Source organism: Trichoderma reesei (assembly GCF_000167675.1).
Source record: "Trichoderma reesei QM6a unplaced genomic scaffold TRIREscaffold_5, whole genome shotgun sequence".
NCBI classification, from domain to species: Eukaryota; Fungi; Ascomycota; class Sordariomycetes; order Hypocreales; family Hypocreaceae; genus Trichoderma; species Trichoderma reesei.
Genome location: NW_006711152.1, coordinates 1 through 68,102, shown reverse-complemented (window position 1 = coordinate 68,102; position 68,102 = coordinate 1). Strand labels below are relative to the sequence as shown.

Genomic DNA, 68,102 nt, shown 5'->3' with positions numbered 1-68,102 from the left:
GACGGGGACGTTTACATCAGTGGTACCAGATCCCGCGGTAGGTGAACGAAGTCTTTGCCGAACTGACATCTTCAAAGCAATGGGGCAAATGTACTCAAGTAGGTACCACATTATTTCTTTGTGTTCGTACCTGTACGAGTAGCGCTGCTAGGCTTTAGTTTGGGATCGTGCATCTGATAGACTTGATACTCAAAGCAGCCGCCTCAGCATGAGACGCAACCTGGGTAGTGTATATATTGTTGGCTCGATTGGACTATTCGCAGGGAAGGCCGGCTTTACACTAGGAACGATGTAATCCGTCAATACCTAGCTCATTCTTCATCCTTTGAATGTACAGCACAGCTTTGTCTGACTTGTCACGCAAGCTCGTAGCCAGTCACTCCCTTCCGTCTATCAAATAGACCAACTGCGTGTTTCATGATGGGGGAGCTTCTACTAGCTAAGCACCATAGACTTCGTCAGTATCAGTCTCTAGGGAGCCTCTGCCTGGGGATCTCTTGATTTCATTAGCCAATTTTGTGTGAGGAGCTGTAGTAATTCACGAAGTAATGTGGTAGGTTCGAGGACTTGCCATCTAGTACATCGGACAATACGCAAAGTTACAGATGTCCGCCACTTCGATATCTAAATAGGTAGTTAGCGTCGGACAAGAGGCCTATGCCAGTGGTCGATGCGAGATTAACATCTATTCAATCAAAATCGAGTGATAGATGATGAATATGCCTGTTAAGGGCCGAGTCTCTCTGTTATCAAGGAGTACGTCAAAATATACTGACTCCAGAAGGGTGTATCAGGCGTCAGCGCCTCACGGGCGTGGGACATTCGTCATCAACTGGTCACTATCAGCGTCAAGTCATTGGCGGGAAGACATATGTAAGCATGTGGTAGCTTGCTTGTAGATATGTCACTCAGTGCTTTCAGTGGTCAAGTTCATCGTACGGGTCATAGCCTACAAAACATTTATCTGTCTACATTACGAAGCCGCCCAACCAGATCAGTGGTCTTGTGTGAAAGCGATTGAAGTACCCATATAGTATGTTTAGCAGAATTGTATTGCGTATGTAACACTTACGTGTCTTTGCAGTTTTCAAGAGTGAACAATGGCAGGCTACCCACGTGTATTTCCAGCCTCTCTACCGCGTAGAATCTCTGTGGTTGACAACAAAGTGCAAGGTTTTAACAGAAGCCTATAACAAGCGTCCCCTTCAACAAGTTATGATATATTTTGCGGTTAAAAAGTATCCTCAAGTTTAGCAACGACTCTTAAAACAATATCATCTCCTCTAGGCTAACATATTCTATTTAGCAGATACTAAATGCATGTTCTCAAGTTAAACGAGCACGTAGGTAATTTAGGACGTTGAACTTGGTAGGGATATTACCTATCATCTGCCTAAGTGGTCTATCGTTACAAAAAAAAAAGTCAAATGACATGTAACCCGGATGGATCATCCTCAACTCGCCAAACTTGTAGCTGTCAAAAGTGTACAAAGTACCTGGTGATCTCCTCCCATCCAGTTCTTCCGCCGATAACCCTTAAGCAACATAGTTAACCGTCAGCTCGCCGTTGTCGACGTTGTTGCCATCATCAGTAGGAACACTGCCGCAGACGGTGCAGCCATGGTCCGTGAGCCAGTCAAGGTACATCAGAGTCTGCTGGGTGGTGAAAGTGCGATCACCGACATTCTGGTAGAAGGCGCACAGGCGGCCAGTGACATGGGCAACGCAGCCGATTTGTTGACCATTGCCCCAGACACCGTCACCTTGGCCCGCAATGACATCCTTGAGGTCGTCGATATGCCCGGCTGGGAGATTCGCAACGCCTCCAACTCCGCAAGTAGAGCTACCGCGGCAGTTGATACCCAAGCGCTTGGACAGCTTCGAAACATTTTCCGTCTGGCCCTCCGCCTTTCTGACAACCTTGACCATGCCGGTATCACGGCGCCTAAATTTGGCGACCATGTTGGCAGTCAACTCCCCGTTGTCGACGTTGTTGCCGTCATCCACAGGGATGCTGCCACATGCTTGGCAACCATGATCGATCAGAGCCTGGACATACCATACGGTCTGGGCCACAGTAAACGTTCGGCCAGTTTTCTGGTAGAAGAGGCAGAGACTCGGGTTTCCGATAGAGACGGAAGATTCGACGCAGGCAATTTGTTCGCCATCAGAGAAGGTCTTGCTTTGGTCAAGCGCTTTGACTTGACCAAGTAGGTTTCCGAGGGCCCCTTTGTTGCCAGTGCAGAGACCACTGCCTTGACAGTTAATGCCCAAGGCGTTGACAACGGAAGCAACGCTGGCAGCCGCGAAGAGTGCTTTGCCGAAGAACATGGTCGATATTGAAACGGATGGGTGTAGAAGTAGCTGGGTATCCCGCAGTTGCAGTGAATGATGGTGAACTTGGTGATGTTCGAGAGATAATTCCTTCAGTAGGGCGCGCAACTGCCTCTTTATATCTTGAGGACTGCGAGGTCAACCGCAAGACTGTGTAAGTAATGCAAACCCCCTTGCCTCCACCGGAAGCAAGAGAAGTCAGCTATCCTGCCATGGTTCGAATGTAGTTACGAGCTCCATCGGCAGAATGGGGAGATTGACGAGAATGTCAGACTCGATCACATTGGTGGATGTTGTCTTGCTACCCGCACTCTGGTAACGTACCCACAGAACTTGACTCGCTCGCCGTCGATGGGATAAGCACCATCCCCTGAACCTGAGGATCAATTCCCGGATCAGAAGGTGGTTTAAACGATCAACGCTTGACACTTGGTATTCACGTATCTCGTGTTACACGTTGTATCGAGCTCTGTCTTGACACGGAAATTATGTAGGCCCTGAAGCTGTATTCACTTCAGTCGAGGATATGATTGTCTACCGGGCAATACCCTAGTCACAACAGTAGTGCTGTATCATGCCGAGTATCCAGTACCGGGGAGAAGAGATATATTCCTCATCAAACAGCTTCTTACATCGGCAATGCGAACCCAGTCACTCAGAACTCTACCAAGGTGTTCAGTTTCGTTGCCTATGCAAATGGAGTGTTCACTAACATGTACAAAGACCCCGGGCCGTCATCTTCGCCAAGGCGCCCTAGTGTGGCATTACTGGGAATAAGTCACAGATGTTTACTTGTAGCCGAAAGATCGTGACAATGTAGTGGAACATGATGGAGACATGAATCAATCTAAACGTGCTCTCACTGGAGGATTCTTACATTTTGGTTGGACAAAGGTGCACGATATTATACATAATACTCGTACGGACTTTCCGCGTCAAGGAGCGATGTCGTTTTCTTGTCTTCGGGCTCCACTTATCCCTGCTTGCCTGCCCAACGACTGGCCGAATTTGACGTTTGCGAGGGCCATGTACAGGGAGATAGTGAGGCTCGTGCATGGGCAAATTGTGTAAGACCAGAGCCATTTCCCTTGAGCTAGACCTTTATTGGTGCTGGCTGTGGCTCATTTTCAGGGTAATTCTTCCCAAGTACCTAACAATCATCTCACTACCGCAGTGACGTCGGTGTTTAGAAAAGGGGCATGGCCAACTCCACGTTGTGGAAATAAGAGCAAGCATTATGCTTATCTGGATTTGTCTGGCTGTCAGCGATCTTCAGCCCGAGCACCTATTTTGGAAGCAGCGTGCTGTATTGTATACATGACTGAAAGCCACCGTCTCCCTAGTTGCATGAGAAAACCGTTCTACATAGAGTTCCAGTATGGATCCTGCAAACACCGAGAGGCACTAAAATATCCAGACAAACTCCAACCGCTCGGCCCATGGGCGTGGAGGAGTATGAGAAACGGAAGGATGCAGCTTTTCTCCCGACTTTAGCGCGTGCATTGTAGACACGGCGTCTAGACCACGTTGCAGATGTATTCATGTGATTTCTAGGTTGGTACATAAGATAGGCAGTCGCCGTAACAGTCCCTCTGGAAACAAAATTTTTCAGACATACAAGGCTTGCAAATATGTCAGCCTCCTTTTACTACACGCATCAAGCAATTAGTCGCCTGTCAAGAAGCAGAGACCGAACGTTATGACCAGGGCTCAAATGCCCGTAGGCGTTGATCACCCCCTACAACCTTGTCTCCCTCAGCACTAGCATGGGCGGGACAACTAATCGCTGTAGATCATTCACCACGGCATTGCTTCGCGGATGTACCTGGGCATGCAAGAGACTGGTATACGTAGAAGAAAGCACCCAAGGCGAGAGCCGGGCTCGGTGGGAATACTAGTAGTTCTGGCCGAACCCTTGCATTCCACATACATAAAGTGAGGCTTGGCTGACTCCAGGAAGACGCGACAGCAACAATTGTACGGAACATCGGCCCCGGTGATCCACTCCTACTAGCAAGGGGGGAAATATTTTTGCCGTCTTGGCCATCCAGGTATTGTTGACTGCCGCATGGGATTGTTACCTGATGACCTCTGAATCTCAGATGTCGATCGCTATGCCGCTATCAAGGGTGTTGATCGGAACGGATTCGGAAGGTCGAATCAGTGCACGTGGTCTAGCTGCCAACATCATGCGGCGCTGTTCGCAGCAAAGATGGTTGATGTTTGATGATACTGCGAGTTCGCAAAGATTTGCAGCTTTATACGTACTGCACTTCACTGTAAAGTATTCATCAATACATCAGTAATTCAGGAGATGCTCTCAGAGCATCTATGTGATTGATTGTTCGTGACAGCCATTCCCTTGAAGTCCAACTCAACTGACCCCAATTAGACATATACGACCGGTATAAAGATATTGTGTGGAAGTTTGGTGGTCACGGTCAAGACATCAACCCCAGGCAACAGCGAGGCGCCCGAGATATTCGCCATCACGACAGGCTGGCTACACCACGTATGTCTCATGGAGCTGCACCATTCAAGGAAGTTCTTTGAATTATCTCAGCGGTATTTACATGTGCGTCGAGCCTCCCACTACATGCTTGGTATGTATTCCCGCTCTGCCACCAACTCCTGTACGTCCTTCGACTTATAGACTCGGCACATATAACGTCTTGCTGTGGCGCATCTTCTATGAAATTTGCGGACGGTCAGCGCTGGAGAGTTAGCAGCCCTGGTCGATAGGGCAAGAGGCCGTAGTCGCCGCCAGAGTTTGTCGCTCTCCCCTGGTACAAGAACTGCAGATTGCAAGGGTCGATAGTCATTGTCTGATCAGGGTTGCTACGAATTAGATCACCATGACTGATGTCGTTTGTCCAGGTAGCGCCACTGTTTGCCTTACCGGCAAACGGCTGACTTTCGCTGGTGGCTTGCGGAGTCCATGTGCCGCCGAGGTTTGTCGCTGTGAAGGACCGGAAATACCGGCCATTTGCGCCTATTGCCTCGACAATCATGAGATATTGCTTCTGCCCTGAGACGGTATAGACCTGAACTGCCTCAAACAGATTGTTCCTTTCATCGCTCAGGACCACCGTTGACGTCGAACCGAAGCTTCCGGGGAAGTTACCGATAGGCATGCTCGCCCTGTAGATTTTCCCGTCGTCCCCCGCGAAGAACAGATACATGTTCGTGCTGTCGCCAATGACCGTCTGATCCAGCGGGCTGGAGCCTGAGATACTGCCGGAGAAGAGAGGCTGTGGTGACGACCATCCATTGACGCTGGAGGGGTTGCTTGACGTCAGGTAGGAAAACGTGGTCGGGCCCCATTGATAGGCGAGTACCCAAATATTCTTCGGGGCAAAGTAGAAGACGGTAGGAGCAACAGTGCCGGGAGTCATTTTGTTCTGGCTTGCCGTTGCCATATTGGACCAGTCACTGAACAGACCAAAGTTCATTGAACCCCAGATTGTTCCTGTGTCATGAGTCGAGCCCCATACAAGATGCTGGCCATTATAAATGACATGGGAGAAGTCTTTCAGCGAGACCCAGCCTGATTTCGGGCTGGCTAAAGCACCGGTCGAATTCCAGCGGTATGTGGACGGAAGCGTGCAGGTCGCCGGTGCTGCCGCGACAAGAGTTACAAAGCTCAGCACAACGGCACTGAGTGCTTTAAGCTCCATTATGAAGTTTTGAGCCTAAAAACACAGTAGGTAGTTAAGCCGATGTAGGTAAAGGCCAGACTGGCGACAACAAGCAGGGCTCACCAAGGGTTTTATATGTGTTGAGAGCCCCCCTACTAACCTGGACTCATCTCTCTACTTTAAGACTCTGTTACAATAAGAAGTCGTGCTGCGTGCCGTGTAGAGTTTATCTTGATCGGTCCTCAAATTCGGTAGGCTTTCCCGTGATCGCCAGTCATATATCTACGTTACAGCAACTAGAAGTAAAGCGCCCCAATAGCGATATCAGCTCGCCCACCATCCCTACCTACCCTGCAACGGTACGACTAAATGTGGCATTTCCAGATCCATAACTAGAACTGGCTAAATCATCGGCCTTCAGTCAGTCACTGGTCTTCATTCGCATAATATAAATGCTATTCAGTAGATTGCAATTGCAAACTGGAATATTTAACCGTTGTGAATTGCCGCCAGGCTATTTGGTGATGCATGTATGAGGTAAACACGCAATCCCCATTTTCTAGGATTCCCATGCGCACCTATAGAAATCCTCACCCCAACACCTGTGGATTGCCTGTTCAACTCAGCCAATCAACCTCAACACTGGCAATGTCAATCTTTCCTCAGTAGAGGCACAATTCTGAGATGCACGAGTCCTGGATAAGAGCTCGGTGGGATGTGGCGTGTACTGTAGCTTCTTGACTTGGTACCTGGGTTCCATCTGGCTGCTAAAGGAGGTCTGTAAACAGCCCTGGTGGGGTGTTTGAGGCGTACGCCATACACTGTATGGGACAGTAAACCCCTACAGTAGAAGACTTCTCTGTCTTCACGATGTCAGACTCGTTAATGGAGCTGCTGGAAGTATTATGTAGCCACTAATAGCTTGTTTCTCCTGCTTACCAGGACCCAGGGTACGGCCTTGGCTGAGACCGCCTATGACTTTGGAACGCTGAAGAGGCATGGAAGAGAGCGCGATCTATTACTTTCAATGATCTAGTCGCCATTGTGTCTATTCGACATTTGTGGCTGATGTGGCGCTTGTGCCTTGTCTGGCCCTAGGGAGTAGCCGCGCGTGTGGCATGCCGGAATCTCTCAGCACCACGAAGTAAAATAATAGTAAGACCGGTATCTAGAGTAAGTACCTAAAGCGTCTCCAAACAAATACGGCTGCATAGGCCGTGGGCGATGGTTTGGATAGCACATCTCCCTATGAAATGTTATTTCGATGAGCAATGCCAGATTGCTGCGCCCGTCCGGCAAATGAGCCATCGCGTGGGTCATTTTGATTCTCTGAGGGTCCCGCATCCGTTTTGCGGCAGGCTTTCAGATGTCCTTCGGTGAGCAGCGCATTGGCTCTCGGCGCACAACGGGATCGCAGGCTCCTCCTCAAGTAACCCGTTAAGCAACTATGAATCAATCACACGCTAGACAGAGAGGTCAACAACGAGAACAAACAAGGCGTAGTTGCCAGAAGTCTGTAACCGAGTTCTTTGTATGAGTTTGGCTGAGATACCGTAACCATTGGCAAACAAACTGCTGCAGTAGATTGCTAGAACTCGCGACACATTGGGCACCATCGCGCGTTTAGTGGCATTTGAAACCTGGAACAACGAAGGCTATCCCTGATACTAAAAAGCCCTACAGAACGACACGATAGTGCCGTTCGTCCCGAGGCAATAGAATGAGCTGTACGAAACACGTGGGCGCTTAAGTAACTGGACCTCGGTGATCAAAACAGCATCTATTAACAGTGTTTCAACAGCAACCTGCCTGAATAGGAACAAGATGCATGGCAAAGGCCCGCAACTCCCTAGTTGCAGAGCTCAGATGTTTTATGGACAAAACTCAAGACAAACTGAGGGTTGGTCCAGAACACTCATAGAGGTAGGTATAGAGTCCACTAATAAGTTAAATAGAAACGTGTCTCCAGGTCAATCTCCAGCTCATGCTATCTTTCGAAGCTGATCATCACTCGTCATACCGTCATCTCGTATATCCGTCAAACATGAAGCATATGTTAATAAAGGCTGCGTCTGCGGCCCTGATCCTGACTGCCGTGATGGCAGCGGATGGTCCAATGGTCCCCGACTACGAAGTGCACCTGCTGATGAACCCCTCTGCTGTTCTCGGTTCCGACTTCAAGCTCACGCCCACTGTCCTCTCCACGTTTGCCATGCCGACGACCGTTACAAAGATCAACGTACAATATCTTGACACAATTACTGAGGATTTTCATGTCAATGGCTGGAGCTGCCGCATCCGCAATGTCGAAAATAAGAGCGGCTTCGACCTCACCTACAAGTGGCGTCTACCAGTCAACAACGGGGACATCAATGGGGCGTTGAACACGGCTTTTAGCGACGGTTGGAACTCGGGCCAAGGCAATTACGATGCTCAGATCGATTGGCTCTATTCTTCACAAACCCTCTCTATCCAAAGAGACTACTCCGCTTCGTCACAGGGATACAGTGGTACAGACGATCCAAGCGAGAAGGACTCGCGAATCATGCTCGAAGACAACGCCCCAGGCATGTTTGACGACTGGGTCTCGGACGGCTGGGGCACCGACTTGCTGAAGAGCGCTGTGATTTACAGCCCAGTTTTGACCAAGCGCTCCACCGGAACGTGGAACGGTCTCGAGCTCGATATCGAAGTCTGGCCGATTGAGAACTCCAGCGGCACAGGAATTGAGTACCTCGTTGAGGCCTCGTTCAAAACGGACGATTATGACACAGCGTCAACATTGCGCGACCAATTGATAACGCTCCTACAGAACAATGGCTGGTTCTTGGCCGAGAGCGTGTCCAAGGAGGACCTGGTCATGGAAAACTACCATCCAACATCCTAGGGTCTTATGACAACAGAGTATCGGCAGACCTTGTGGTGGATATCAATACGGGCAGTGAAATACGATTAGCATCAATACACCTTTGACGTTATAGATCCATCAAAGCTCAGGGCGTATCGCTATACATGTTCCTGTATATTGCAGTGGGATTGGGAACTGGAAGAGCTGACATTGCTTCATGGTGAAAGCAACGCTCTGGTGTGTAAATTGTGTCGATCTCGACGTCGTAGACTCGGAGGCAAATATCACTCGAATCCCGAGGACTCCACTTCTGGCTTTGAATAAAATAAATCCATCGCATGTACTAGTGACCAGTCGGCATGACTACCTATGTACAGTCGGTATTGACAATATGTGGTGACTGCATCCCGCCCATCGAGTTCCCCCTATTCTCCCCTACCCAAATACGTCGCCTGGGTGAAAACTTCAGCAGTGGTCTGAGAAAACTGCCTTCAGCAGTACTGGCATGCTGTTGGCGGACAGTAATTGTGGTTGCAGCTGAAGCTGCAGAGGCCCAGATAACTATCGTCTTCTCCAGGCAAGGGGCACCCATTTCGCCCATTCGTTGCTGGTGGGTTGATCGGAGCGCCGTAGGCAGTGCACTTGCAGGGTCCGGGGGGACAGTACCCGAAGCTGGCAAACGTTAGCTGGTGTCGGAGATACATCGTCATGAGACATGGGGTAACTTACTTGCAGCTGAAGTTGCAGAGGCCAATATAGTTGCCGGACTGGCCGTCAGCCACCGTACCGGCGACACAGACTTGGCCAGGCGGCGGCGTGCTAACCGGCGGCGTGGACGAGCTGGAGCGAGATGAAACCGGCGTTGACGAGAAGCGGGTCGTGGAACCGGGCGGAGTGGAAACGGGCACCGAGGAGCCGGGGCCGGAAGTGATGGGCGGGTTGGTCCCCAGCGACGGCTTGGCCTGACAAGTCGTGACGTGCAGTCCGATTGTCAAAGAAGCAAGGCCATCGGGCCCGAGCGGGTCGTCAAAGCCAGCGGGCACAGTCCCGACATACGGGTTGAAGTTGTAGATGCCGCACGGGCACACATTGGTGATATCCATCAGCGACGTGCTGCTGAAGACGGTCTGCCCGTTGCGGGACAGGGCAAACTTCTGCTGCCCAAGGTTGGCTGGGACCTCGAACAGGTTGGCGCCGGCGGTGCCCTGGAACGTCTGCGTGGCGCCGCCCGACGTCACCGTCACCGTGCCCGCGCTCTTGAGCAGCGCCACCACATACACCGTGTCGTCCATCGTCTGCCACCCGTCGGGCCGACCCATGAAGTAGTTGCCGCTGCCGTTGTTCGCCGGGCGGTTCGACGTCGTGTCGGTCGCGTCGCAGTCCAGCCCCTTGAGATTCCGCCGATACCAGTAGATCAGCTGCTCATTCTGGATGTAGGGCGCCACGTCCGTGTCGCGGTTCTTGTACGCGGCAATGAATGGCTTCGCCAGGTCCAGGAAGCCGTCGTGCGGCATGTCGTTGGTCCATTTCGAGTTTCCGTCGTCATAGTGTCGACTTTCCAGGGGCCCCGTGTAGTGGCTCTCACCGTAATCGTTCCAGGTGACGATTTCGACCATCTCGAAGCCCTGGCGCAGCACGTCCTGCCAGCGGTCGTACCACAGGGAGCCGCCAGGGAAGACCCAGTTCTTACTGTACGATACCTCTGGGCCGAAGTGGGTGAAGAACCAGGGCGAGACGGGGGCGAGGTAGGGCTTGCCGGCGAGCCAGCTGCGGTAGGAGTTGTCGCCGTCGGCGACTGTGACGTTTTGGCCGGGCTTGGGGGCCTTGTTGTTGCCGTCGTTGTCCCAGGCCTGTGGAGCGTGTCAGCGCATGAGTACTTGGTCTTTGCTTTATCCTCGAGCCACAACGCCCAGACGTACCATCCAGTTCAGAGCCCCGTCGATGGTGGACGGCGACGACTGCCCGGGGTGGAAGTTGGGCACAAAGTACACGTTGCTGCCGGCCGCATTCCGCAGCGTATTCACGTCAAGGCCGTCACCGGCAAACGACGATGCAAAGGGACGGTTGTCGACGTAGAGCTGTGCGGGCCGCGACGCATATTGGGCAATCTTCTGGCCGACGCCTGCCGCGTTGCCGGGGCTCCACCAGTTGAAGTCAAAGGAGATGAACACCTTCATCCCGGCGCGATCAGCGGCGTCGTAGGCAAAGTTGAGCTGCTGGTCCGTGTATCCGTCGACACCAATGTTAAGGGCAAAGGCGTCAATGCCCGCGGCCTTGGCTCGCTGCATATCATCATCATAATCGGTACTGGAGGTGCGATCACCACATATCCCAATCTAGCATCACGAGTAAGGCGTGTCAGTGATTACTGAATTTTCAATGCTCTTGGGGCGGACAAACGCACCATAAAGTGGCAAAACACAAGTCTATCTGCGCTGCTAGCCCGTTCCTCGAGGGAGCGGATGGCGACGTTGGCTGGCGCGGCGGCAGCGAGGGAGGAAAGGGCTGCGGCGACAAGGGCGCCGACCCCGAGTCGGCGGACAAGACCAAACATGGCAGGGTTGTAGCTGATGCTGTGTGAATGGAATGGGCTGGTGGCCTTGATTGACCCGTTAACTTTGGGGATATGAACTGGAGACGGATCTCAGGGGGCATCTTTATAGGCATCATCTTGGCCAGTACCCACGGCTCGACACGGCCATTGAGTCCGCAGAATGGGGCATTTGATGCCTAGTAATCGGCAGATGGTCTGCGAAGGCGCCGCTACGAATATGCAAGGCTCGGAAGAATGGAAGCACGTCGAGGTCGGTCCGACCTGGACTCCTGTGTAAAATGCCGAGGCGCTGCTCCTCGACCATCCAACTCATCAGTGTGGTGACAGCGAGCAGGGCCAGCAAAGCCGTCAACTACCTACCTACCTTAGCGCAGAAACAGGCAGACGGGTGGATGGTTGGCTAGCCCATGCCCGACTCTGGTGATGAGTTTAGAGTCGTGTCGAAACTCAGTTAGTTAAGCTTCTTTATTGCCATAAGCTTCTCCTCTGGTTGTGGGGGATCTTGAAGGTAAAGCGCCGAGCATTGAACCGAAAGTTCCGGGGAGTGTGCGATGATCCGTTCGAGCAACAACCTAGCAGCAGTCCAGACTCAATCTGATGTTCGCAATAGGTAGTCGGTAGCTTGAAACCGGAAACGACAACCCTCGGTGTCTCAATCGGCACGTCACGCCAGCAACTCGACTATGAGAGACTTGCTTCAGTAACTTAAACCCTCCCAGAGTCTGTCCTACTCATTAAAGACTGGCATTTGCAAGTGCCTGACAATTGCTTCCATGGCTCCAAGTGCCCGCCAAGCGGGTAGTCCCCGGTTGCCCGCCACGGTTATGGCGTCCGGATCTGCAGCAAAGCCAGAGATCGTAGGAGCGGGTTTGCCGCCAGGAGGAGGCATCAGCTCAGCTGATCCCCCGCATTTTCAACCTCATGCATGAGGGCTAGCGAATGTTAGGTAGGGAGGCGAGGCTCCGTAGCATTGCTGGCGACCTGAAGAGTGCCATATTCTAGCATTGATAACTTTCCGCAGGTTCAACTATGGTCAATTGCCGCCTTCCTCTCTAAGCTAAGCGTTTCCGGAATGTAGACCTAGCAAGCGGTAAGTGGTCTGCTTCAAGCAGTCTATAGCCGTTCATCCTATTGGTTCATCTCCTCACGGGCTACTCGCGAAGCATATACGTAGCATCATACGAATCACACATTATTGTCATGAAGTCAGCCAGTGGTTCCTATCCGGGCCAAGCGGGCGTCCCTCGCCCCGCTTCAAGTGGAATTCCGCTCATGACGTACATCGATCGCGTCGGGATATAGCTTACGGGTTCTCTAAAAGAATAGGCAATGAGCCCAAGTTGGGTCACCGCACAGGACTGACCAACGAACCCGGTCGGCAGCCCATACTGCTTCCGATCGAGATGAAGCTGGTGATCGAAGCGGCTAATAGCCAGCACCAGCAGATATGTCCTGGGGTATCTTGTGCCATGATATGGTTGTCACTGGTGTTCAGGTCTACGAGGCTACTCACTCTCCTGATTAGTATGTTGATCTGTCTTGCGAACGCAGAACAGACTTTCTTCGACACATATAACGCGCTTAGTCGGACTTTGGCAAGAAAGATTTCGATTCCGTAGGATTTCATTGAGGGTCAAAACCGAGCCATTGCTGTTACTAGCATTGCTACCCTGCGCATGATATTGCCACCAGATGCATCACACGGATTCTGCCTAAATGGAAGTTTTCGTGTGTGAAGTAATCCGGGGAGGTGAGACTCGGAGTGGCGTATACTCCGACGGTATGTAACCTCTTCGCAATGCAACCTCACAAGCTGAAGACATCTACATCGGGTTGTATTACTGCCTAACTCTTTCTGCACCGAGTACTCGCCTACGACTGCGAGAGTTAACATCTTGTAGCGTTTTCGAAAGAGAACATACATAGTAGCACTATAGGAATTGTTGATGGAGGTCGTCTGTACTTTGTCCAAGCCCTATGTCCGTTGGGAAACCATTGCTCGACGATCATGGCACCAAGATAGACAGTTCGAGCAACACGTAGCAAATGTTTTTCCATAAGACGACAAAACTACCAACAAGATACAAAAGGATATTCTCGTTGAAGCTGCATGTATTTTTGGGTTAAATCTAGTTGGCATTATCTGGAAAATACAGGAACGGTAAGGATACCCGAATGCGAAGGAAATTGATAGAGTGCATCATCAACTAACTCGGCTATGATTCAAGGTCATATGGAAACGGGAACACGGCCTCAGAGTCCATATATCAGCCATTCTGATCCTCTTAGTACCGCCGAAGTCTTGCTCTCCCTGCACTACTTTATGGTGGCCGTTTCCGGACCGATAACGCCTTGCCAAAGCCGACGGAAACTTGTCATGTGTCATGCCGTGTTTGCCACGGGTCTTTTGACATATTGGTGTCCATCGTACCATTTTCCTGCACTCACTTGCCTCGGCAGAAGATGGTGTATAATTTCAGAGCTAGAGAGGACGCAATGTGACCTGGAGTTCGACCGGCAGGATTAAGCAAGAAACAACCGCGAGAGCTGGTTACATTTTGGTGAATATGATACTGATGGCCAATGTCAAGTGGTTGACCTCGCCTAATCATTGTTGCAGGTATCCCCTGCTTCTTATATCACCCCTATATCATCATATCATTGAGGATGTGTTAGAAAAGTCAAATCCTATCATAGTGATTGCCGATGTGACCTATATGCCGAAGATGTTGAATAACCTCCAAAATGCACAGAGGCACCAATGTCCTTCTGCTTTTCTTGTCACTCTATCCTACAGCATAACTGACATCTTATTAGAGCTCAAACGTTTCTCATTCCGTACTCTATATACTGGTTCATAAGAAGGTGGGAAACGCGAAAGTCTGTATCAACAACCGCAACGAAGGAATGAACTCAGAGAGCGTGAATGAAACAACCGCTTGTCATCAGACAACAGAGTCAATTCCTTACAATAACTCCAAGCTGAGTTACTCATGATGCGACTGTTATCAGCGTGTCGTCTGTTCTTTTGTACAAGGAGCTTGCATTTGGTGGTTAGAATGGTAAGGTTGGCTAGAGTTAAAGATCTGTCTGGGAAGTTTCAGCGTTCTGATCCTCAACTACGCACCATAAAATATTATCTTATGAAGGAGCTACCCAGTCCAGCTAGGCCAGTCCTATACATGCTAGATGGCCATGTCAGTGCCATACCAAGGTTATATATTTCAGAAATAGTGAAATTCAGCTTATCTTCACGGAAAACAGGTAGTTTGATGATTCAAAGACAACCCGGGCATACTGGTGCTTTGTCGAAGAGTGTTAATTTGCCTAACTCCATCAGTTCACGTAGTGTAGCATCTGATAAAGCTCACGTCGAGTGGATAGAGACTTGATCAATTGGCATTCTCTCTTTCAGCTTGTACCATGTTAAGGCACCCAATCTGAAAGTCATGGTCACTGCAACACGTACCCATGGAAAGAGATGTGCTATCTGCTTTACCGTGTCATCTGGGCTTTGCAAAATGCCGTAGCCCTCATTTGTGATTTTATAGAATGGCCAAATGGGATCTTATAATGTAAATGAAAACAGGGGTTTCTACATAGCCATTCGTTGCCTCCAGTCATCTAATATAGGTAGGTCGCGATTGACGGACATTCAACCCTCGCAAACATGTGTACTACAGCTTGCAAATCCAGTAAGCGAATCAGCCTAACAACGGCCCGCTGCTAAACCTGTACTGTTTGACGTCGCTGTGAATTCTGAATGACACTTTATGTGAGGCATAGGCCATGATATGAATATACTGTCTTGCTCCTTGTGACACGTGCCATGCTAATTTTCTTATATCAACATCTTCGCCTTCTTCGAATTGAGTTCTCAGGACAATGGTTGAACGTGTTTCGCAATATGAGGCCGACCGCCTTCCAAAAGCCAAGACAAAATTCAAGTCCTGTAGATTTCCAGACAGGCTACGTTCCTTCCCTTCCAGATGTCTCGAACCAGAGAGGTGGGTAAGGTATGTGGCAAATTCAAAAGAGAGCTTTATTATTAGATGTCCTGTATGCAATGCAACAGAAAGGCAACAGAAATATGATAGGAATCACTAGAAAGCTCTTGCTAAGTTGCAAGAGCTGATCAACCACTTTGTAAGCTGGGGCTTGCTGGGTTACCTCTGGCGGCACGGGCACTTTAGGCGGGCATGTAGATTTCCAGACGAGACATCGTTGCGAGTGACAGCGTCATTCAAATCAGCGCTAAAGTCTTACACTCAGAGTTGGAATCTACGACAATCTTGCAAGGCACAGGACTGCCGAGCTCAGTCCTCTGATGTGCGAGTGGGAATGGGAAGATTTTGACAATCGTGCAATGATGCCCCGTTTGTATCCGCGAATGAAGTCCTGAAAACAGCTGCATCAACTCATGCGATGGCGCGTGCAAGGCAATGCTACACCAAAGGTCACGTCCATGTACTTGTATGCAACTGATGCCCACAAGCTTCTCAAGATGAGCTTCCAAGAAGTGGTAAGTCCTACCTGCTGAGCAAGAGATCGAGCGCGATACGCTTGAGCAAAGCAGGGATTGACGTACTCATGTGAGCGCTAAGACCGTAAGGCCCCTGAAACCCCAGATTACGGGCATTGTGTCTATACCCAGGTGAGCCACAGCCGGTCGTATGCTATGTATCTAGGTATTGCGTGGAGGTCATGAAGCGTTGCATGATAACGGACGCGTCATTAATCCTTGGCTCAACTGATATTGATAATCAAGCGCATCGCGTTCTTCCTTCGGAGCTTTTACAGCGATGTTGTAGGATTTTAACGAAAGAGGGGACAAATCCTCAGTCGAAAAGGTCTAGTGTCTGTGCATTTTGCCTTGTTAAAAGGCACACGATCGGGGATTTTTCGAAAGAAGAGCTGCCCTATAAATGCAACAGATCTACAAGGACGTAGCAACGCAGCGATGTATGTAGCTACAATCTATCCTCCAGCGACAGCCTCCTGAGTGACTTGCGCAAGAGCATCCACAAATGGAGTCGAGCACCACGACCTACAAGCGACGGCGACCGGCTACAGCGTGTGTCGAGTGTCGACGCAGAAAAATCAGATGCGATAGTGCAACACCCTGTGGCCCATGCAGAAAGCTTCCAAACACCAGGTGCATTTACAACAACGCTCGCTTCCAACCATTTGCATACAACATCAACCGCCGCACCAACAATAATATAAACCCTCAGCTTTCAGAACTCGGATATGCCCAGCCAAGAAAACAACATTCGATTTTCGGAGATAGCGATTCTGGGCATCTCGACCTCTTCTCTCTTGAGACGACGACAGCTACGACAACTACGAGTGACGGGGGGACAAGCCTCGAAACCTTTCTGGGGCTCAATGACGCGTTCTGCAATTCAGCTGCTGCACATTCAGCCGGCGATGCATTCCAAGATGCAAACGCTGGGCCATTTTCGGATGTATCTACTGCTGTCTCCGGGCACTTGTCAACACGGAGCGACGACCAAACGTCTTGGACCTCGACGCACTCGCTGTTAGATCAAGGACAATCTGATTCCCCCATCGAAACTGCTCACGACCAGTTCGCCGATTGCTGGGAAGAAGCCATCACCAAGTGCGAAAGGTTACAATTTCTACTCCATGGGCTAAGAAATTCGAATGGGCCGATAGCACTACAACCGAGAGACGAGCACTTGCGGCCGCTGATAGAGAGATTTGTTGAGCTGGAACGTCACGCAAAAGCAAAAAGGCCCTCGGCTTCCTCAGTGGCGCTGAACTGGGCCGTGAACCTCGATCCATCTGTCAACGCGGTAAGAAAGCTACTTCCTCCGCAAGAGATCTGTGACAAGCTGCTCGATGCATATCTCAATACCTTTGAATCGGTATTGCGGATTCTACACGTCCCAGATTTTCGGCATGATTATAAACGATTCTGGGCCGGATCTCCGTCACACTGCCCGCCGGAAGTTGAAGAGGTGTTTGTGTGCAAGCTCATGATGTGCATCGCCCTGGGCGCTTTCGTCTGCCCCAGTCTCAATGCTGCGGCTGACGGTCTTCCTGAACAGCGACAAGAGGGCAGCAGTTTGCGAGAACAAGCAATACAATGGGTCGCCTACGGGAAGCAGTGGCTGGCACGAAAGATGATGGCAGGGTCCCGAGCAGACACCAATACTGCACAAGTTGTGTGTCTCCTGGCGTTGTCCCGGCACACAGGCCCGATCCAGACGGCCTCGATCGGCTCGCTGTGGTCTCCTGGGGACCATGACCTGACCCGAGTTGCGATGCAGATGGGATTGCACCGGGACCCTACCATAGTCGATGCAGATATGCCGGCCCGAGAGGTCGAGCTCCGTCGGCGGTTATGGGCTACGATGCTGGAGTTGTCCCTGCAGCTGTCCCTTGACAACGGCCTCCCTGCCCCAATCTCTCCAGAAAGCTACGATTGCGCGCCGCCGTCCGAATTCACAGACGACGAGGCTACCGATGCCGACGCTGATCCGGTATCATGCGCCTCCCTCACGAGCTTTCTCTTGGACTACGGTTTGCCGAGGACGAACCCATTGGTCATTCTGGCACGAACTCAGCGCCTACGGCTCCAGATCTTACACGTGGTGCATTCTCCTGGTGCTGCCAAGGCCTTTGAAGATAAACACCGGCTTTCGGCCGAGTTGAGGGCTGTCTACTCTGCAGAGATTCAGCGGTTCTTGTCTTTGCAAAAGTCGGCCTCAGTCTTTCAACTCAAGCTGTTGGACGCCTTCACGCTGCCATTTGTGCTTGCACCACACGCCAAATTCGCTGCCTCCTCCACAACCAACCCGGCGTACTACTTTTCTCGCAAAGTGCGGATGGAGGTCTCGCTGCTGCTTTTGGCCAGCCAACTGCCCGGACCAAAGGCACCGGACAATGGGCTTGGCGAACTCATCCCTGACGCTGTCAGCATGACCGCCTTGGCCACCGGAACCACCATATCAACAGGCGCCTCGGCCGCATCCGCCGGTCCAGATGCGTTAACGGCTCTTCGGATACACTGCCAAGGACATCTAGCAACGTTGCAGTGGCATGCTATTTTAGCCCTCTGTCTCGACATGATCAGCGAGCTCGAGGATAGCTTTTTCCCTGCCATCAACGGTGCAAGCTGGCGGCAGCTCCAAGAGACGATCCAGACGTACGTCACAGTCCTCGAGCAACGGGTGCGAACCTCGGCAGGGGCCGTATCGGCACGCGAGTTCCTTTTCTGCTCTTGTGCAGAAGCATACATTGGCGCGATGATGAGGGGGGACAGGGAGGTGGACCAGGTTATTGCATCGGCTGGCTATTCCGCGCTGACGCTGTGTTGTGAGATCATGGAGCAGGGGTTACACCAGCGGTGCACGGTTGTTTAGTTGCGGGCAAAGAACAGGAGACGCACAGCCCACGGACTACTGCATGGTTTAGCTACAATGTACTTGAAGTCCTCGACTAGTACTCATTTCCAGCGGCTATCGGCCACGGCAGATGATAAGTTTCGGTCGTGAAAGGACCAGATGACTGTGTCATAACGTGCATCCGTGATATCAGGCCAGAATAGAAGAGAGAATAGCAAGGAAGAAGCAGTAGGGAGCTACCAGAGGTAGACATCTACAACAAGGCCATCACAGAAAGATGTCCAGGGCAGAGATAGACTCTTGAGTGCCCGGGCAATATAGTTGAGACGCTGATAATAGAGAGTAGCTTGGTATCACATCCAGGCACCTTTGAAACCTTTGATGGTGGGTCACAAAATCGTAAGGACAAGTGACCTGATCCGCGAACCCCAGTGGTGGTATATAATTTCATGTCGGTAAAGTCTCTAGCACTTGTCCCATATACATAAAGTATTCGATATCATTAACCAGTAGTTTAGTCAACATCCTGGCCTACTATCAGTGTTGGACAGCAACATCTAAGCGGTTCCTCCATGACATGGTACCGTTGGCCATCATCCTAGGGATGCTGACAAGTGAGAAATGACCTATATCCGCAGCACCCAGAACACATGGAAGTTGAACTCCACCGTGCTTACGCAGTGCAGTAGGTATGTTAATGTGAGGAGATATCCTCACCAAGCTAACTGAGTCAGTGTTGAAAGTGCATGGGAGCTGATTCAACAGTGGCAGTGAACGAAAGGTTAGGCAAGCGCCAGTCAGCTAACAATAGGAGTCTCCGGATTCAAGGTCGGGGATTGAAGAACACACGGAGTGACTCATCCCCGCAATGATCCTGACGTTGGTTCCAGGATTCGTGGCTAGAACATGTCCCGTATACTGAAAAGTCGCCGACTGTTCGTTGAACTACTCCTAGCCGTGAAATCAAAGCCAGTGACTCTTGGGAGTAGGCGTCATTTTGGTGTCGGGTGTGCATATGCATCGCATGGGTGTATCGTGCCCCGGGATGGTCGAGACATGGACCGTAGGCACGGCCTTTCAGCACTACTGTTTCTGTTCAGCCATCAATTGCCCTGTTCTACCAGATCGATATATCGGCGGGACAGGACACTCAATGCTTTCTTCACGGCCTATGGAGGCGGAATGACCTATGAAGGCATATTAGTAGGTAACACAGCCAAAGTGAGATATGCCTACCTCACAAGATATAGTGCACTATCTCATGGTTCGAGTTCAATACTAGCAAATATTGTCCTCAACTTATCTCGTACATATAATTCCATTCAGGCCTGTAATTCAAGGTCAATTTCAATCAATATAAGTGAGCACAAGGCAGAATTCTAATAGAAGTTGTAAGGTTTCACGCATCAGCTGTCGCATGTTCAGACTGCCTGTTGCAGACTGGACTTCGCTCGGCATCGTACCTTACATCAACCCCACGGCTCTACCCTAATATATCCCACGAGAGAATCGTTCAGCCTAATGAACTGACTACCTAACGAGTCTCGTATCCTCAAGTCTTTGGAGGTCTCTCTTCCTTTCGTGCTTTGGCGTTTACAATGGCACGTTCCGATACTAGGATCTGGGCCACTTCGAGAAACCGGACGACACCATTCTTAAAGTCGAAGCTCTAGTATGTTAGAGATGAGTAAACCAAAAAAAATCCGAAAGCTAACCTAACATTACTTGGCGAGCTTCTAAAGTTATGCTGGCTATCTAACAGGCGGACGTATCCAAGGATGAAGGAAAGAAGGTCACAAATATCATTCCCGCAAGGCCGTCTCAACGCAGCATGGATTGTTGCATAATACGTGACACAGGCTATTCTAAAAGATTGGAATCCGTAAAATCTTCAAAGAGTCTTGTATATCCATTGCCACCCCAGACCTCCCATCACTTGTAGAAAGCTATCTTGACGCCGTTAATATTGGACGGCCCGATCCGCATCACGGCGGTGTAAGGCTCCGGGTCACGACACTCAAGTCGCGAGTACCTCTTTGCCAGTTGGAACAGCATATAGGCCGACTCTGTCTGGACCATCATCTGCGCAGGGCACCGACGAGGACCGCCCCCAAAGGGCAGAAAGTTCCAGTTGCCGCGGACACCAAAAAAACGCTCCGGTCTGAATACATCGACGTCGGGACCCCAGATATCTGGGTCGCGATACATGACGGTCTTGGTTACTGAGACGAGGTCGCCTTTGTTCACGTATAAGGGCGACTTGCCATCAGGACCCCCACCCAGAGGCAGGACGGAATCGTTGAGGCAAGCACGCACTTGGACGATGTTGTTGGGAGTCAACCGATGTGCTAGAAGAGAGAGGTCAGGACTTGGCGTTCCGCCTTGGTAGAAATAAAAAGGGATATCTTACTCTCATTGAGCACGCCGTTCAGATAGGGCATGCTTCTTAGGGACTCGAATGTGATGGGCTGATCGCCGTAGTCGAGAACTTCCTTGCGCAGCTTCTGCCATGCTTCATGATCACGAGCTAGGTGCCATATGCAGTTGCTAATGAAGATGGACGTGGTGTCGTTGTTTGGAACAAAAACCAGACACAGCTGAGACCTCAGTTCCTCCTCATCTCTGACGTGGGTAGCCATATACCACAGGAGATCAACACGCTCTGGGCCCACAGGCAGCCCGTCCCTGATACGCTGTTCGCGCGCTGCGAGTTCTTTATATGTGCTGCGGATGTGTACGTTGACAAAGTCATGGACTTCGTAAACGGCCTTCAGCCACCAGTTCCAGTTGAATGCCCACAGAAACTTGTACATTTGGATGCGAAGTCGACCGCCTCGTAGAACGTCTAGCATAGTCCATGTGATGTTGGCACGATCGGGATAAGTCATAGAATCCATAGTCTTGCCAAAGATAAACTCGCTCGTTAAATCAAGGAACTAGGCCATGGTTAGACACTTTTCATTCAAACACCCCGACAGCCATCGGGAATGCCACATCTGACGACGGCAGGGGGCGAGGCGAGCAGAAATGAGACCTACCCATCGCTGAATCAGAGGCTGGATGTCAAATGTCACGCCATCTTCTTCTGGCAGGAGGCCGAATAGCTTACGGACGTAAGGGTCGACTCGGTCAATGCTAGCGTAAACTTCTCTGTAGAAGAAAGGCTTCACGAGAAATCGAGCAAACTCCCAGTTCTTTCCATCCGTTGTGCTGATGCCCTTGTCGGCAAAGGGCATCGCACCTTTCGTCTTCCGGCGCATGGGCTCCAGCCCAAAGTCTTTGAAGTTGGTTGCTTGAATTGCCTTGAGGTTTTCGCCCTCAATGGTACAAATCTGCTTGACTCCCATGAAGGTAATGGCAAATGTTTTTGGCTTGCCCTTGTGCAGATTCCTCAGCCAATCCAGATAGTAGTTCCGCTTTAGAGCTTGTAGCTGGCTATACACCATGTCGAGCCCAAAGAAAGGTTCCCATTGCCTGACGCGGGTCACAGGCTTGCAGCCCGCTTCGTGACCCTTCCTGCTCTCGTTGAACAGCCTTGTGAACAGAACAGCCAGGACGCTCACGCCTAAGGCCGCTAATGTGACCGCATGTGAGCCGCCCAAGTCGCTGACGTACTCGGGCAACAACATCGTAGTAATAATAGTATGCTCCTGCTTCTTATGTGAGGACCTTGGAGTCTCGGAAAGATATGATCGGAGAGGGTATTAAGGGACGGCAGCTCTATACCTTTTGGTCTAGCTCAATTGACTTGGCCAAAATACTAGCGCGATGCTTGAAAGAGCAAGCAATGTCCCTTACTCCAAACAAAGATTACCCAACCATAACATGGGCTCTTCACAAGTCTTTGAAGAACGGTGTCAAATGGTATAATCGAAAGGTTTCCTAACGATGGTCAGATTTGAAGACAGACAAGGCATGATATTGGACAAGGACAACACATTCGGGATATACAACCTGGAGCTCTCTCACAGTGGGGCCTATTCCGGAGTGCAGCTTGGCCGTCGGTACGCATCCTCCGCGAACTACCTACCTAGGTACTGTATGTAAGTCATACTCCGTAACAATACAGCAGACGTCAGCATGGCATCCCTGTCCAAATCCTTTGACGGTGAACTGAGGGTGTTTAGACACGGAAAATCCCATCGCATACTTGCTCATCCTAGGTAAGCTCTCGGAAAACTTAGAACCACAGCGCAATCGCACTCACCCCAGCGGCATGCTAGATTGGAGCTGTAGCACATACTATTGAGCCACTGTACCAAGGAGGAGCAAAGATCCGAAATCACGAAACACCGGTATAGGAGAAGAGGTGTCAATCACCCACAGCAGCATGTCTTCTACTCAAACAACGGCGGCAGAGCCCATCATGACCGACAATGTGGCCCTGCGAGCCTACTACGAATCGTGGGATTCACGCGTCGTTTATCAAATTATTATGGGCGGAACACAGCATTTCGGCTACTGGGATAAAGACACCTACTGGCCATTTCCGCTGGGGTCGAAACTTCGTCGGTATGCATCCAGTTCAATAGCCTCTGTGGGCAGAAGCTCCGAATAGCTCATACTGATTCCATCGCAAATAGCATGGAGCAAAAGTTGATGGAGATCCTGGCTCTCCCAAAGGGCTCCCGTGTGCTAGATGCGGGTTGTGGAGTTGGCCACGTTGCGCGGTACATGGCTCAACATGGCATGCGCGTCTTTGGCATTGATATCATCGACTGGGCGATTGAAGACGCCCGGAAAGCGGCAAAAGATGCTGGTTTGTCAAAGGAGATGATGTCGGTGGAGAAGATGGACTACCATCATCTCGACAGTCTCGCGAGTGAGTCCTTCGACGGGGTATACACCATGCAGGCGTTTGGCCACGCTGTCGATCCTCAGAAAGCGATGGCCGGGTTTTTCAGAGTCGTACGGCCGGGCGGCAGAATTGCCATGGTCGAGGTCGAGCGCAAGACAGCTGCGAAGCATGACGATCCCAACGACAGACTCACGCAGGAGTTAAAAATGGTCAATGACTATACTGTCATGCCAACAAATGAGGCCGCAAGCGAAGACTACTTCAAAAATCTGCTGGAAGAAGCCGGTTTCGTCGACGTTGTAGTACGCGACTGGCAGCCGAATATTCTGCCTATTTTGCGACTCTTTTACTCGCTAGTTATGATTCCATATCTATTCTTTAGGTTGTTTGGGAACGAAAAGAGCTTTATCAACATGATCTGTGCCAGAAGCGGATATGCTGGCAGATCACGATGGAGGTTTGTTGCCATTACTGCGACAAAGGCCGGGGAAAAGCTCGAAGACCACAAAAGCAAGTAGTTTCAAACAATATCAGGACTGAAGGCCTTAAGATCGCCATTACAATCGTGCAATATAGCTTTGACCTTTCTAGTCTATGGGGGGTTTTCATGGGTACTTACCCCTTTCTATCCCAGTCATTCTGAATTCTCATTCTATGTAGTTGTCTGATAAGACATAATGTGGTCCTATCTTCAAGTGCCTTCAGTCGAATGCTATAACTATTAACGGTATCTCTGCTGCTGACTGCTGCATAGTTTGCTTTATTAATACTGAGTAATACGGTCGCTCTGTGAAATGAAAGCACCGAAAGTTTTGAAGCAACTTTTGGTCTAACACTACACTTTCTCTTCTTTAGAGAACACTCTATATCTTTTATACAAAGAAAAAGAAGGAGAAGAAGAGAAGAAGAGAAAAAAAAAAAAAGGGTTACTCGCTGAAAAGAGCATTTCGAAAAGAGAGCAGAGCAAGTCAATTTCATCAGATGATGTGCCGAAAGCAATGCCAGTGTCTACTATTGCTCTACACCACTTACACAGATTGATACAGGGTACCTCGGTAGGTAGTGAAGTCTCGGTTGCGTACTGAACCAGCCGACACTATCGGATGTGCTACTCCTTTGTTTCTTCTACCATAAGCACCGGAGAATCCTGTGTTATTCCGGGCGTCTATCGATAATCGTTTATCAATCCAGCCATCATCGCAAACCTAGCATTCTGTCCGTATAATTCGGACTCACATTGGCTGATGTACTCGTATCTCTATTCACAAGGTAAGTGGAGAAAATTGCCGCGCTCGAAGGATGGACGTGTTAGGTATGTAGGTCATGCAAGCGGGGCTGTTGAACAGAGGTCGTCGCCAATGTACGAAGCATGGCACGGAATATTACATTTAGGCGTATCTTTCAGTGCCCCTGACGTGGACCAGAGCAGTTACCCGGTCTTGAAGAGGCATGGCGACTTTGATCCTTCGAAATTTGAACAGCGGCAAAATCCGAGGCTAGAGTGCTGGGGGACACCCTGGCCCAGGCTGGTGCCCGACGCAACGGACGGTGCGCAGCAAAGCCTGCGATGGCTGCTGACGAGGGCAATTTGGTCGACGTCCCTGATACATACGAGGGCTTCCATATCGAACAAGCTGTGGCTAATGGCGTACTGTCTCCTACCAAACACGGCTGCTCATGCAAAATCACCCTGCAGATGACGTCCTCATGGCTGATGGTGGTGTTCTTAAACCAAGTCCATTTGTTAAGCCAGGCCTTGCTTCCTCGGATGTGCGTTTTATTTACCCGAATGAGCAGCAAAGAAGATAGTCCTGACTGTTTTAGAAGCTGCATCGCGCCTTGAACATGAACAAACCGACAGAAATGGCAGAATTGCATGCTTCTCTGCCCATAACGCTGCGATGTGGTCTAACATTGCCGAATCGACTCGTGAAAGCTTCCATGTCAGAGGGAATATCAGCGGCCGGATCCCTACCAGACATGAAGATCCGCAACATCTATCAGCGCTGGGCCAAGGGCGGTTGGGGCATGGTCATTACCGGTATCTCATCACTTGGCCGGATAAAGTAATCCCAGCAATCAGGGGAGGATAGCTTTGCTAATCCCCTCATGATACAGGAAATGTTCAGGTTGACGATAGGTATCTTGGCACGGCCAACGACCTCGCGGTTGATTCGCGAGCCAGCGATGATACGATTGTAGCATCGTGGTCGCGCTGGGCGAAAGTTTGTAGGCAACACGGCACACCAACCTTAGTACAGCTCAACCATCCGGGTCGACAATGCCCGATAGGGGCTGGGACGCATGGGTACCTTTCAAAGAATGTCGCGCCGACCTCGATTGGCCTCCATATGGGCGATGGCCTGATTCCTAAAGCTGTCTCTGCTATCGCCTTTGGGAAGCCGCGAGAGCTGGAAATAGCAGAGATTCGGACAATCACTCAGCAATTTGCTCGTGCAGCTCGCCTCGCGTATCGTAGCGGCTTTGCGGGCGTCGAAATCCATGCTGCGCATGGTTATCTAATTGACGAGTTTCTCACAGAGAGGACAAATCGACGCTCGGATGCCTATGGAGGCTCGACGGAGAGGAGAGCCAAGTTCCTCATTGACATCATCAGCGCGGTTCGGTCGGAAGTGCCCAGCTCATTTTGCGTCGGCGTTACGATCAACTCTGTCGACTCCGTGTTCCCGGAAATTCTCGTTGATAGGGTCCGTCAGCTAGAGCTCGTTACATCAGCCGGCGTCGATTTCATCGAGATAAGTGGTGGGACGTTCGAAGATCCGCTTGTCAGTATCTCCCCTGAGGCCCTTTGCTCTTTAGGTAGCTGGCTAACGAAGCGGTATTTGCTGTATAGATGTTTCTCGGGCCTCCAAAACCTAGCAGCAGCGCAAATATGGAGCACAGCGAAGCTTATTTTGTCGATTTTGCGAAAGTCGTTGCATCAAAGTTCCCAGACGTTCCACTTCTCTTGACTGGGGGATTTCGTTGCCGCGAAAGCATTGAGAAAGCTGTGACAAATGGAGCCTGCTCAATGGTAGGAATTGCTCGCCCAGCCGCCGTGAATCCTCTGCTCCCCAAGACTGTTATGTTCAATCACGAAGTGAAAGACTCTGATGCAACGCTCTACTCACCAAAAATCGAGGCCCCTTGGCTTATCCGGCAAATGGGCATTACTGCCCTGAGTGTGCATATGGATAATGTGAGTAGCTTCTAGGAAGCTATAGGCCTGAGGCATTGCTAACCTTCCTATAGGCGTGGTATCTAGGGCACCTCAAAAATATGTCGAAGACGTTACTCTAGGAGCCTGGCGGTTCAGGTTTGGGATTGAAGGGAGATATACCTTACCTGTCGGTCGAAGCGGAACAATCGGGCGCTGGCATTGTAACATCTGGGAGTACGGAAGGCAAGACTGTACCTATCTTTGGTAGTAAATCTGATATAACGAGACTTGTGTTCTCCGTAGAGTTGTACGTTCCTGACTTACCATTTTGTGAACTCGTGGCGCTGTAGCCTCAAAATAAAACGCTACAAATCTGGTAAAAAGAGCGGGGATTGAGGACTGGGCATATGTCGTGTCCAGGCATCGAGAACGCGCCAAGAAGCAGGTGTCGGAGTGATATACGTGATACCGTGATTACGCTTAGACGGAAACACTCTACTAGCCAGACGTTGGTTGTGGTCCATACCACTACACTGTTACATATAAGTACTGCATTATATCTATGTCAACGACTTATACCGCCGAAATTCCTTGAAACCCCATGTCGCGATTGACAGAAGGGCATGTACCTTCTCAAGCCGATACAGCAATGGGTTCGCTGTCAAGAATGGTATAGACTAATTTCTTTCCCTTGATCTGACCTCTTCGCACCTCTTCCATACCCTCAGGAACCGCAGACAGTCCTCCGTTTCTCTTCTCTAAAGGGTGAGATGCAATGAGACCCTCATCAATCAGTCGTTGCGCAACCACATACCAGAGCTCAGCGCATTTGAGATCATACGGGCGTGGCTCGAGGTCGTAGGGGGGCGTCCAGCGAATAGCTTTGCCGAACTGTGTAGGTGTGCACACCCATTCAGGTACCACGCTGCGGCGAGTATGGCCACGAACCGGAAAGGCATCTAACGCCACATAACGACCGCCAGCAGAGCCGAGTGCTTCATAGCAAATCCCCATAGATGCAGTGTCGGTGATACAGTCCAACGCGAAGGCGAGAGAGTCATTGGTGTGCTCACGGATGTCTGCGCCGCAGGTGGGTGACTTGTAGTCAAACCAGGCTTCTGCTCCCAACTGCAAAACGTTTGTGGAAGAGGCAGCTGAGCATGTCGTGACGACTGGCAGCCCAGCCTCTCTCAAGACCTGAATGGCCATCGAACCAGTTCCCGTACCCCCGCCATACACCAGAACTGCTGACTTGATGCTGGAAGCGCCATTGCTACTGGACTTAGATGGTAGCGGAAGTCCCAAGTAGTTGAAGAGTGACAACCCAACCGTAGCAATTGCGGCGCCCATGGTAGCGGCGGTTGCAAAGTCTGTGCCTGTCGGAATGTGCCAGACAAGGCGTGCTGGCACCGCAACATAGTCCGCGAACGCGCCATTATGAGGTCTCAGTGGGTCATTGCCGAAGATTCCTCCAAACACACGGTCTCCGATCCTGACGGGCTTCATGGTGTTTGCTTCTCTCCAATTATCTGCCTCGACATCCGCGCCAAGAGCCACGACAACACCAGAGAAGTCAGTGCCGCTCGTAGCTCCAAGTTGTGGTGACATGTCTGCTGCCTTGCCATCGACCGGGTTGATGGAGACGCAAACGACCCGAACAAGGACGTCTGTTGGCTCGATGTCTGGCAGAGGGGCGGCTGCGTTCACAGAGACGGCATTGGGCCCGACAATCTTCAATGCCCGCTGTGTCTGTGGCAGCACATCAATGACAGTCATTGTGAGTATGAGTATGACCCGGGGTAATTGGAGAGTTTCAAGAGCCTTGGCTCTCGTCCGCGTCAAATATCGCTGAATATGGCAGGGTAAACTAAGTAGACAAACAAGTAATGTATGAGCCCGATAGGAGCGATGGCAAGACCTGTAAGGGTTGGCTTGAGATGTGGGCTTGGATGAAGAAGTATGCTGGCCTATGTGCAAGCATACGAATTGCGTATGTCGCCCTTGAGTACAATAATATTTACAAGGAAAGTATCAATGCTGAATCGCGAGTTTTGCGACAACGGAATATTGTCTCACATCACCGCTGCGGTGCTGCAAAGCCCTCTCGATGCTGGTTGTTGTATACCCCTAGACCCCGAATTCCGTGCATGATAAGCTGCACCATAATCTCACTCAATCTATGCGACATTTCCAGCGCGTAAGTAGCTCTGTTTTGGAGGGTTTCCCATATGGCGATGCTCGTGCGATCAACGTGCACACAAGATGGACTCGCATGGCACTGAGTCACTGACAACTGCCAAGGGTAGCCGCATTTGGACATACCTACGGTCCGATATCTCCTGCGGAGAATCGTGTGAAACAAGAATAACACTGGATACACCTGCGTATGACTACGACCTACCAGTTCATTGTTACACAAGTCCTTGTCCCGGGCACTACGGATGCAGGAACGAACTGAAGGATTCTGCAATATCGACAAGCAGTTGACAAGGAATGTGATAGTAGAGCTTACCTACCTAGGTAGCATCCGGCACTGTATCACTTTGCTGTTGTACTACAACAATCCAATGCCAGATCGCCCCACCTAAGGTAGCTGGAGAATAAGCTTATACTAAGGCACTACGGCAAATTCTATTCTAGGGAAGACGTCGTCAATACAAGTACAACTGCACTGCCAGGGTTTGAGCGGTTGAGCGGGCAGCAGCGAGCGCGTCACGGGAATGGAGGATTTTCCGGGGCTAACAAGGGCTCAGCGGAATATTGGAGAGTGGCAGCCCGGGGTTGGAGGCAGGTTAATATCAGCATGCATACATGTATGCGTCCTGTGTCTCACACCCGACTGCATGTGCCAAAATATGGGGAGACAATGGAGCAGTGTCCCACGCCCTCCCGGCTAACGAGAGCCGCTTGTGCCGCACATCAAGTTGCAGAACGCGCCATCAGTCAGCACTGTTGGCGATATTCCGACTGAGGCTGGATATGACGGCCATGGTCAAAGGATTATCGGCGACTTTTTAAGGTGCAGCGGTGCAGCATTGGCCTGAAGCATAGCCCCGATTCATTCACCCTCTCTCTTCTGGAACGCTAGCCATGATGTTGCTAGCCCACACAGCTTAGTCCGTCGGAATACTAGATTCGTACTTTGAGCGCTATGTGAGTTCATGTGAGGCGTATCATGACAGCGAAGGGCATTGCGCGCGGGTCCAACTCGTGCAGCATGCTTGATCCTCAATTCTCCGCAAACATGTTTGCGACGGACTCAGAGGTATGCAAGTAGTCTCGCGTAAGATGCGCATTTCCCTTTGGTCGATGAAAAGAGGAGACGGAACGCTGCCTCTTGAACAGTCGTACGTCAAGGCGGATTGTCTGACGCGGTAGTTATTTTCGTATTGACACACACACACTCACATGGGTTCAACCGTGTTGGCAAAAGTCTAGTTATTGGATGAATAGTAGTTCAAATACTCAAGATACTTCCATTGAGGTTGAATTTGGAGGTCAAGCTCCCGTAGCTCTTCATCTTGCGCTTGGTTGTTCTTCACTGTTGTTCAGATCAAACAGGTCACTCTTTCTACTTTCCAACACCCCATTGCATGGAATAGACCACCTCTTCCAAAATCAACCATGGATCAACAAAGACAGCAGGATGGGCGGTTTCGCGAACCAATAGCGGTGATTGGATCCGCCTGTAGATTCCCAGGAGCGTGTAGCTCCCCATCAAAGCTATGGGATCTCCTCCAACAGCCCCGTGATGTTCTGAAAGAATTTCACCCCGAACGACTCAATCTATCCCGCTTCCACCACAAGAGTGGTGATACCCATGGCGCTACAGACGTCGGAAACAAATCCTACCTTCTTGAAGAGGACACTCGCCTTTTCGATGCTGCCTTCTTTGGCATCAGCCCAATCGAGGCTGCAGGCATGGATCCACAGCAGAGAATATTGTTAGAGGCTGTTTATGAGACATTCGAGTCCGCCGGAGTGACTCTTGATGAACTGAGAGGCTCCTTCACATCCGTTCATGTGGGATGCATGACGTCGGATTGGGCAAACATCCAGGCCCGCGATACCGAGACGGTGCCCAAGTACAATGCTACTGGCTCAGCCAACAGCATCTTGTCAAACCGGATTTCGTACATCTTCGACCTCAAGGGCCCGTCTGAGACGATAGACACGGCCTGCTCGAGCTCCCTGGTGGCTTTGCACAATGCTGCGCGGGGTCTTCTCAACGGTGACTGCAACGCCGCTGTCGTTGCTGGTGTGAACTTGATCCTGGATCCCGCCCCATTCATCAACGAGTCTAAGCTACACATGCTGTCTCCCGATGCCAGATCACGCATGTGGGACAAAGATGCGAATGGCTATGCGCGTGGTGAAGGTGCTGGTGCATTGCTGCTCAAGACGCTGAGCCAAGCTCTGAAAGACGGAGACCATATCGAGGGTCTCGTAAGGGCCACTGGAGTCAACTCGGACGGCCAGAGCCCAGGGATCACAATGCCGTATTCTCCGACACAGACTGCTCTTATTCAACAGACGTACGCGCGAGCTGGGCTGGATCCCATCAAAGACCGACCGCAGTACATCGAATGCCACGGTACAGGTACCCCCGCAGGCGACCCTGTGGAAGCACGAGCACTTAGCAATGCCTTCATCGGCCATGTTGACAAGTCGACCGAAAACCCGATCCTCGTCGGATCAATCAAAACCGTTATCGGACACTTGGAGGGTGGCGCTGGCATTGCTGGCGTCATAAAAGTCCTGCTCAGCATCAAGTACCGCGTTATCCCCCCCAACCTCCTCTTCAAGGACCTAAATCCGGATATCGCCCCCTACTATGGGCCCCTTCAAATCCCAACGACGGCCGTGCCCTGGCCAGAACTGCCACCTGGTACTCCTGCTCGCGCAAGCGTGAACAGCTTTGGATTCGGGGGAACCAATGCTCACGCCGTCATCGAGAGTTTCGATGAGAGCTTCGGACCCCGAGCTAGCTCTGCTGATGAAGGCGTGGTTGGTCCTTTGTTGTTCTCCGCGAAGTCTGGAGCTTCATTGCTGCGGTCTGTCAGGGACAATTTGGAGTATCTGCAAAAGGACGCATCGCTTGACCTCCGCGACTTGAGCGCTTTTTTGCAGTCAAGGCGTACCACACACCGTGTGCGTGCTCACTTTACCGGGTCATCTAGAGATGCAGTTCTTGAGAACATGACCAACTTCATTACAACTCATGCCCAGTCGGCCAGTGATCAGATCGGCCACCAGCCTCAGCTTATCAACCCGAAGGAGGTTCCCGGCGTCCTCGGTGTATTCACGGGGCAGGGCGCTCAGTGGCCCGCCATGGGTCGTGAGCTGTACTGCAAGTCAGCACTCTTTCGCAAGACCATTGAGGAGTGCGAAGCAGTTCTTGATGCGCTTCCGCAGCAAGACCGCCCCGATTGGTCTCTCACGGAAGAGCTCATGAAGGACGCTATATCTTCCCGTATTTCCGAGGCGGCCCTGTCTCAACCGCTCTGCTCAGCCGTCCAGCTTGCATTGGTCAAGCTACTCCAGGCGGCTGGCATCGCATTTGACGCAGTTGTCGGCCACTCATCTGGTGAGATTGCCGCCACTTTTGCGGCCGGTATCATCACGCTCCAGGGCGCCATGCAGATTGCCTATTACCGCGGTTTACATGCGAAGTCTGCTGGTGGCGCCAATCATGCCAAGGGCGCCATGATGGCCGTTGGGTTGTCGTTCGCGGAAGCTAAGCAATTCTGCTCACGCCCGGAATTCGACGGTAAGATCAAAGTCGCAGCTAGTAACGCCCCAAAGTCTGTGACGATCTCCGGCGATGTCGACGCTATTGTTCAGGCGCACGAGATCCTTCAGGCAGACAACATCTTTGCGCGCCGCTTACAAGTGGACACTGCATACCACTCGCATCACATGTTGCCCTGCTGCCAGCCCTATCTAAACTCGCTGCTGGCTTGCAACATCAAAGTCATGCAGCCTACGGGCAAGTGTACTTGGATTTCCAGCGTACGAGGCGACACACAGCTCCTCAGGGGTGATCTAAGTTCTCTCAAAGGACAATACTGGGTTGACAATATGGTTCGCACGGTTCTGTTTACTCAAGCTATTGAGTCTTCCATCTGGCATGGAGGCCCGTTCGATCTGGCCATTGAAGTCGGCCCCCACCCGGCACTGAAGGGCCCAACCGAACAGACGCTCAAAGCCTCGTACGGAATTCTCCCTGTGTATACTGGCGTTCTGAAACGAGGCGAAAACAACGTCGAAGCTTTCTCCGCGGCCGTCGGTACTACTTGGGCTCAGCTTGGGCCGGCATTTGTGGACTTTGCTGGTTATCGCAACCTGTTCTACGAGGCTGAGACGCCTGTATTCAAAATCCCCAAGGGATTGCCTTTATACTCGTGGGACCACGACAAGGTGTTCTGGCGCGAGGGACGTCTATCTCGCCGATTCCGTCTCGGGAATGACCAAGGCCACGAACTTCTGGGACGTCGCACGCTCGACGACAATGATACCGAGCTACGCTGGCGCAATGTCCTCAAGCTGGGTGAAATGCCATGGCTTCGCGGACACGAGGTTCTTGGTGAAGTACTACTTCCTGGAGCGTCTTACGTGTCGGTCGCTGTGCAGGCTGGCCATAACATTGCCATGACAATGGGAAAGAATGTTCGGCTGATTGAGATTTCCAACGTCGATATCCTGCGTCCGGTTGTCGTTCCTGAAGGCACCGATGGCGTCGAGACTCTCTTTACGACTCGCATTGTGGAGACGACCAGAGACCATATCAAAGCAGAGTTCATGTACTACGTATGTCCCGATGAATCTCTCGGTACTATGCTCCGGACTTGCAATGGCGAAGTCATGGTCTATCTCGAGACACAGACGGATATCGCATCCCCAGATACGCTGCCCGCTAAAGATGCCATGCCTTTGAACCTCACCAAGATTGACACGGAAAGGGTCTACTCTTTGTTTAAAGATATTGGCCTCAACTACTCTGGCCTTTTCCGCGGCATTTCTACCATTGAAAGAAAGCTTGACTATGCCAGCACTAGGAGCACCTGGGTGGATGGTCTGGATAGCGCTTACGTTGTCCATCCCGCCATGCTCGATGTCGCTTTCCAGACCATGTTCATTGCAAAGGCTCATCCGGCCAGTCGTCAGATCAACTCTGCTCTCTTGCCATCCCACATCGATCGTGTCCGCATCAACCCGTCAGTGCAGTTCACACAGCCTAATGAGGTGGCTGAGACTGCTGCCGAGTTCGAGACGTGGGCTGTCAAGCAAACGGCTAACTCGTTGGTTGGCGATCTCAACATCTACGATGCCGCGACTGGCAAAACCTTTCTGCAAGTGGAAGGACTTGCCGTAAACTCCGTGGGTGAGCAGGACGCCTCTTCCGACAATTCAATGTTTTCTAGAACTCTCTGGGGTCAAGATGTCACTCTCGGCCTTCCTGATCCAGTTAGAGATCCTGTTAAGGATGCCGAAGGGTTGCAGATGGCCCATGCTGTCGAACGCGTTGCAGTATTCTACGTCAAGAATATCCTCAAAGAGGTCAAGAAGGAGGAGAGAGCCGACTTTCAGTGGTACCACCAGCGCATGTTTGAGGCCTTCGAGAACCACATCAGTATCGTCAAGAACGGTGAGCATCCCATCATCTTGCCTGAATGGTTGGATGACGAGGAGTCCATTCTTGACGAACTCGACTCTAAACACGGCGATACGATTGACTTTAAGCTTCTCCACGCCGTGGGCAAGGACTTGGCCCATGTCGTTCGAGGTAACAAGCAGATGCTCGAGGTTATGACCAAGAACGACATGCTGAACCGCTTCTACATGGAAGGCTATGCCTCTGTTCCGACGAACAAGGCGGTGGGAGATGTAATGCGGCAACTTTCTTTCAAGTTTCCTCGAGCCAAGATTCTAGAAATCGGAGCCGGTACTGGTGGAACATCTTGGAGTGTGTTGAAGAGTATCAACGATGCGTACGAGTCGTACACTTACACCGATGTCTCATCTGGGTTCTTTCATCTGGCCGAGGAGAAATTCTCCGACTTTGCCCACAAGATAATCTTTAAGGTGCTAGACATTGAGCAGGAGCCCAAGGAGCAGGGTTTCAAAGAGCAATCCTACGACATCATCATTGCTGCCCTTGTCCTCCACGCAACCCACGACTTGGAAAGAACAATGCGCCATGCCCGATCATTACTCAAGCCCGGTGGTTTCCTTGTCATGGTAGAGCTTACAGGTACCATGAGTGTCCGCGCCACTTTGGTTATGGGAGGTCTTCCAGGATGGTGGCTGGGTGAGAATGATGGCCGACGGCTTAGCCCTCTCGTCACAGCCATCGAATGGGACAGGCTATTGCAGAATACCGGCTTCTCTGGTGCTGATGCCGTCATTCACGACTTGGCCGACGAAGAGAAGCACTGCACTGCCCTCATCATGGGTCAGGCTGTTGACGACGACTTTCAGCGCCTAAGATCTCCGCTGAGCACTGTCGCTGAGCTTCCTCCCCCAGATGACCCCATCCTTGTCATTGGAGGCAAGCGATTGTCAACGTCCAAGGTGATCAGAGAGATTCAGAAGCTATTTCCAAGGAAATGGGCTCGACACGTGCGAGTTTACAAGAGCATCGACGAAGTCAACGTGTCAGGAATTACTCCCGGTCTCGACGTTCTTTCCTTACAGGACCTTGATGAGTCTCCATTTTCACACACCATAACGGCTCGTTGCATGACCATTCTCCAAACCCTACTAATGAATGCTAAGAACATTCTTTGGGTTACGGGTGCCCGTGAATGTCAGAGTCCGAGAGCCAATCTCATCCACGGCATTATGCGAGTTGTGCCCTCTGAGCTCCCGCAGCTGAACGTTCAGGTGCTGGGACTTGAAGCCACTGCGACTCCCGTAGCTCTCGCAAGGACCTCGGTAGAGATGTTCTTACGGCTCCGGGAGACAGGCACAGATGGAGGCAACAGTCATCGTGAGATGCTGTGGTCCATGGAGCCGGAGCTCGACATTGTTCGTGACCGCATCATCATCCCTCGTGTGGTGCCCGACAATGAACTCAACGAGCTATACAATGCTTCCAAGCGCGCCATCACCAAGACCGTCGATGCAAGCAAGACTCCTGTGGATGTGGTACAGAAAGATGGCAGGCTGTCTCTGCAAGTGGCTGTGGCCGCCAGTAATACCGGCCGAGTTGAGTTGCTCAAGGTTCATTACTCTCTGCGCATTCCCAGCATGAGCGGAGATGAGCTTTTCATCATGGCCGGACGTTCCGGGTCATCATGGGTAGCTGCTGTCACCAATGCCAACACCTCTATCGCTAGAGTTCATGGCACACACGTCATCCCCATTGATGAGCAAGATTGCAGCCCGGAGAGGCTCTCTGCTATTGCAAATTACATCTTGTCATGGTCCATCTCGACAGTGGCCGGCCCCCACGCCTCGGTACTTCTCTTCGAGGCTCATGATTCCCTAGCTGCATCAGTCAAAGCTCAGCTTGCGGCAGCAGGTGGCAAGGCTTTCTTTGCTTCCACGCGGACGCATGGAACTCCGGCTAACGGCATCAAGATCCATGCTCTGGCGTCTAAGCGCTCCATTCAGAGAGTTGTGCCACATGATGTCCAGCTCTTCATTGACTGCTCGCTGGATTCTTCCCCAGCTGCGGCTACTCTTACGCAGAGCATGCCAAGTAATTGCATCAGCCGGCAGCTCGACGTACAACTTGTCCAAGAAGCTCTTCGTAGTGCCCACAGGGAGTCGGTAGAGCTGCTCAAGGAGGCTTTCGCATTCCCGGGCGTCGAATCGCCTGCTGTTCCCGTCGTCCCTGCACAGACGCTAGCCGGACGCAGCTTCATGTCTCTCAAAGCTCAAGCCTATGTCACCGATTGGACCACGCAGGTGATCTCGACCACTGTCCCGCCGCTCAGCCTTGAGGGTCTGTTCAGGCCTGACAAGACGTACTTCATGGCGGGCATGGCAGGAGGACTAGGCCTATCGATCTGTCAGTGGATGATACGCAACGGAGCCAAGCACATGGTCATTACCAGTCGTAATCCACAGGTGAACACGGCCACCCTAGAGGAAGCTGAGCGCGTCGGAGCCACGGTCAAGGTCCTCGCCATGGACCTGACCAACAGAGAGTCCGTCGAAAAGGTCGTGCAGCAAATTCGCGAGACTATGCCTCCCATCGCAGGTGTTTGCAACGCCGCCATGGTTTTGAAGGACGGCTTTTTTGTGGACATGGATGTTGATCAGTTTAACAATACCCTCGCCGCCAAGGTCATCGGGTCCGAAAACCTCGATTCTGTCTTCAGCAGCACTCCACTCGACTTTTTCATCTTACTGGGCTCGGTTGCCTCCGTCATCGGAAACGTTGGACAGTCCAACTACCATGCCGCCAACTTGTTCATGGATAGCCTTGTTCACCAACGGCGTGCGCGTGGCCTTGCAGCGTCCATTGTTCACATTGCCTATGTAACGGACGTTGGCTATGTTACCCGCGAGGAGCGCGACCGTCAGCTTGACTCCCACTTTCGCAAGGTCAGGCTCATGCCCACTTCCGAGACCGACGTTCACCACGCCTTTGCTGAGGCTGTGAAGGGTGGAAAGCCGGGGAGCACCTCGGGCTACCATGATATAATCATGGGCATTGAGCCGCTCAGGGAGCAGATTCCACTGGACCAGCAGCCTCTGTGGATGAAGAACCCACGCTTTGCCCACTTTGACCAGCACGCAATCCACGCCCAGCACGAACGTGGCTCGACGGGATCTATTGATAACGTCCGAGCCTTGGTGGAGAAGGCCGAGAAGGAAGAAGAAGCCATAGACGCAGTCATGGCAGCTTTCTGTGCGAAATTGGAATCCATCTTGCAGCTCACGGCCGGTTGTATCAATGTGCAACGCCCGATTACTGATTTGGGAATCGACTCGCTAGTTGCCGTGGAAATCCGAACATGGTTCCTCAAAGAACTCGGTGCCGACGTGCCCGTCGTTAAAATTCTTGGAGGTGATACTGTCCAGCAACTGTCTACAATCGCAACGAAGAAGCTACTGGCCAAGAATATGGAAGCCGGGGCTGAGAAGAAGTCGACAATTGAGAAGCCTGCCGAAGCTACAGCCCCGGTTCGTATCCCAGCCCCAACGCCTCTTGCTACTTCGCCACACATAGCTATTGAATCGTCTCATATTGCGTCTGGTGATCCAACTCCAGGTTCAACTGATCAAAGGGGCCCCATACTGACACCCGAGAGTGATCGGTCTTCCTTTCTCACAACTCCGGCTGCCGTGGATATTGACAGTGTGAGTGTGTTAACAGCAGCCACCAGCAAACAGGAGGAATCCATCTCGAGCAACAGCTCCTACACAAAGGACGATACGCCCGAGCTCGAAGATGAATACGAAAGCTCTGTCGGCGTCGCGGCAGAGGAGGCGGATGAGATGAGAGTTCGGCCAGGAATAATCCGTGAAGAGCGAATGTCACCCGCCCAGGCCCGCCTCTGGTTCATGTCTCAACATCTCGAAAATTCTGCGGCGTACAACATGGCTTTCCGTTACAAGGTCAAGGGACCTATTGGAACTGCGAGACTGAAGCACGCACTGTCGTTTACGACGCATAAGCATGAATGTCTGAGGATGTGCTTCTATTCGCACCTTGAAGACGGCCATCCTATGCAAGGTCTCATGGCCTCCTCTCTCTGCAACTTCAAGCACACTGTCCATGCATCCGAAGACGATGTTGCTCGGGAAATGTCGCGGCTTTCCACCTGTCAATGGAACCTGCAGTACGGGCATACGATGGAAGTGTCACTGCTTAGCCGCGACTCCGAGGACCACGACCTGATTATCGCATACCATCACATTGTCATGGATGTCATTGGGCTGGGCGTTGTTCTGGACGACTTGAACAATGCTTACAATATGAAGCCTGTGAACAAGAGTGCCGGATCATATATAGAATTCTCCGTGAAGCAGCTGGAGCAGCAAGCCCGAGGCGATTTTGACAAGCAGCTATCTTTCTGGGAGGCGGAGTTCAGGACAATACCTCAGAGGCTTCCGCGTCTGCCATTTGCTCGCATCGGCAGCCCCAGCGGCGTCGCCGAGTCAGTGCCTGATACGTATCATCAATACCGCGAACTGAACGATACGCAGTTTGCATCGCTGAAGGCGACCTGCCAAAAGCTTCGTATCAGCCCGTTCCACTTCCACCTTTCTCTTCTCCAAGTCTTGCTTTCTCGTTATACCAACACTGATGATCTCTGCATTGGGATTGTTGACGCCAATCGCAACGATCACCGATACGCTGGTACTGTGGGTTGCTTCGTCAACATGGTCCCGGTTCGCCTGCATGTGCCCCCCGGCAAGGCTTCATTCGCCGACGTCGCTCAGCAAACACGCAGGAGCGCCCTCCAGGCTCTTGAGCATTCGGCAGTGCCTTTCGACATGATACTAGACAAGATCAAGGCTCCAAGATCCTCTAGAAGCACCCCACTGTTTCAAGCGGCACTGAACTATCGCACCGGCTCCATCTGGGAATTGCCCCTGGGACGGGCCAAAATGACCATGGCAGATGTTAAAGACGCCAACAATCCATATGATCTGAGCTTGGGCATCGCAGAGACACGCACTGGATGCATGGTAGAGGTTTATGTCTCGTCCTCTGCTTATGGTGCCGAGGCTTGCGCTACCATCATGGATGCGTACATGCGTCTTCTGGATGATTTCTCCAACACCCCGGATCTTCAAATCAATGACTGTAACATCTATGGCAAACCTGAGATTGACAGCTCATTGAGCATTGGACAGGGCCCCGTCATACACTTTGAGTGGCCGGCAACACTTTCACAACGCTTCCTGGATATGGTCCGCCTCCACCATGGTGACCCAGCTGTGACCGATAAGACGGGCACCTTGACGTACTCCGAGCTTCTAGAAAGAGTCAACGGTGTGTCCGACACACTGATCCGCCATGGATGCAAGTCAGGCACCCGTATCGCCGTGCTTTGCGAACCATCCATCGACACCATCGTGGCCATGCTCGCCATCTTACACATTGGTGCCGTTTACGTTCCTCTGGATGTTAGCTTGCCGACGGCGCGTCATGTTGCTATGATACAGTCCTCCAAGCCATCGTTCGTTGTGAACCACGCTTCTACAGACGGTCAGGCGCGGGAATGCATCGGCAAGATCGAATTCCCCATCCGGCGAGTCGTCCTTGATGACGTTATAGAGGAAGAGATTAGAGTGACGGTGCCCTGTTTGGCGTCACCGGATGCTTGCAGCATCGTCCTCTTCACCAGCGGCTCGACGGGCACGCCAAAGGGCATAATGCTCTCGCAGGCCAACTTCGCCAACCATCTAGCTCTCAAGACGCACTTGCTCGGATTGGGCAAAGAGACCGTTTTGCAACAGAGCTCCACGGGCTTTGACATGTCCATTGTCCAGATGTTCTGCGCTCTCGCGAACGGTGGTCGCTTGGTAATCGCCCCCTTTGACATCAGGCGCGATCCAATCGAAATGGTGTCACTTGTGTGCAGCGAGCATATATCCCTCTCTATCGCTACGCCATCCGAATATCTCGCCTGGACCCGCTATGGGATTTCCTCGTTGAAGGAGAACACGGCGTGGCGACATATTTGTATGGGTGGTGAGTCAGTCACTCGTCAGCTGGTCTTGGAGCTTCGTCGTCTTGGCCTTCCAAATTTGAGAGTCACAAATTGTTACGGACCAACGGAGATCACGGCCGCAGCTTCATTCCAACCCATCGACCTCGGGGGTCAAGAAGATGCTCATCCAGACATGGTCAAGTACAAGGTTGGCAAGGTGCTCCCCAACTACACTGTGTCCATCCTGGATGCAAGGGGCAGCCCTCAGCCGGTCAACCATACGGGAGAAGTCTGTATCGGAGGGGCGGGAGTGGCCTTGGGTTACATCAGCGCATCCGATGACGCCGCCAGCAAGTTCATCGTGACTGCGCAGGGACAAAGGATGTATCGTACTGGAGATCGTGGGCGCCTCTTGTCTGACGGGACATTGCTGCTATTTGGCCGCATTGAGGGAGATTCTCAGATCAAACTTCGGGGCATCCGGGTCGATTTGCAGGAAGTAGAATTGGCCGTACTTGAGGCTGCAGACGGCCTCCTGTCTAATGTGGTTGTCTCTCAGCGGGGAGATGTGCTCATTGCCCATGCCACAGTCCCTCCAGGCGAACCTGAAGCCACATTGATCACTGAAGATGATCTGAATCGCGTGCTGAGGCGACTGGATCTTCCCCAATACTTTATTCCAGCTCGTATCGTCATCTTGTCATCCCTGCCCACTAATGCGAACGGGAAGTTGGATCGCAAAGCAATCGCAGCCCTTCCGCTTCCATCATGTCAATCAAGGGCTGATTCAGGTTCAGAAGAAGAGAAGATGACGATCGAAGAAGGCGAGTTGCGCCTTTTGTGGGAACGTGTTCTTCCCCAGGTCGCCCCCTTGACACGCATCGCGCCGTCGTCGGACTTTTTCCTCTTGGGAGGCAATTCACTTTTACTCATGAAGCTTCAGGCGGCGATGAAGGACTCGATGAATGTCATGATGTCAACCCGAAAGCTATACCAGGCGAGCACGTTACGGGAGATGGCTCGGGCGGTCGACAAGCAGCGGCGGTCGCAAGCTGAACATGATGACCAAAGAGAGATTGACTGGGCAGCAGAGACAGCTATTCCTAAGTGGCTCTTGAACCAGATTCACGAACAATCTCAGTCAAAGCAGGTCGTGGGCGCAAAGTCACCAGTGGAGAAGATCAGCGTGTTGATGACCGGTGCAACAACATTCCTGGGAGGTCACCTGTTGAAGTCTCTCCTTGAGTCGGACAAGGTGAGCAAGATTTACTGCATCGCCGTTCTCGCCGACGATCAGCATCTACTCCCTGAAAACGAAAAGATTGAATCCTTCAATGGAAGTCTGCTTTCACCCACTCTGGGGCTCGATGCAACTGAGCGAGTGCGATTAGAGAGCACGGCAGATATCATCGTTCACGCAGGAGGTAGCGGTCACTGCCTCAATACATACGCAACATTGCGCATCCCCAATGTTATCTCTACCCATTTTCTAGCCTCAATGGCGCTGCCGCGCTCTATTCCACTGCTGTTCCTCTCATCCAGCCGGGTCGTTCTTCTGACTGGAAACACTTCGCCCCCGGCGGCTTCCGTCAGCGGTTTCCCTCCGGCAACAGATGGGCGGGAAGGCCATATGATGAGCAAGTGGACAAGCGAGGTATTCTTGGAGAACCTTGTCGGACACCTACTGGCCTCATCACCCCGACATCAACAGAACCCTTGGACTGTCTCAGTGCATCGCCCTTCGGTCATTGTCAGCGAACACGCTCCCAATTCTGATGCCCTGAATGCGATCCTTCGGTACTCTATTTTGATGCAGTCATCGCCCCGAATGGACAATGTTGTGGGCTATCTTGACCTGGCCCAGCTGGATACCGTTATTGCGGAGTTGCGCCAGTCGGTGATCCAGCTTGGCTCGGGCCAGGGCAAACAGGAATCTACGAATATTCTTTTTAAGCACCATTCCGGTGGGATCAAGGTTCCGGCGAGTGAACTTTGGTCCCATCTGGGAAAGGTATATGGCATCACTTTTGATGAGGTTGAGCTGGATGAGTGGCTGCGCCGTGCGGCCAGGGCGGGGATCGATCCCTTGATTACGGCGTACCTGGAGGCTATTCAGGCCAACGGGGCAAAGATGATTTTCCCTTATATGGGAAGCGATTAATAACGCACGCACCGAAAGGAGGGGAATATTGGACCTTTTTACGCTCGGGATGTCATATTGATGTTTTGTACTGAGGTTGTCTCCTCTGTTGTGGGCGTGTTCTTCCCATTTTAAGAAGATGGAGCCAGCGCGTGATATGTATTTACCTTCTGTTAGAGTGGCGCTTAGTATGCCTCGATCACTTTCTCGTATCACCCTTTCTGATGCCTTTTCTCCTCTTGTATTGTTGTATTGCCGCTTGGCTAAGGTTTTACTCCAAATGTATAGCCTCAGCGGAGACCTTTGCGTAACAGTTTCTGTGATGAGCCGGTGTTTCATCCTTCTGCCGGACTACATGACTTCGATTAACCTTGACCGGCATCGAAGACTGCAAACATACCCCTCGGGCCCTTTCCACCCTCCTGCTGCTCGATAGGCACTCGACCTTGGAGCCACATTCTATGGTAATCTAGACCAGCCCATTGCCAACCCAAGTCCGAGAACACCCGTGCAGCGTGCTCGTTCGGCCCAAACGTTTCTGCAATGAGGCTTCCAGTTGACGTCAATATGCTCTGATGTGACATGGCCAGTTGAAGTAGCAGAGAAGCATGTTCCGTGCAATCCGCTATCAAGGGACCAACTCGATGCCCATGCTCACACCGACGAATTAGTATGAGTCCCTGAAGATCGTCTGAAGCTTCCGAGAGTATGGCAAAGCCAAATGCATCGGGGCGGGAGAATAAGGCCTCTTCCGTCCACAGGGCTGGGCGATAGAGTCCCGTGTGCGCGTGATCCAGACTCGCCATGGCGCGCGCATCAACTTCCCTTATATCAGTCACTCTATGACCCTGCTTTGGCTGTTTGTCTGCATAGCTGATCGGAACCTCATGTGCCGAGACGCGCGTCATGAGCTTGATTCTGGCCGCCTCAACGAATCCTCGCCTTGCATATGTGTTGACCTGCTCCTGTACCGCGTCTAAGCCGACCGTATGGATGCCATTCTTTTGGTATGTGTCAAGCATTGCTTTGAATAAAGCCGCACCCCAGCCTCTTCCCCGATACCCTTCATTCAGGATGAAGAAGCCGACCCATCCAGTCTGGTTTGGATACGTGAAACCAATGACCATTCCTGAAGGCTCGATTGAACCTGTTGGGACCAGTAAAAGCCAGTCCTCGCCGTGCCGGGCGACTGTGAAGTGAGTATTCGCATCCAGTTCATCGCGATTCTGGCATTTGTTAGCTGTAAACTGTCAAAGGACAGCAAGAAGACGATATACCCATCCTAAATCTCGCATGCGACTCCACCAGAGGTCTTTCACTTGATTCAGGGAGGACGCCGACTGAATAATGAAGTCAGGCTTGCTCGCAATAACAGGCATTCTCGCTATCGGCTACTTTGGAGTGTATCGTGATTGTCAGCAAATGTACAAGCAGATGATGGGGCATATAGTTCCGACCCACGGAGCTTTTGAATGAGATGCGTTTAGCCTGTGTGATGGTGAATCACTCGGGCGGGGTGCGAGTGACAGGCAAGGATTCAAGCTCTATATATACCTAAGGTACGTGGGATGATTGGGCGGTTAAGCCTCTCACAATTACAATCCCTTGTTGATAGCAGCCAATGTCACCCGCCACAGAAAGATCACTGGCACGCTTTGGAAGATTAGCGCTTATTAGACCCCGCGCCTGACCTGACCACAGTTTGACATCTGACAGCTAGTAGAAATGGAAGTCAAAAACTGTACATATGTGATTTCGATACCGTGATGGGGCGATGAACGCATTTGCATGCTTATGGATAACAACCCGTATTTGGCTGTGATGCCCAAGCCTAAGTGGACGGTCGCACAACATAAGTCATTGCTGGGACAGATATCGTCATCGTTCCCCTCATATTCAGTAACAATGGCACGACATACAGGTAGCTAGGAAGCACCCGTACCTAGGTACCTAGGTAAGCTGGCATGGATGGTAAGGTACCGTAATTGCCTTATCTCGAGGTAGGAAGATCGACACTGTCAGTACCTTACCTTTCTCGGTAGTATCCATCGTTGCCATTTCGAGCTTACATGAGTCCTACACATCGAAAACGATGCCGATATCCGCAAAATAATCCAGACATTCCCTTAGAATAGGTATGCTTTCTCAGGTAATTAATATTGGCAGAATCTTATTTAGTTGTTGAACATAGAATAATTGACAAAGGGCTCACAAGTCACAGGTGGGACAAGTTTGACCCGACGACGAAGCATTAAGCACAAGACACGCACCCTGTCGGCGAGAGAGGTCCAAGCAAGACAAAGAACAAAGCACAGATCCGCACTGTCCTCTCAAGGTCAAGAGCTTATCTCGCGAAGGTCCAAATCGTTTGACAAACAATAACAGCATTACAGAGGCAGTGCGCTTGAATACAGCGGTTCCTCTGTTATACAGGGTGATGCGAACAGAAGGCTCTACAAAGTCGATCATAGGTAGACAAGCCATTACAGGGACTGCTGTAACTCGCACGCTGAGAGATCGATTTTGCGCGACACGGCGCCGGCGTCGCCGAGTTTCCGGCGCCGGCCCGAGGCGTCCTGTTGGATCCGAAGAGGCGGCTCCGAGGCGGGGACCGAGCGGCAGGGAGGCGTCAATCTTACAAATTTGCTGATTGGGAATGTTTAGCGAGAGGGTACCAAAGATGAAGGTGACAATGGGCGACCATTTTTCTCCAAGGCTGGTAAGAAGGCAAGCTTGGATGCACCTCAAATTGGAGAATGAAGACTGTGTGTCAGCTGGCGCTGTCTTATTCTACGGCTTGACGCGCGAGATGCCATGGCCGACAGCTTGAGCTCTCATGTTGCAGGAATCCCGACGGAAGGTGCTACAGCTCTCTCTCTCTCTCTGAAGTCTATAAGTGTTTTCTCATTTGATGATAAAGGCATTCAAAGACTTTTCTCATATACATGCCTTGCACACCAATTTGAGCAAGTGCAAAGCCGTATTGGTAGGGTAGGCCAAGCTTCGCAAAGTACTTCTCATGGTGCTGGGTAAACATCTCTCAACACAGCCATCAGATACTGCTGCCTTGATGCAGCTAAAACCAGGGTTTTCCAGTATCGAATTTCAGGCAAAAATTTTCGTTACTACATGATGCGGGTTACTCCCATATCAGTATTGATCGCAAGAGCCCGCTTAGGCATTGGAACGCCCGGTTCGTAAAATGATGTCCTAGCCCCATGACACATGCAAATCAACAGGTATACAGTTCGTTATCAGGTTGCATTTCGTAAACGGCAATGGCTTCATAAACGGTGATTGCTCAAGACATCTAGCAAGGAAAATTAAACAAATGAACATAGGTATGCCTTCCTCACTTCCAGTACTCTTGAGACTCGATCGAGTCATTGTATCCGCTACGGGAAGAATGTATCGTAATTTCCGTCTGCACGAGAACGGGCTTTGGCTTTCCAACAGTTGAGTCTAGCAACGCTCCATCTGGATCCCTCGTTGTTCGCTTGGCGCTGACTGGTCCGAGAGAGTAGAAGTTGCCCCGGTCTCCGGAGGCGTAACTGCGGCCGCTGGAAGGGTTCTTGCCTTTGCGGAACTGTGCCAACGCGAACAAGGTTAACACGTGTAATCAGGGGCAACTTCAGGCAAAATTCTGGACTTGGACTCACCAGCCTCAGAAAGACGGGCAGAGAACAGAGCGTAATGCCCATAGCTGGTTCGATCCCCATCAATAAAACTTGCACCTGAATGGCGTCCAAGGCGCCGTTGAAGCCGTAGGTAGTGATGATTCGAACAACCACCTCGATGCAGGTCCTAGAAGAATTCGCATCGCTTGTCAGGACCCAATGGCGTCATTGCTGAGTAACCAGGAAATCCCAGTCTGTGAACACTTACAGGAACCCAAGAGAAAAGAGACCGATAAGGAGGCGCCTCTTGCTTTTGCTGAGGCTCAGTCTTCTGATCACCGGAAGAGGCATGATGAAGAGGATGGCGTCTGTGAGGAGTGACATGATGTCGATAGCCTCGTTCATCCTGATGAGGTTCGCTTGCGCGTCGGGGTGAGTCTTCATGCCGTTTGACCACCACCACGACAAATCTTTAAAGACCAAGAGGAATCCCAAGACACTCGCAATGCCAATGCAAGCTGTCAAGACAAACATGATCTTGACAGCCAATCGAAAGGTGCTTGACGGCGTGCTGAGAAGGCGATAGTAGAGGCAGAGGATAGAGAGCTTGCAAGAGTAGCAGGCAGCTGCCCACAGGAGGTTGAGGGAAAATGTGATTTTGGATACCGGCACATCGATGCCTTCGGGGTTATCGAGATACGATGGTGGCAGATATACTCCCACCAGTAATGTTATGAAGAAGCCCGCTGTATTCAGCCATGCCGCAATGGAGAAGTAGTCGCTGAGCTCAATCGGCTGTTGAGCTGTCGTCTTTGCGTACAACCGCAGGCCGACGGCGATCGTGGGCAGTATCATGAAGATGATGGCAAGCGGTGTTCCGTAGTGGCGCTCACTCCAGAGCTGATCCATGAATTCCGCATCCATCTTGGCGTATCTTTGGCGTCCGTCGACGTTGCTGCTTCCAAGCCAATGGTCTCCAACACAGGCCTAACTCTTCAGCAGATTCGTGCTTGCCTCTTCTTAGTCGGCTTGTTACGACCAGTCGGAGAATATCACTGACAAGGTTGAGGTAGAAGTGCAAGGTGGAAAAAAGAAGGGATCAGCAGCAGTGACGAGGCATAACACAAAATATGCAATCACCACGTGGAATTATAGAGGAAGATATCAGAACGATGCCAGCGCGCGACATTTCCCTTTTGATGTCTCAATTGCCTCCCCTGTTCAGTTTCCGAACGGCCTTATCGTGGCATCCCATGCTTGATCCCTGTCTACACAGCAGATCGGTTACTCAGGCACGCGACGGTCGATATTAGCGCAAGGTCCTGGACCGTGAGCACCCGCATCTTGACTCAGGGCGGAGGAACTACCAGACGACCTGAGGTGCTAACTATCAGTTTAGGGCGTCATCGACCCGAAGAATCTCAGCAGCGAGGCGTCGCCCAGATCAACCATTGGTGGAACAGAAACCCTTGATGGAAATTTTTTTTTCTTCAGCGGTGGCCAGGCACATCAACGTCGATCTACGTAGGGGCAGACGTACAGTCGTTGGTCTGCTGGCGAAATGACGCTGATACCAAGCCATGAGCTGAAGACATGCGGGAGCGGCCGTCAGTTCTGCATCCCCTGATGGGAACCTTTGCAACGAAATAACGCCATCAACCAACCCACCACCCAGATAAGGGCGAGATTAAGGGCCGAGGCACGACGCGCACGCGGGAGAGCCCCAGCCGACTCACCTTTTGGCTTGTGCTCTCTGGGGATGAAGACGCGCATTCTAGAATATAGTTGATGGCTGTGGCTCTTAGCTCCGGGCATACTCCTGGATTCGGAGCGGGGCGGGAGTGCGGCTGATGAACGCCGTCGAACATGGCCAATCCAATCGATTGGAAGCATGAGGCCAAGCTAGAGGTTCGCCCACGAGTTGCCGGCTTCGGAATCGAGCCATTTCCCCTGCAGCAGCCACGTCCTGTTTCAGTAAAGTTTATCGCTCATCGAATGATTATTCTGATCTGTTCCTTTTATGCCCGTTTCCCATCTTGACCAAACAGACAGCCTTCTACCCCCCCCCCCCCCCCCCCCCCCTGGACACTATTTTCTTTGGAATGAACTGCTGTGATTGCAGGATCAGCCTCGCAAAACAAAAAGGTATACAGGCTGATTGCACTCCAAACAGTTGAGCGGGTTACACACGGAAATAACAGACGTAACAGACCACGGCTCCCTTCAGACTCGTCGGGATAATCAGGAGATGACTTCCAGACTTGTATAGGTAACTATGATACGCAGCTTTTAGTCAAAGTTTGCCCATTAACAGCAATCACCAACTATTGAAAACACCTACTCATGCAAGTGTCTCCAAGTACCCACAGAGCGATCGTTACAACTGAGTAGCAGACTTGGCAGGCCATAAACGAGCCCGGAACGGAGCATATCAGCTTCGCAAACCCATAAATTCATCAGCGCTACTCCAGCGATCCAGGTCCCTCAATCCTCTTAGCGAGTGAAGATTGTGGGTACTCAGTGCCACTTGTTACTCGCATTCCGCGGTTCCGTACCGAACAATTGGCGAGCTAAAGTACATGTATGTGGGGGTACCATCCGTCGCCGAGATGTTTCGAAGGCGAGAGACCAGTTCCGTCTCACAGGTAGGGGTTGATTCTAGTTCTTCATCTCATTTCAATAAACAATAGCACTCGCCAAGTAGCGCGCGACTCGAACAAAGGAGATATTTGGGTTGCAATCAATCCTTGACAAATGGCTGCAGCCTTGCCACATGAGGGAGCATGGAACAAAGGCCTCGTAGCATTCGCTACGACTACGGATCATACCTCCTTCGAAAGGAAGTAGGAGGGGTGATCAAAACCAGGGCTGCCGTCTTGGACAACAAACAGCATGCAATCAAAGCCTTTGTGAGAGCATGCAGTATGGCAACGGATAAGGAGGTGCAGAGGTGGTGCTGGTGGATTGGCTTTCTAGGTACGTACACAAGTCAGAGTGCTTATGACTGTGCTTCGTATTCAGCTTCTGGTACCTGTTGGTGGTCTGGACCAAGGTACATCGAACTTTCGCCGACATTGACCATTGCTCGCATATTGTCTATATTTCGCACTATTTATATTTCGGTTAGAGTCTCCTATACCCAGTGCAAAGACTCCGTCTGAACGAACTGCTCAAACAGTAGTAGTGTCACCAGCGTTTAACAATGTCCCAGCCAGCCCTATAGGTAACAATCGAGACAGTGTGGGGAAGAGTCGATGGATTTCTGGGGATGCATTCGATTACGTAACACTTGCATGGAGGGCCAACCACGGCCCACCTTAAGGGATGCAAAAAAGATGCTACACGAGCATTCCTACAACGACGGGCAAAACGGACAGCCTAGGACTCGATTGGTATCCCTCGTCTTCGCTATATCATTTGCGATAATACGCTCGCTCTTTTCCTGCTGTGTACATGATGTGACCATATTGGATTTCCCCACCCCTGTAGATGGAGCTATTGATCACTACTCCTTGTTGTGTACCGCATTTTGTCAGGCTCGTAGAGAGAGAGTGGGCTATAATGAATGATTCGAGACAGCGGTTAACGGGGCTTGGATGAGATGGTTCTATTGTCGTCTCATTTGCTCTTTGCACGGATATTGCCGGCAGACTGTGTACATATGATTTGCACATTTGGACATTACAGTTCTTTTCTCTAAAAACTCAGCATTAATACTTCACGAGGCACCTCCACTACGTTGCTGTCCCGACGACGTTAACAAACAAATAAGAGCCTCTACCCAACACTTGTAGTAAGTATCTCAGGCCAAGGCATTCAGCTTTGGTCACCGCGAACTTACATAGAGTCTGCTTATCATTATTCAAAAAAGTATCCGCCAATTCGGTGAGTTTTGTGAGCAGTTTTAGTAAAGTATTTTAGCGAGCATAGTGCAGAGCCACCTTGTGAAGGAGATCAAAAGAGATCCAGCTTGTCAAGGATGCTCTTTTTGGACATGGCCGAGGCTACGCATTTACAATCGTAGCCTCTAGCTGTACTTTAGCGAATGGGATACCGAGATCCAAACTTCAGTCAAAGAAATCACTGTGACTTGTTGACAGTAGAGGAGCCTCCGGACTCGCTTAGCATCAAAACGCGAAGGATAATGTGATCATCGGTCAATTTGGTTTGATGTTACCCGCGATTGAATGGCTATCGAAGAGAGAAATGCTAGGAAAGGGCATAAGCCTGAACGCTCCACGGCAGATATCGCATCATCCAAGGCGCATCTCTGTCTGACAGCATTTCCAAAGAGCACATTGATTCCCATGGGCAGCGAAGCAAAGCGCAGCGCTGAACATTGCAAACGCTCCCCATCCTGTGCCACCAGTCGTGAGTTGTGGCGTAATCTGAACCTTCTTTGACAGCATCAACATTAACAAGGCGTATATTTGGAAGGCTAATAAACCATCTATCACCAGGCGCTACTTTTCAGCCAAATCTCAAAATTATCATCCAGCCCGCGACTGGGGCGAGAGTCACTGCATTATGCAACCATTCGGCGATGTTGTCACAACCGCTCAGCCAATCAGCACAGATCGCAGAGGTTACCCTAGGATCTTCGTTCGTCGAGTGCATAAGTTGTCGTATGAGAGCATCATTGTAATTAGACAGAGAAAACAACTGTCGAGAAAGTACCTGAGGACGTTTCAGTCTATGGAATTGGACCAATGGAGTGAGAAGCAAATCCGCAACAGTATACCCACCTCAACAGGTACCTCGGGTCAGTGAAGCTACTCTTCACGCCAAAGTCGACTCATCTGCCCTTCGATGTAATAGGCAGAAGTATGAAGGTCCCTTTTCAAACTCTACCTACACTTCCTCGGGGCGATGTCGAGAAAAAGGGGCGGCTGAATGTTAAGGTGACTCCGCCAAGCTACCACAAGTAAATATGTTACCTCTTGCTTCATCTGCATGCAAAACGTACGATTTCTAGACGAAAATAGCCGTGTGCTAAGAAGACTCTTTCACACGCGAGTAACACTATGAGATGTCTATTTAAAGTGACCGTTCCGTCCGATTCACTATATAATGTACGACGTGAAGAATAACGATATCTGTAACAGCAGATTGAGAAAAGCGTTTCTAGTTGGCTCTGGACTGTCAGGGAGTGTTGGACTCAGATTGCCAGCTACACATGCAGCGGTGTTGAAGGCCACATCAGCGGCTGCTTTCCACACTGTCGTCACGTCGGTGATCATGGGAGCCGTCCAATACAGCCGGCAGTCAGCGTGATGAACAACGTATTGTGCCGGCAGGCCGTCATCGACATGGTCCCACGTAATCGCATCTCGCACGTTGATCATAGCAGCAGTGGATCTGTTAAGTGGCAATGTCGAGTATTTGGAGAAGATAGCTGCCTGGTGATCATTCTTGGCAAGGCGCAGGTAACGCGCCATGTAGCTGTGTACTATTGTAGACACCGAGTCAGCCGTGTTGGATGTTGTTACAGATAACAAAAGACCGTTGGGAATGGCCATGCAAATGGCGGCGGCTTGTACAAGTCACTTACTTTCTTGCCAACGAAGGCTCTGCGCGCCCTTGATACCGCCTACCCCTTGGATAGGGCCTGGAATGGGGCGTCCGCCCATCACGACCGACTTAACACCTGCCTGAGTACGAAGCATCTCTGACAAGATGCTGCAGATGGAGGCGCACACGCCATCGTAGAGGAGGATAATATTCTCGGCGAGAAAAGGTTGCGTGCTATTAAATCGAGACCCATACCCAGTAACTTCGATATTGGCGCCAAGGCTGTTGTTTCCTGTGCGTACATTCTCATCGAAATTCCACCTCATGAGGTTCGTGTAGTTTGTGTTTTGGTATACATGCGGTCGAAATTTGTCTTCAAAGCTGGCGAATGGTTTTCCGCTCATGTTGTAGTCTGCTTGATAGTTGAAAGGCGATTCCCACTCTCTTAGTAGGGTCGAATCGTTACTGGAAGAAGGGTTGAAGCCAGATAGTTGGTCATCTACAACCTCTACCGCAGCCAAGAATCCGTCGCTCTCTTTCCAGCGAGATAGCGCATTTCCGATTATATCAGGAAAAAGCTGACGGAAGAAGTCATATCCCAAAACCACATACCCACCATCATTGGCTTGGAGATCGACGACGAGTTTAGACTTGCCCGCGCCAACAGCATCCTTGATGCACCTCTGAATCACAGCTTGGTAATCGGACATGGAGACTGTGATCATGTCGAGCAAGGAAATGACGACGACATCATCAAAACCCTCGCCTTCAAGGAAATAGCACGAGGCAACTTTGTCTCTCGTGCTTGCCAGCGCAGGAGGGTATCCTAACATAGTTGGGTCGGAACGGCTTGACGCTGTACTTTTGGTAGTCATTGACCGGGGGGTGATGCGAGCGTTATCCTTCATGGCGCCGTTCGGATTGCAGAACTTAGCATAGAATGACTCGCCATCGACAACGCCCGTCATGTCGGCTGTAATGGAAGCGAGGTTCTGAATGACTATTTGGCTCTTGTTTGCCAAAGTAAACACAGTGCTGGGACCTGGATAGAGGTAACGAGTGCGGCCGCCTTTCGCAAAATAACCGGTCCGGTGATGGACAGCATGAGCTGCGAGGGAGAAAAACATCGAATTAAAGATGGCATCCTTGTCTTGATAGCCCACAGCCTGGGAACCGAATTCATCGACATAAGTAGCTGCGTCAATGCCGTTTATGTGGGTGATGCTGCTGGCTGCGTCCGCGTTGGCGACAACGTCCTCTAATAATCTCACAGTTAGAACTGGTAAGTCAATCGTGTGTGCGCAATCCACGAGGCGCAGCCTACCATAAAATTTCACGACAGGAAGGCTTACGCCGTCTTCACTGATTGACACAAGAGATTTTGGACGTTCAAAAGAAAACACCCTGCTGAGAGCATCTGGGTAGAAGAGAAGATGGCCGTCGTGGCCCTTTGCAATGATGTTGAGGTACAAATCGAGCTGAAAACTGTACTCGCCGTCATATTTGTCCGCTTGCAGGTCGGCCTTGATCTTGGCAAGGTTGGCAAAAATGTCGTAGCCTGTTGCAAACGACCTCAGCAATACAATCGTCTAACTCAAATATGACCTGGAGCTCTCACCTGGGAATGGGTAGCTCGCAGGAGGGTTTGCCTTATACGCCGCATCACTCTGCCAGCTCAAATAAGGCGCCATAGCATCAACCAACTCGACGGCGGCATCTTTGCCCAGCGGTACCGACTTCAGGCATTCGTGCGCGATCTCGGCAGCCACCGTAGGAGTCGCTGTACTCTGGATTAGGATGGCTCTGCAGCATCACGTCGAGTTCAAAGAGCGAACCATGAGGAGATGTCGACTTTTGCGCCGCCCAAAGGGCGGAGACGCGGGCGCACGGCGCAGTCGCGGAGGCCACATCAGTTGACCTGGTTGTTTCGGAACTGATGAGCTGGGCGATGAATACCCATGAGACGAGGCAAACATAGAGCGAACCCATCTTGCCAACCCTGATCCCACTGAATCTGGACGCAATTTAACGCAGCCACGAGAGGGCTGAACGTTTGGCACAGAAGTCAAATAACCCGACGAACCGTTTGTTGGCGAAGATCACTTATGTATGTAGGTACTAGACACTGCTGTGTGGCGGCAAATCAAACCGCCCGATACAAGGGCTCGATTTGAGGGTACTGCTATGGCAGGGTGTGCATATCCGCTCTTCTGCCATTAACGAATCCTAGGTCAGCATCCGCCCCTGTCCTTTGGGAGAAGGCAGTCTTTACGCCAGGATCAAACGAACAACTCTGCAACTGCATTATAACATATACATTGATTTCAGATTGCTTCATGATCTCACAGAGGTTGGGAAAAAAAAGAAATCCCCTTCACTACGACATGCGCTTCTGAGTTGCAACTGCAGATAGTGAAAGTAAGCCCGCCAGCAAGACGTGTCAATTATGCTCTCGGCTATGGAAGGGTTAGACAGGTTAGACAGCTCCTTGTTCTGACGACGCGATCAGTTCTCAGCCCATCCTGCAACGGAGGCGTCTGTTTGATAGGCGGCCACCTCGGAAGAATCGATACTACGCTTCTTGTCCTCAACCCAACCCGCAACATTAGCGCCGCCATAGGCTGCTACCTCAGTGGAATCAATATTGCGCCTCTTGTTCTCAGCCCATCCAGCAACAGACGTGTCAGTCTGATAAGCCGCGACTTCCGATGAATCGATATTGCGCTTCTTGTTCTCAGCCCACCCAGCGACAGATGTATCCGTTTGATAAGCTGCAACCTCGGAAGAGTCGATGTTGCGCCTCTTGTTTTCGGCCCAGCCAGCAACAGAGGTGTCAGTCTGATAAGCCGCGACTTCAGAAGAGTCAATGTTGCGCTCCATATGCCTGTACAGAGTCTCAGTTAGTCTCAAGATTGACTGCTGTGATAGGCTGCGGCGAAATGTCGTACTTGGTGGGAGCAGCCAACACGAGAGCAGCCGTGGCGACGATGGTGATGAACAGCTTCATTTTGATAACGGCTCGAATGAGCGGCTCGAGGTGATTGCAGGATTTCAGCTGTAATAGGAGTATCTGTCAAGAAAAGAGTAGAGATGAACGGCAAGTGGCTTTGCCAGCTGCCCTTATAAGCCGTTTGGGACCTTTGACGAATCACTTACCACATAGCCTTGTTGCCAAAGGCTGGAGCTTAACTCAAAATTGACAGAGTATTTCCATGCTACGTGACGGTCCTTGTCAAGAGGAGTCAAGTTGCCGATGTCCTCATTCATCCTTCGAAGAAGCTCTCGGCAGAATGGAAAGTGTGCAGTTCCTTGAAGCTAGTGAATGGCTGCATCCTCTTTCTCCTGGTTTCTTCAATAATCCATGCATCATGAAGGATCAACTACTTCTCCCTACGGTTTCTAAAGGATTCAAAGCTAATTCAGGAATACCCCTGCAGGTAGATGTCGCTGATGATAAACCCGGCTTCGTGACGGGAAGTTCCAACCAAGGTTTTAACATTGCAACATATCTACCTCGTCAAACTCATACCTCACTTTTCAGACTTCCTGTTATGATATGGCCCCAACGAGCTACGATAGACTGCAACTACCTTCTAAGGGTTGTGATTGTGAACGTGGTGTGATGTGAAGGGATTCTGCAAGAAGTCAACTGTTTATTCCGCCAGTAGCTGGCTTCGATCCGATGGCCCTGTCTCGATCCTCAGTAATATTTGAGAATCGGAGCTAAACAGAAGTTCTGATGAGAAGACGTAGTCGGCAACGCCGAGTTCAGCGGCAACATCCTGTCCGGTTGACGATAGTTCAACTTCAGTTGTCATCATACATAAGGGCCGTTGGTCAGCGTTGCAACTTCGTATCCAGAACGATTTCCATTTTGAGTAATCACATCGAAATGGCGTGCTTAGCTCGATCCATCACATGAGCAGTGATACCATGACCATCGCAGGATCCTACGATCATACCAGATCAATTGAGCATGGCGCAATGCAACAATAGCTAGCCGACTTCTTCACTTCCTTCCCACAGCATATGCGAAGACGAAGATTGCGGAAACGCAGAGAACGTCTGCCCTTTAGCGTTAGCCTGTGAGTTTTTATGTACACCATACCGGCATGAAGCATCGAGATTTGACCCAGTCGCTCCTGGAGGATTCATCGAAGAGTTGAAGCCGCAGTGATAAGTTGGGGGAGTAATGGTGAATACCCGAAACAATGGCCCCTAGGCGTATGAATCTGTAATTCCTCACCAGCACCAAGCGCCGAACTCCCCACAGATAGGCCTGATCTTTCTCAGTGCGATTATTATCAGCTCTATTGCTCTTTATGTGCGCAAGATCTCAGAAGTTGTATTAAGGCACTGCTACTCTGGAAGCCAAGACCTTGATGTACGATCAAGTACAGGATATACACGGGATCGTAATTTGACAGCGGCCCCGGTTATGCCGGGAATCGTGCAGTGTAAGCGGATGCGGTAGGTATCATTTCTTCTGATACGAGACCTGCGGCACTCGGGTACCTAGGCGGGCTAAGCTCGCTCGGAGGTAGTAAGGGTAGGTACCTTAGGTATGAGCATCAAGTCGGCAAGGCAAAGTACCAGGTTCTTCTTTGCGGCTATCTCGGAGCTTCTGACAATGTTGTTGGTGCCTGGTAGCGAAGAACGACATCGAAATATCTGGAGTAAGTACTGCCAGATCCAGCGAGAATTTGCATTTCTCTCGGCTGAAACAGCATCTGGTGTCTATTTCCGCCGTATCATCGCTGGATCTTTTGTTTCATGGTTCTTTGCGCTTAAGCAGAGCGGCCCCTCCTTTGCGCGTGGCATGATTCTAGACACACACCCCTGGGGCCGCTATTGCATCACGTCTCCTTGTGAGAAATATACGAAAACTTCTCTCAGCCGACAGCTTCTCAGCGTCTGGGCGCCGTCCAATCCAACATAGTCTGTTAAGCTTGACTCTATAGCTGCTCCTGCGAAGACATGGCAAGCCAAAAGGCATCCTTGAATGGCTTTGCCAAATCATGGAATAAGCCTTGGAGCAAATACGATTCAGCTGCCTCATCAAAAGATGAAGACTCGACCTACAGCTTGCTTTCGGGAGAGAACATTCGGCGCCGAGACTCTCAAAGACGAAACTGGCCTCTGGCCATCTCCGTGGCCGTAAATCTTATACTGGGGTTTGGACTTACACTTTTGGTATTGCGAAAACAAAGCGACCCTGCGCTTCAGATATATTGTAAGTGTGCACATCGATGACTCTTCCGGGCCACGAGCTGACGCGTTCGGAAGCTCCTGTGAACCACCTGATTGAGTATCATGTAACGAACATTTCTACCGGATTCATGACCAAGACCCCATATATGGGATTTCCAAATGACGAGATTGATGGAATGTGGGAAGATCTCTATCAGTGTAAGCGACAGATATTCCATCTCTAAACCAGCGGGTTAGTTGAGCTGACTCGAGGCATCGTGTTATAGACGGTGACAGTGCCATAACAAAAGAGGAGGCAGACCGGCTGGCGCTCCCGACAATCAATGAGAGAGGTACCGATAGATATCTCATACAACTAGAGGTCTTTCATCAGCTTCACTGCCTCAACGATCTCCGGAAAGCATTCTATCCGGAACGATGGCCTAAAAAATGGGAATACAATGAAGACGGGACCGTTAACCGGAATACGATGCAGTTTCGCCATTGGGGTATGAGACAATGTTACTGTCATCACAAGTTCCGTTTCTAACAGCTTCTTAGACCACTGCATTGATATTCTCAGGAGCACACTTATGTGCAACGCTGATGTTTCTCCCATCACTTGGCGTCTCAATCTGCCCGTCGGCGCGGTGCTGGCCCCTAATCTAGAAACAACACACACCTGCCGTAACTTTAGCAAGATTGTCGAGTGGGCTCGAATGCACGAGGCAACAGACCTACGGCAAGAGGTCACGCAGGAAGAGAGACAGGAGATTATTGACAACCCGCCCTTTGATCAGACTGCGTGGGAAGATCTGTCTGAGTTCTGGGCAGCTTTTCCTGGCAATACATACTTTAAACAATGGCAGACTGGATGGAACGAGACTGACGAAGGACGCGCCTTCTGGCATCAGTGGCACATCGATCAAGCACAGAAGCATGAGGATCTCCCTGAATTTGTCGAGCCGCATGACCATTGACTCTGTACTTGTTCTTTTGGATCAATGATGGACATTAAGAATTGGTAGGGAATTTGCATATGCATATCTCCTGCCTTGCGCTCCTACCAAAATTATAATATGATTCTGCTTTTGTTGCATGACCACGCTGCCGCCTTCGAAACGCTACCCGAATAGGTACCTACCTTATTCAAAAGCAAACCACAAGCACGGGTACTGCACAATAGACAGCTTATCCCAAAAACATGATGCATGATTCTCTGATAGCAAGTAGAACCGCCCAGGTTATGCCTTGTCATTCGGTGTCGACATTTGTAAGGCGGATCCCTTCGATCTCTAAATCAATGGCAAAGCAATATTATATTTCGCATAGAGGCTCATAGAAACATCACTGGGACCGCATATTATATGGTGCTTGGTATGTATTTAAACCCGCTACGGCGGTTGCTAATAGACGTCTGACGGAATTCTCTTCTGGCCGCTTGGTGGCTTGACGGACAGAAACTGGTCCTCGGTATACGGCCTCTCTGGGTTCCAATGCAAGATGTTTTCATACTTCATGCATTTGCGCGTCACGTTAAAATCTATGACTGGCGCGTCGAATCCCTCAACCCACATTGCGGTATACACATCCGTGCTATATCGGCATTTCAGTGTCTGAACAAGAGTATGAAGACAGTGCAAGGCGTGAATCTCGCGTACAGCCTCTCGGCCTCCATAGTAATGTTCCGCATAAATCCACATCCGAAGTTTATTCAGGCAATGGATGTCATGCTGTCCTTGGTTCGCTGCGAGATACTGGCCGTCGCCGTAGCCTAGTCATCCGTGTTAATCTCATACTACACATTCGAGCATTGTAAGTCGGTCACTCACCCCATTCCAGAGGTGCTTTGATCAGGACATCTGGGTCTTTTCCAATGCGGCGAACTTCGTCTTCTCCTACGAGAAACAGACGATCTCCTTTATGCAATCGCTCCCACGCGTCATCCACATCTGGCGAGGGTGGCTCACGGTAGATGGATGAACCGTTGACATTATGCCTGTTAATTAAAGGCGTCTGTATCTGTTGCTCCAGTAACTCGATTTTGGTCCGCGTCAGTAGAGGGGCTGTCGGGTGCTTTAGCAAGTCGCCAATATGGCAAACTATAAACACCAAGGCGACTCACAGTATCCATTAACCTGGACAACCAGCTCATGATCCGTCATTTGCGGCTTGAAGATCCATGCGTAGCTGCAAAGTGACAGAGCAGTTATAAGAAACAGACAATCAATCACAACTAGCCACAGAGTCGGCGGACAGGAGATTCGCGAGGATGTGAAGAGCCATGCAGACTTTTGGGGAGTTGCATCTTGGACTTCAAACAACGTCTGAATGTCACATCATGTCTTGTTAATGGAAAGTCCCTCAGTCGCGTTCCATTGAGTTCTTACTGAGACAGAGCTGCTTGGTCGGCTCTCATCGGTAACGAGGCGCTCAACCTCATTCTCATCCTTTTCGAGAGGCGCGTACTTCACTCTTGAGCCCATATTGTTAATGTTGAGGGTATAGTGATGGCTTCCTAGCGCTCTGAAGATGATAAATGCTAGTATTTCCTTGAACTCAGTCACGACTACGTCAAAAGTTCATTCATACACGCCCCTCGTCTTGTCCGCTCTTACCCCTCCCGCCTGTATGTAAAATAGGTAGTCATGCACGCCCTAAGATCGGTCATACGCGATGTAACATGGAACTGGCTGCATTGAAGGATTCAGATGTTGGTCGGCGTGGGTGAAAGATGGATACCCGCACGGAAGTCCGATTGATACGCTTTTACTGCCGAGACTGCAGAACCTTGTATGGAGCACGATGAGAAAAGAGGCAAGGACATGATCATCAGTCAACTGGGTTGTACGGGCGTCCCTCGCTGTACAGTTTTTTGCTTCCAATCAAGGGCTCATGGAATTGAATGAAGAGTGTGAAGAAGTAATGGATTCTATGGAAAATGATGAGCTTGCAAAGGAAAGGGGAGCGACAGTGAGTATTGATCTACTATCAACAACCTTATGAGCCCAGGGATATTTGCCTTCTTCTCTTACTGACTGGTGTTACTGCAATGCATAATAGGCTATTCCTCGTCAATCATGGCTTACTCGATACTGGAGACTGACATTCTTCATTCACCTCTCTATTGTTCTGCTTTCATCCAGCCTGATCTGGGCGTCTTGCAGCAAGATCTTGTATCGGCCAACCGATCATGAGCTGATTGCATCAATTAATGGGTGGTGTAAGTCAAGCAAAGATGTTCAATGGTTTACGGATTGCTGATGATTTACTCTTCAGCACCAATCTTAGACCGACGTCAGTTGCATCTCGAGCAGAGGTGGCTCAAAAGCGCATTTGTAAACAGTCATAACACCCCGCCATCTGTTCTTCGCCAGGAGCCGTCCAAAGATGTTGATGCAGCTTGGGAATATCTGCACAGAAATGGACGTGTCTTCCTGATCACAGCAGAAGAGGTTAGACGCCTAGGCAAGAATCCAAAGACTGCCGTGATAGCTCCTGAGGCATGGCGTAAGTACCAGCGCGAAGCATCCTGCCTCACCGTGCCCCCCTAATCTGTATGCTTACAATCACTCTCCCAGACAACGGCGAGGAGAAGTATATCGCCATCACTCAGTCCTCACATGACCTGCATTGCCTGAATATGATACGACGAGGAATGTTCAAAGATTACTATTTCAACGGCACAATAAGCTGGGCCCTGGAGCAGCATCTCATGCATTGTCTTCACTCACTATTGCAGTCACTTCAGTGCAGATACAGTACTGACATATATCTGTCCGCATGGGTTGAGGGCCAGGAGTTTGCTGTTGTCGACTTCAATATCAGCCGCCAGTGTCTCAGTTATGATGAATACATGAACGAATGGACACCAAGAACAGAACATTCAGAGGAAGAATTTTACAAGTTGCGTGCTCCTCCAGGGGCAATTTTTCAGCCTGCTAGTGTATTCTGAGGAGGAGTTGGAGAGCATCGCCTATGAACAACCAACGGCAGATTCGAGTATTGGTTAAAGGCCTAATGCTGACAGACGTGGAATATGCAAGGAAAGCGAAAGCATTGTTATATACAATTCAAGCTACTAGGTAGATACCACTCTCTTGTTTTCCTACAAAAAGAACATATTAAAAGACTCAATATTACATTATATATGCGATTTCTATTCCCAGTGGCTGTTCGACGCCACTTCATGTATATGAGATTACCGTTCGCCTTAAGAGCATAATTTTAGGGTTGTCACTGCGAGAGCAACAGACGTATGCTTCTCTATCCTTATAGTAATAGAGGGCAGTTTTGCAATCTATCAATACACGTACTCATATTATGTCCTGACTCACTCGAAGTGCATCCGGCGGCACAGTCGTCGTGGCAAAGTCAACGTGTGACCTTTGTGAGCTCGGCTCCCAGTGCAAGTAGTCATCGTAGTTTACACAACGGCGAGTGACGTTGAAATCTATCACAGGCGCATCTTGATCCTCCACCCAGGCGGCAAGATACACATCTGTGCTATACTTGCATTGCAGCGACAGCAGAAGGGTTTGCAAACAATGGAGGAAGTGCGCCTCTACTATAGGATTCTGCAATTCTTCGCCGTAATAATGATCACGGAACATGAATCTGCGGATGTTGTCCAGACAATGGATATCGTGGGAGCCCTGGATCCAGGCAAAATATCTCTCATCTCCGTTCGCTAACAAGATTAGCAGTCTATACATTTCTTTTTGTAGACAAACCTTGGCTGAACAAACCTTTCGCGTCAACTATATAAGCTGCTCTCTCAGGGTCCTTTCCAAGCTTCCGGACCTCGTCGGCCGTGATGAGAAAGTTACGTCCCCCGTGAGTCAGATACGTCCACGCGGCATCAACATCTAACGAAGGTTTCTGTCGATGGATAGAGGGTGGTGTGTTGTGCTCATTGAGCAAGGCGCTCGTCAGCTGTACGTCGCGCATATGGACTGTCAAACGGTCGAGTAGTGGTGCTAGATGAGTATGTCAGCTTGTGCCCTCGGGGTTGAGACTATTGTGCCCTTACAATATGTGTTGGACCGAGAAATAAGCTCGTGATCAGAAGGTGAATGTGTAAGACGGTACCATGAGAGCCACAACACTACTATGGATAACAAGAAGACCAGGCCCTCAGCAACAGCAAGGAAGTAAAGCCGACCTTTGGACACCTTCACTCCCTGTAAGAGAGGCCATGATTCCAACAATGAGTATGCACGGTAGAAGCGCGTATCCTTTGCCATCGCCATATTAATCTTGCAAGAAGCAATGCAAGAAAGCCTTCAAGACGAACAGCCAATGGATTTGTCTTACCCTGAAGGAATTCTGATGGCCTCGAGCTGAAGCAGGCCCAAGGTGATGATGAGCGTTTGCCTTTGCAACAATCCCATGTGTTGGTGAGTTCGAGATCGAATTACCACCGCCTCTTCGCACGCCGCTGAATACTCGCGTTACTAGTGATGAAAGCTTCTTCCTCCTTCTCAAACTCATATTAGCAATCCTTGCCTGTACACTCAGGCTAATTATGCATTGATCCTTTGTAGTTCGGCTCAGACCGTTCCGCTTCGTTCCAGGCAACAAAACTTCCCACGCTGCAGTCATTCCATGGCATTCTCTGAGGGCTGCTCAGTAGCAACACATACATAGCATACTCCAGTAAGCATGCCTTGCTGCAATCATCTCTCTGGGCCAGTTAAGCCATCCCGGTCGTAAGTCGAAGATCGAATCCTTGTCCTCGCGATATACGAGGCTAGTAAAAAGTTCGCACCTAATACGTCCATGATTGTAACCCCAAGATCCATCGCTGTGTTTGATCCGGGATCTCGGCTTCTAACCCCCAGCAAACCTGTCACTTTCACTAATAAACCTGTCACGAGCGATACCTGTGTACTGAAAGGTACCCCTGCACACCTGGCACGTCTTTCGGATATACGGAGTGAGCCTTTTGTGCCTTGGATCAAGACCCTTGTAGTTCGTATAAGCAAAGAGGTTTTGCACAGATGGATTCAGCAAGGCAATTGCGCAGGATGACCAAGCTACGCCTGTTGCATCTCGATATGCCACTGCTGTGTTTGCATTGACTTGCATCACCGAGTACTCTCAATACCCTTCAGCTACTGCCATGTTTTGATGTCATTTGCACTTCAACAATTGTCTACGCTCAATATGGCCATCAAAGGTCGCTACCAGCTCGTTCAAGATGATTTCGAAGAAAACCCCATAATTTCATCGAGGCCTCAGTCTTCTTTTGTCCAGTGGCTTCGACTCGGTGTTGCAGTTGACGCTTGCTTACTTGTTCTCGCTCTCGTCGCCTTTGTCTATTCACTTTCGGCTGTCAAAAAACTGGACGACCACGAGCTTGTCGTGGCTACAAATGCCTACTGTAATTTCTCACCTATCTCCGTTTCAGAGTCTGTCGCTTACAAATTGCGCATGCAGCGCCACTCCTCGATCGTACCACAGTCAATCTCGAGACTCGGTGGATGAAGGCAGCGTTGTTGAACCAGCATAATCCCGGAGGTCCTTCAGTATTTGTAGAGCCACCATCTCCCTCAGTTGACCAGGCATGGGAAGCTCTATATGAAGGTGTTCGATTTTTCCTTATCGAGGAGCATGAAGTTCGTCGCATGGGCAAAGACCCAGAATTTGCCGTCAAGGCACCTGAGCAATGGGGTACGTTTAACATGGGCAGTCATCTTCTGGACTAATTATAACATACTTGTCTCCAGGCATGGGAAGTAACAAATACCTCGCTATTGGCCAAGGCCAGCATGATGTTTACTGTCTGGACCGGTTACGAAAGTTTGCATATGCAGATTATTACTTTGAGAATAAGACTGCAGAAGTAGAGCTTGAGACTTTGCGCTGTCTTCATATGCTTTTACAAACTCTACGATGCAAATGGAGTGTAAATCTATACACAGCATTTTGGGTGGAAGGATTTGAGACGGCAGCCGTGGACTTTAATGTATCTCGTAAATGCCAGGTTGATAATCACGTCTTATCACGGCATCACAAAGAGTTGTTTACTAGGGAACAGTTTGAATCTTTACAGGCGCCGGTCGATGCAAGAAGGAGGCCAGCGGACATATATTAATATAGGTAGCAAGGAGAAGTGTTATATATAAGTCAGAAAAAGAGCGCCTAAGAGTTTAATCTTATGTGATATTTGTAAGTGATAGATTGTTTCTGGCGTAGCATTAGGCTTAGTGCTATATGCAAACTGAGGTACAATCTGAGGGACCGTTTCTTTCCTATATAAACGTAATGTTCCTGCAGGCATTTTTACCTCACCACCCCTCCTTTGCCATCTTACAGCCATGCTTCCTGTCCACGCCTTTGCCCATCAAACAAAACATCATGGCTGAAGAATTACACCATCTAATCAAGGTCAACAATTTGAAGGAGATGAAGGAAACTATAACAGCAGGGGACCTAATAAACCAGTTCTCGGCGGCTGGGCTTACCCCTCTTGGAACGGCAATAGTGTGTGAGAATCTACCTATTGCGCGACATCTTCTCGAGAAAGGAGCCGACATTAGTCTGGGATACAAGTCGGAGATGTGTCTCGACAAGAGCCTCATGCAGTCTGAGTTGCCAGACATCTGTCCACCAATTCACATTGCGTCTGCACTCGGACTGGCAGATCATATCCGATTGCTTGTCGAATATGGCGCCGATGTCAACGATCCTCGCGCTGTTGAGTACGGCGCTCAAATGCTTCCTCTGTACTTGTCAAGGGGGAATGCCACCAAGGCTCTGATTGGTCTTGGCGCAGACGTCTGTCGAAAGAATGCAACAGGTTTCACTCCGTTATTGCATGCAATTGCGCGTGAAGACGTTGCTTCCACGAAACTGCTTGTGGAAAACGGAGCTGATGTCGAAGTGGAAAGAACAACGCGGTACCGTCTCATACTGCCGACCGAAGACAATGCAGAGCAAGTAGAGGAACGTCTTGTTGAGGGGTCATCCTCGCCACTGATGGTCGCTTGCCACCAAGGACGACTCAGGCCCACATCTGCCGAAATGATACAGATACTCACTGCTGCTGGAGCAAACGTCAATCGGCGTTTCCAGATAAAGAACATTGAGAAGGATATTGTTTTCACTGCCCTCTCTCTTATCTGCGGCTCCCGGACTCCAGCGCCTGTAGTGAAAGGTGCATATGCAAAGAAGGATCAATATGGCGAGAAAGAAGTGGAAGCGATCAAGGCGCTTATTACTGCTGGCGCAGACATTAACCACCCTCCTGTGGTTTATAATGTGTGTAAAGGAGATGTGCCATTCCCTGATTTCGAGTTCCGCCTGGAGGTAATGCAGGCGCTTGCTAGCCAAGGCATAGAGACACAGACAAGGGCGGCTCTTAAGGCATATTTAACAGCCTTAGCAGTGCGTTTTAAACACCCTAAAGTACAGCACCAGGTAGAATTAATATAAGGTTTATTATAAAGGATTATATAAGTCCTTTTATATAATTATTTTTATTTTAAAAGTAAAATAATAATTATTATAATATTATAACCTAACACTTATAGTTATAATAGTAGGCTACCCTTAGTAAATAAAACTAAATAAATATTAAACTATCTGGCTAATTAAGAATAAATTATTAAATTATTAAGATAATTTATTAATCTAGATAGGATTATTTAGATTTATAAATAATCTATCTTAGGATTATTTAAGCCTTAAAATAATTTTATTAAAATAACTAGATATATAAGTTATATTTATATTATTTATTTAAATAATTTAATTAGCTAGTTATTATTACTTAATAGCATTTATAATATAAATAAATTAAAACCTAAATATTTACTATATAAGTATATTAACTAGCTATATAACTATATATGCCTTAAGTACTAATTTAACTCTTTACTAGTATAAACTTAAATAGCCCTTATATTAAAGCTATTTACTTAAATAGTTTATTCCTTAAAAAATAGTATTCTTACTAACTATAAAAACCTAGTTTATTATATAATAATAACTTTTATTTAGGAAGTTACCTTAAACTCTTAAGGCAATATTAATTAAAAAAGTGTTACTTTAAAATAGAAATAAGTAACTATAATAAGTTAATATAGTAACTTTAAGAAATATAAAACTTAATAACACTACTTAAAATATAGCAGAAAATATAGCATTTTAATAACTTATAACTCTTAAAAACTTAGTTTAATAATTAACTTAAGAATAAGCTTAATAACAGAATATAATTATAGCCTTAAAAGCTTAACTAAATTAATAAGCACTACTAGTTATTAATATACTAGCTTTATATTAAAAAAAATAACCTAGAGAAATTATTAAGCTATTAATACTAGCTATATATAATAAAAATATAAAAAAGACTAAAGTATTTTTTATAAATATAAAAATATACTTTAAGTACTTTCTTATAACTATTTTAATAAATAAGATAAAGATATAAATTACTGCTTTTTAATTAAAAAAAGCTATTAAAGACTAGTTTAAACTTTATTAATAGGATTTTAAAGCTATTATTAATAATATTAATATATATAAAGTAAATACTATAGTAATATATAATAGCTATAAGCACTTTAAATAATAAGTTAAGGATATTTTTAAAGCTATAAATAAAAAGAAAGAAGCTAAGAATTAGCTCTTTAACTTTAAGCAGAAAGGGTTATGCTTAAAGTTTATTATAGAATTTATTTAAATTAGTGCTAAAATAAATATAAATAATATATTAAAAAAAGTCCTTTACTATTAAGGGCTAAAATTTAAAGTAAAGGATAAACTTATATAAAATAAACTCTTTAAAATATTTAAAGCCTTTTTTAAAAAAGCTATTTAAATTAATAATTAATTATATAAATAATAAAAGGAATAAAGCGCAGAAAAATATAATAATTAAAAAGCATTTTAATAAGGAAATATAATAAATTATAAAAAAAAGCATAACTTTATAATATATAATAATAAAAAACCTAGACTAATAAACCTTAATACTATTAACTAGAAAAAATAAAATAAATAGAATATTAAATGCTATAACTATAAGAAAAAGGGATATATTAAGAAATACTACTATAGCTTTTAAAAGAATAATAGTAAAAAATAGTTACTTATTTTAAAACTATAAAATAAGAAAAATATTAATATAATAACACTTACTATAAATTATAAATATTTTAGCTAAATAGTATATTATAATAATATATATAAAATCTACCTTAATAATAAAAAAGGATTAGGTTATTTCTTAAAAAAACCTAAAAATAAAAAAAGCATTAACACTTTTACTACTTAGCTAATAAATAAGAAATTTAAAAATAATAGAATTTTAAACTTTAATATAATTAAAACTAAGGATATTTATATTTACTATAAATATAAAGAATTTACTAAATAGAAATAATTTAAATAATAAATAAAAAAAGAACCTTATAAAAAATACAGATTATAAAATCTTAATAATACAGAATATAACTATAAATATTAATTTAATACTTTTAAATTAAAGATCTCTTTTAAGACTCTGCTTTACCCTTTAATTAATAAAATTACAGAATATAATAAATCCCTAGCATATAGTAAATTAACTAAAAGAGGATTTATAAAAAAGATTCTTATATAAAAGGATATTAATAAAATAATATAAAAAGATATTAATATATATAAAAATTTTAAAAAAGAACTAATAAAGGTTATAATTAACCTTTAAAATATATAGATACTAAGGCTATACTATATACTTATAATAGCATAATAATTTCTAAAATAAAAATAGACTTAGCTTAAACTTAACCTATTTATTAAAAATTATAAAAAGACTAATATATTAAATTATAATAAGTACTATTATAAAATATATTTAAAATATAAGGTTATAATATAGTATAAAATACAGAAACTACTAAATTATAAATAAGAAAAATTTACTTTATATAATTCTAACTAATGCTAATAATATAAGGACTAATAATAAGAACTAGTAGCTATAATTTAAAACTTATAGCAGTAAGGATATAACTTTAAAACCTATATAAGAGGATAATAAATAAATAAGAAAAAAAAAGTAAGTTAAAAAGATATTAAAAAGTATTATAAACTAACTAATTAGTATATATTAAAAGAAGGATACTATTAGTACTAGAAGTATAAAGTTAAAAAGGATAAGAATGCCTAAATACCCTTATACCTTAATTATATTAGCTATAAGAATAATATAATAAATATATAATACCTTAACTTAATAAAAATAAACTTTACTTAATAAAATAAGTTTTTAATAAATAAAATACTAAAAGGATAATAATATAGTCATATATAAAACCTTGTAAAA

At 49.1% G+C, this 68,102-nt stretch overlaps 17 protein-coding genes across 17 annotated transcripts; 7 read left to right on the top strand and 10 right to left on the bottom strand.

Moving 5' to 3' along the window:
• Nucleotides 1–1,536: 1,536 nt before the first annotated feature.
• TRIREDRAFT_3043 (uncharacterized protein) lies at nt 1,537–2,331 on the bottom strand (the record flags this gene model as incomplete). The annotated part of the gene is made up of 1 exon (XM_006963465.1): nt 1,537–2,331. One exon carries the CDS (start codon nt 2,329–2,331, stop codon nt 1,537–1,539), a length of 795 nt encoding a protein of 264 aa, XP_006963527.1.
• A 2,711-nt stretch (nt 2,332–5,042) lies between these two features.
• Nucleotides 5,043–6,011, bottom strand: TRIREDRAFT_76210 (glycoside hydrolase family 62; the record flags this gene model as incomplete). Its single annotated transcript, XM_006963542.1, has 1 exon — nt 5,043–6,011. One exon carries the CDS (start codon nt 6,009–6,011, stop codon nt 5,043–5,045), a length of 969 nt encoding a protein of 322 aa, XP_006963604.1.
• A 1,785-nt stretch (nt 6,012–7,796) lies between these two features.
• On the top strand, nt 7,797–8,859 carry TRIREDRAFT_105233 (uncharacterized protein; the record flags this gene model as incomplete). The annotated part of the gene is made up of 2 exons (XM_006963729.1): nt 7,797–7,895; nt 7,942–8,859. The coding sequence occupies 2 exons, from the start codon at nt 7,797–7,799 to the stop codon at nt 8,857–8,859; spliced, it is 1,017 nt and encodes a 338-aa protein (XP_006963791.1).
• Nucleotides 8,860–9,146: 287 nt separating this feature from the next.
• On the bottom strand, nt 9,147–11,433 carry TRIREDRAFT_120873 (glycoside hydrolase family 71). The gene is made up of 4 exons (XM_006963541.1): nt 11,225–11,433; nt 10,740–11,156; nt 9,550–10,670; nt 9,147–9,492 (listed from the first exon to the last, which is right to left on the bottom strand). The coding sequence occupies exons 1-4, from the start codon at nt 11,372–11,374 to the stop codon at nt 9,312–9,314; spliced, it is 1,869 nt and encodes a 622-aa protein (XP_006963603.1). The 5' UTR covers nt 11,375–11,433; the 3' UTR covers nt 9,147–9,311.
• Nucleotides 11,434–16,401: 4,968 nt separating this feature from the next.
• TRIREDRAFT_72993 (uncharacterized protein) lies at nt 16,402–18,765 on the top strand (the record flags this gene model as incomplete). Its single annotated transcript, XM_006963728.1, has 2 exons — nt 16,402–16,448; nt 17,377–18,765. The coding sequence occupies exon 2, from the start codon at nt 17,377–17,379 to the stop codon at nt 18,763–18,765; it is 1,389 nt and encodes a 462-aa protein (XP_006963790.1). The 5' UTR covers nt 16,402–16,448.
• A 1,914-nt stretch (nt 18,766–20,679) lies between these two features.
• Nucleotides 20,680–22,193, bottom strand: TRIREDRAFT_58953 (uncharacterized protein; the record flags this gene model as incomplete). The annotated part of the gene is made up of 3 exons (XM_006963540.1): nt 20,680–21,095; nt 21,158–21,683; nt 21,786–22,193. 3 exons carry the CDS (start codon nt 22,191–22,193, stop codon nt 20,680–20,682), a joined length of 1,350 nt encoding a protein of 449 aa, XP_006963602.1.
• A 3,215-nt stretch (nt 22,194–25,408) lies between these two features.
• On the top strand, nt 25,409–26,759 carry TRIREDRAFT_76204 (uncharacterized protein; the record flags this gene model as incomplete). Its single annotated transcript, XM_006963727.1, has 3 exons — nt 25,409–25,586; nt 25,664–26,331; nt 26,400–26,759. 3 exons carry the CDS (start codon nt 25,409–25,411, stop codon nt 26,757–26,759), a joined length of 1,206 nt encoding a protein of 401 aa, XP_006963789.1.
• Nucleotides 26,760–27,338: 579 nt separating this feature from the next.
• On the bottom strand, nt 27,339–28,481 carry TRIREDRAFT_58289 (uncharacterized protein; the record flags this gene model as incomplete). Its single annotated transcript, XM_006963539.1, has 2 exons — nt 27,339–27,892; nt 27,983–28,481. The coding sequence occupies 2 exons, from the start codon at nt 28,479–28,481 to the stop codon at nt 27,339–27,341; spliced, it is 1,053 nt and encodes a 350-aa protein (XP_006963601.1).
• Nucleotides 28,482–30,329: 1,848 nt separating this feature from the next.
• On the top strand, nt 30,330–42,485 carry TRIREDRAFT_58285 (polyketide synthase; the record flags this gene model as incomplete). Its single annotated transcript, XM_006963726.1, has 3 exons — nt 30,330–35,442; nt 35,968–37,848; nt 38,041–42,485. 3 exons carry the CDS (start codon nt 30,330–30,332, stop codon nt 42,483–42,485), a joined length of 11,439 nt encoding a protein of 3,812 aa, XP_006963788.1.
• A 344-nt stretch (nt 42,486–42,829) lies between these two features.
• Nucleotides 42,830–43,858, bottom strand: TRIREDRAFT_120872 (uncharacterized protein; the record flags this gene model as incomplete). Its single annotated transcript, XM_006963538.1, has 2 exons — nt 43,742–43,858; nt 42,830–43,690 (listed from the first exon to the last, which is right to left on the bottom strand). The coding sequence occupies exons 1-2, from the start codon at nt 43,841–43,843 to the stop codon at nt 42,830–42,832; spliced, it is 963 nt and encodes a 320-aa protein (XP_006963600.1). The 5' UTR covers nt 43,844–43,858.
• A 1,958-nt stretch (nt 43,859–45,816) lies between these two features.
• TRIREDRAFT_105224 (uncharacterized protein) lies at nt 45,817–47,005 on the bottom strand (the record flags this gene model as incomplete). Its single annotated transcript, XM_006963537.1, has 3 exons — nt 45,817–46,050; nt 46,124–46,268; nt 46,350–47,005. 3 exons carry the CDS (start codon nt 47,003–47,005, stop codon nt 45,817–45,819), a joined length of 1,035 nt encoding a protein of 344 aa, XP_006963599.1.
• Nucleotides 47,006–51,144: 4,139 nt separating this feature from the next.
• TRIREDRAFT_105223 (uncharacterized protein) lies at nt 51,145–53,581 on the bottom strand (the record flags this gene model as incomplete). The annotated part of the gene is made up of 4 exons (XM_006963536.1): nt 51,145–51,530; nt 51,633–53,150; nt 53,211–53,372; nt 53,428–53,581. The coding sequence occupies 4 exons, from the start codon at nt 53,579–53,581 to the stop codon at nt 51,145–51,147; spliced, it is 2,220 nt and encodes a 739-aa protein (XP_006963598.1).
• A 516-nt stretch (nt 53,582–54,097) lies between these two features.
• TRIREDRAFT_105222 (uncharacterized protein) lies at nt 54,098–54,599 on the bottom strand (the record flags this gene model as incomplete). Its single annotated transcript, XM_006963535.1, has 2 exons — nt 54,098–54,476; nt 54,541–54,599. 2 exons carry the CDS (start codon nt 54,597–54,599, stop codon nt 54,098–54,100), a joined length of 438 nt encoding a protein of 145 aa, XP_006963597.1.
• Nucleotides 54,600–56,222: 1,623 nt separating this feature from the next.
• On the top strand, nt 56,223–57,762 carry TRIREDRAFT_105221 (uncharacterized protein; the record flags this gene model as incomplete). Its single annotated transcript, XM_006963725.1, has 6 exons — nt 56,223–56,268; nt 56,320–56,530; nt 56,578–56,825; nt 56,879–57,001; nt 57,070–57,291; nt 57,344–57,762. The coding sequence occupies 6 exons, from the start codon at nt 56,223–56,225 to the stop codon at nt 57,760–57,762; spliced, it is 1,269 nt and encodes a 422-aa protein (XP_006963787.1).
• A 426-nt stretch (nt 57,763–58,188) lies between these two features.
• TRIREDRAFT_105220 (uncharacterized protein) lies at nt 58,189–59,268 on the bottom strand (the record flags this gene model as incomplete). Its single annotated transcript, XM_006963534.1, has 4 exons — nt 58,189–58,556; nt 58,615–58,884; nt 59,007–59,109; nt 59,173–59,268. 4 exons carry the CDS (start codon nt 59,266–59,268, stop codon nt 58,189–58,191), a joined length of 837 nt encoding a protein of 278 aa, XP_006963596.1.
• A 777-nt stretch (nt 59,269–60,045) lies between these two features.
• On the top strand, nt 60,046–63,881 carry TRIREDRAFT_58601 (uncharacterized protein; the record flags this gene model as incomplete). The annotated part of the gene is made up of 2 exons (XM_006963724.1): nt 60,046–60,292; nt 63,514–63,881. 2 exons carry the CDS (start codon nt 60,046–60,048, stop codon nt 63,879–63,881), a joined length of 615 nt encoding a protein of 204 aa, XP_006963786.1.
• A 263-nt stretch (nt 63,882–64,144) lies between these two features.
• TRIREDRAFT_105216 (uncharacterized protein) lies at nt 64,145–65,325 on the top strand (the record flags this gene model as incomplete). The annotated part of the gene is made up of 2 exons (XM_006963723.1): nt 64,145–65,173; nt 65,320–65,325. The coding sequence occupies 2 exons, from the start codon at nt 64,145–64,147 to the stop codon at nt 65,323–65,325; spliced, it is 1,035 nt and encodes a 344-aa protein (XP_006963785.1).
• Between the last annotated feature and the right edge of the window lie 2,777 nt (nt 65,326–68,102).

Bases quoted from the DNA above. Each gene is read 5' to 3' on its own strand.
- TRIREDRAFT_120873 (XM_006963541.1), bottom strand. From the start codon at position 11,374: ATGTTTGGTCTTGTCCGCCGACTCGGGGTCGGCGCCCTTGTCGCCGCA. The intron at 10,671-10,739 runs GTACGTCTGGGC...CACGCTCCACAG, and splicing joins ACGGGGCTCTGAACTGGATG to GCCTGGGACAACGACGGCAA. The intron at 9,493-9,549 runs GTAAGTTACCCC...AACGTTTGCCAG, and splicing joins CTCTGCAACTTCAGCTGCAA to CTTCGGGTACTGTCCCCCCG.